This window comes from Quercus lobata, chromosome 2 (assembly GCF_001633185.2).
Source record: "Quercus lobata isolate SW786 chromosome 2, ValleyOak3.0 Primary Assembly, whole genome shotgun sequence".
NCBI classification, from domain to species: domain Eukaryota; kingdom Viridiplantae; phylum Streptophyta; class Magnoliopsida; order Fagales; family Fagaceae; genus Quercus; species Quercus lobata.
This window is the reverse complement of record NC_044905.1, coordinates 25,260,437-25,331,506: the sequence shown is the minus strand read 5'-3', so window position 1 is coordinate 25,331,506 and position 71,070 is coordinate 25,260,437. Positions and strand designations below refer to the sequence as shown.

At 34.8% G+C, this 71,070-nt stretch overlaps 7 protein-coding genes and 1 pseudogene across 9 annotated transcripts; all 8 read right to left on the bottom strand.

The window, feature by feature from the left end:
- Positions 1-3,210: 3,210 nt before the first annotated feature.
- On the bottom strand, positions 3,211-3,732 carry LOC115961947. Its single transcript, XM_031080835.1, has one exon. The coding sequence runs from the start codon at positions 3,730-3,732 to the stop codon at positions 3,211-3,213; it is 522 nt and encodes a 173-aa protein (XP_030936695.1).
- A 7,489-nt stretch (positions 3,733-11,221) lies between these two features.
- Positions 11,222-12,034, bottom strand: LOC115978043. Its single transcript, XM_031100075.1, has one exon. The coding sequence runs from the start codon at positions 11,996-11,998 to the stop codon at positions 11,471-11,473; it is 528 nt and encodes a 175-aa protein (XP_030955935.1). The 5' UTR covers positions 11,999-12,034; the 3' UTR covers positions 11,222-11,470.
- A 3,004-nt stretch (positions 12,035-15,038) lies between these two features.
- Positions 15,039-20,901, bottom strand: LOC115975072 (protein trichome berefringence-like 7). Its single transcript, XM_031095714.1, has 3 exons — positions 19,518-20,901; positions 17,661-17,819; positions 15,039-15,582 (listed from the first exon to the last, which is right to left on the bottom strand). Exons 1-3 carry the CDS (start codon positions 20,369-20,371, stop codon positions 15,285-15,287), a joined length of 1,311 nt encoding a protein of 436 aa, XP_030951574.1. The 5' UTR covers positions 20,372-20,901; the 3' UTR covers positions 15,039-15,284.
- Positions 20,902-27,358: 6,457 nt separating this feature from the next.
- On the bottom strand, positions 27,359-29,225 carry LOC115961940 (protein trichome berefringence-like 7). Its single transcript, XM_031080829.1, has 4 exons — positions 29,205-29,225; positions 28,311-29,071; positions 27,920-28,078; positions 27,359-27,632 (listed from the first exon to the last, which is right to left on the bottom strand). The coding sequence occupies exons 1-4, from the start codon at positions 29,223-29,225 to the stop codon at positions 27,359-27,361; spliced, it is 1,215 nt and encodes a 404-aa protein (XP_030936689.1).
- A 168-nt stretch (positions 29,226-29,393) lies between these two features.
- LOC115961931 lies at positions 29,394-30,224 on the bottom strand (annotated as a pseudogene).
- Positions 30,225-45,346: 15,122 nt separating this feature from the next.
- Positions 45,347-50,239, bottom strand: LOC115975071 (serine carboxypeptidase-like 42). Of its 2 annotated transcripts, none has more exons than XM_031095713.1 (11): positions 50,134-50,239; positions 49,227-49,532; positions 48,241-48,348; positions 48,005-48,097; positions 47,736-47,828; positions 47,244-47,329; positions 46,786-47,064; positions 46,522-46,655; positions 46,031-46,123; positions 45,801-45,918; positions 45,347-45,704 (listed from the first exon to the last, which is right to left on the bottom strand). In XM_031095713.1, exons 2-11 carry the CDS (start codon positions 49,513-49,515, stop codon positions 45,537-45,539), a joined length of 1,461 nt encoding a protein of 486 aa, XP_030951573.1. In that variant the 5' UTR covers positions 49,516-49,532; positions 50,134-50,239; the 3' UTR covers positions 45,347-45,536. The 2 variants fall into 2 exon arrangements, with proteins under 2 accessions (XP_030951573.1, XP_030951572.1); XM_031095712.1 differs by lacking the exon at positions 50,134-50,239 and adding an exon at positions 49,982-50,088.
- Positions 50,240-55,837: 5,598 nt separating this feature from the next.
- On the bottom strand, positions 55,838-62,604 carry LOC115975070. Its single transcript, XM_031095711.1, has 5 exons — positions 62,087-62,604; positions 61,947-62,014; positions 61,655-61,830; positions 60,290-60,398; positions 55,838-56,294 (listed from the first exon to the last, which is right to left on the bottom strand). The coding sequence occupies exons 1-5, from the start codon at positions 62,367-62,369 to the stop codon at positions 55,986-55,988; spliced, it is 945 nt and encodes a 314-aa protein (XP_030951571.1). The 5' UTR covers positions 62,370-62,604; the 3' UTR covers positions 55,838-55,985.
- Positions 62,605-63,545: 941 nt separating this feature from the next.
- On the bottom strand, positions 63,546-70,119 carry LOC115975069 (putative UDP-glucuronate:xylan alpha-glucuronosyltransferase 3). Of its 2 annotated transcripts, none has more exons than XM_031095709.1 (5): positions 70,019-70,119; positions 69,759-69,903; positions 66,385-66,591; positions 65,494-66,125; positions 63,546-64,689 (listed from the first exon to the last, which is right to left on the bottom strand). In XM_031095709.1, exons 2-5 carry the CDS (start codon positions 69,812-69,814, stop codon positions 63,659-63,661), a joined length of 1,926 nt encoding a protein of 641 aa, XP_030951569.1. In that variant the 5' UTR covers positions 69,815-69,903; positions 70,019-70,119; the 3' UTR covers positions 63,546-63,658. The 2 variants fall into 2 exon arrangements, with proteins under 2 accessions (XP_030951569.1, XP_030951570.1); XM_031095710.1 differs by having other exon boundaries at positions 69,759-69,900.
- Between the last annotated feature and the right edge of the window lie 951 nt (positions 70,120-71,070).

Sequence of the window (71,070 nt, the reverse complement as noted above, 5' to 3'; positions counted from 1 at the left end):
AGAGAGAGAGATCCTAAGTGTTACCAAGTCCTAACATATCCCCTTATATGTGCATTTATTGAATTAATACTTTCAAAATACTACTATTATATTATAAGTTCTATATGTTCTTAACATTTATGTCAAATTTCATCTAATCGAATTTTTATTTGCTATCTGATCCATAAATTTATATTTTAAGTATAGTTTTAAAATACGACAATTTGAAATTTAAACATTTTATAGATGAGATAATTATTGATCTCATTTTGAAATTTTATAACATGAAGAATATAAAAAGAAATATAATTCAACTGTGAATTTATTGAAATTCGCATCTAATAAAAAATTATTGTGTAGTTTAATATTATTTAAAAGTAATGTTATAGCCACAAACTATTTTACAATATTTTTACAAAATGTTAACGTAACCAACTTCTTATTGGTTTTTATCTAAGCCTACCATTAATATCACTTTTTCATTTACCAATAATCACTTACTACATCAGCAGTTTGTAAAAAAATTTATAAAATAGTTTGTATCTCTAGCATTATTTATTATTTAAAGTTACAGTAAATATAACTAGCTAGAACTCAAACTATATATATGGAAAGCAGCAATATATATATTAGGGAAGAGGAAAGCAACAAAATTAATAACAAGCCAGTGTCGTTGAATCAAACATATCATTACGCTGTTTTAAAAGGTCTTGCTATTTAATATGGAAAAAAATCTTGTTAAACATCTCCAGTGTCCTTGAAAATTATTCAAGTAGGTAGGTTATCCCAAATTTGGGTTGCCTAATCTTTGTTCGGTGCAACAAAGATGACAATTTTTGCACTTTAAAAATTATTCTTACTTGCATGCTAGAAAATTTTCACATATTTTGGACACGAATTATTATCAGAGCTGATACATATCATATTAACCAACTGCATTAAAGTTTCGCACAAAAGTTACATTAGTTGTTGAGCTTCTTCTTTTTTTCGTTTTTTTTAATGATTGTTTATTTTAAGTCAAAATATTAGCAACCAAATACAGGAGATGAAGTCATTCCGAATGTTTTTCATTTCCACCAAAACTTGGTGTTGAAACATATTGACTCCACCTAAGACATGCTTCTCTAAATCAAAATAAAGCAGAAATAGAGATATGTATTATTAATACCGAAATGATACATATCAGTGTGACGATTACCAAGAAACATACCAACCAAGCATAATTTAAGCAAGAGGAAGGTTCCCGTGGATGAGACTTGCTCTCTGTGTGATGATTACCAAGAAACAAATATGCATGCTCTATGGCTGTGTGAACAAGTTCAATCTGTGAGGAAATCAGAACATAGATTCTGTTTGCTCTACCAGAAACAGTATCGATCATTCATGGATATTCTCTTTGAAACGGTTCTGGACAGAGGTTCGGTTTTTCATGTAGCTTGGTTCTCCACTATTGCTTGAGTTTTATGGCAGAGAAGGAACAGGGTCAAAGACAAACAGCCAGCTTGGCCTCTCCACGAGGTCAATAGACGAGCAAAGGATTCAGTGATGGAGTTTTTTGACATTCACAAGAAGGGTCCTCTCGTGTAGTCTTTTACAAGGCCAATTTTGATGCTGCCTTCTTTGAGAATGTTGGGGTTGCTAGTATTGGAATTGCTGTTCGTGACTCTAATGCTAATTCTATTGCAGCTTTAAGTAAAAGGATTAGGATGCCTCATTCTGTGGAGCTGCAAAGGCTTTGGCGTGCAGCCGTGCTGTTTCTTTTGCCCAAGAATTAAGCTTTTTTTTAGGTAGTGTTTGAAGGTGACAGTCTACGGGTCATTCAGGCCATCAATAGCCAGGGAGCAAATCTGAGATGTTTGGTCATATTATAGAGGAAATTCACTGCCTACGGTTTATATAGCTCTAGTTTTAATCATGTAAAGAGGAAGGGTAATAAGCTTGCCCATGCCCTTGTTAGACGAGCAATTCTATTTGTAGACATCATTGTTTGGGTAGAAGATCTACCTAGTAATTTGGATGATGTTTTTCAATTTAATTTAGTCCATCAATAAACCTTCTTATCTCTCTCAAAAAAAAAATTGAAATTATTTATTTGTTTGGTTGCAAAATTAGCTCATAATTATTATACCTCTAGATTGTATCTGACAATTAATGTCTGTATCTAATTTTTGGAAAATTATTGAATACCTCGGAAGTATCATAAATGCGTAGTCCCTCCTCTCACATGAATTGTGGGTTCCACCATAAATTTAATTAGTGGGACCCATAGTTATGTGAGAGGGAGGCGAATGCATTTATGGTACTCCGAGAATACTACCCAATAATTACCCCTAATTCTTATATGTAATGTAACAAAAAAATTTGATAGAAGTAGAACTTTATTAGTAGGACCCACAGTTATGTGAGAGGAAGGTGTATGCATTTACAGTACCCGCAGTTATGTTACCCACAGTTATGTTATATTACTATAAATTTAATTAGTAAGACCCACAATTATATGAGAATGAGACGTATGTATTTATGGTACTCCGAGAGTACTACCCAATAATTACCCCTAATTCTTATATGTAATGTAACATAAAAATTTGATAGAAGTAGAACTTTATTATTCTTTATTTTATGTTTTTTTTTAATTCAAAAAACAATATGTATTATTATTCTTTATTTTATGCTTTTTTAATTCAAAAAACAATATGTAATCAAATAAAATAGTGGGGAAAAAAATCATAAATAGTTGCATAAATAGTCTATTAAGATCCTTCAAAACGTTCTACTAAATGCAATTAGAGGCTTAGAGCAGTATTCAATATAAAAAAACAAACAAACAAAAAAGGCAACTAGTGAAATAACAGGCTCGATTTTAATTAATACCCTTGCATTTGAAGACATCACACGACTTATAACTATAGCTCACCATAAATAAAAGGGAAAGTTGAACTAGAAATAAAAATGCCCTTCCTTCTTCAATTTTAGTCAGTATCATACTCCTTTAAATGTTACTCTACCATTATTATTAAATTCGAGTCAACCAAATACAATAGAAAGATACAAGACACTGTTCAGTGAAAAGTTTTATTTATTCAATTGTTGCTGCGCTGGAATGCAAGCCTGCAACTCGTATAATTCAAAGCAAAGAGAACGAATAAAATGAACGACAACATATATATCACATAATTTACAAGGAGTGCAATTTCGTTGAGAGTTGTATTCGGACATGAGCATATAAGGTCCTTAGGATGGTGTAATGGACTTGTGGTCAAGGCTTTTGTCAAATTGTTGCTGATCAAAGCTAGAAGAAGATGATCCTCTCTCTTTGTTTGTCGATCCAGATTCGCCTTGGGCAGACTTAGCATGCAAACCTGCATGACCAAACTTCTCATTTTTGGCAATCCTTTCATCAATATGCACATCATCGTCAATTGACAATATCACAGACTGTGTTCCACGGGGACCCGGTATGATAGCCTCCCTAACCTTCTTATGTTCATCTACGTGAATAATTTCGACTTCTTGAACTGCCTTCTTCTTCTTCTTCTTGAGGAAACAAAAGAGAGCAGCCGCAAGGAATGCCAAGAAGAGAAGACTTCCAAATGAGATGAACACAATGACTATTACTGTGGGATGGTTGTCTGATGGTGGCGATGGTGGTGGTGGCGGGCGAACATGAGGAGGCGGTGGAGCTCTTGGGTGAAATGGGGGTGGTGGTGGAGGGAAACGTGGGACATTGAAGTCATTGGTTTGAGGAGAGGCCATTTTAGCGTCAATAGATAGCTTGAGTTGATAGATTGAGTTGTTGCTAAATGGGTAGGAATTGAGCTCCTATTTGTAGTGTGAGTGTTTGGATTAATTTTCTAGTTGGAATTCGTAGCAAGTTTTTAGTGACTTGAACCCCATTCTAAGAATTGGTATGGTTTGTTTGCATTGGAAAACACTTCTTTCCCACTAGTTTTTGTTGTTGATGAACCCCTATCATGCTGAAGATGTCAGTTGGGGGACTGTTTATAAGAACTGAGAATTTCACAGTAGAGAGTGTTGACGTAAGCTGAAGTCAATCTTGCCCTGTAACCATATCTGTTAAAAACAAAAAATTTTGACAAGTGTCACAACAGTACAAAAAAATAGAAAAAGAAAAAAAAGAGTGCATCCAGAATGCAATCCAAATCAGCATTCATGGATCACAAGTTCCACTTTTCCATTCTTCTCAATAGAACCATATTACTGGCTACCATTGTGATCTTATTTCCAAAAATAATTTTTTTTAAAAATAAAGAAAAAGGCTAATTTATGAAAGAAATATTGTTCCAAACTTTCAAAGGTAAGAAAAGTTAGTTTCACACAGTAGTGAAGTAATTTGTGTAAGTGTAAAATTTTACAAAAACTTCTTTTCATTCTTATCCTTTTTTGATATAGATATAATAGAAATTTATTAATAATTACAAATAACTGTACATTGGTGGTGGAATCTCCTCCAACCACATATAATCCCCACCAAATTTAAAGGAAATGACAAAGATTTCTAATCCATACTAATATATTCCAAAAAAAAACAAAAAAACAAAAAACAAAAACAAAAGGATTGCACCATTTTATGATACTACTATTAAGAAGTGTTTTTCAAATTCATTGGAAAACCTCTTGAAGATTTCATCTCAATTAACGAGTGTCTAATGCTTCGTTTGGGAGTTTATAAAGGAATGAAATAAAATAAAATTAGTAAATTATAAAGAAATGGAATGAAATGAAATTTTTTAAAATTATAAAATGAAATTAAGTAATATTATTATTGTTTGGATGTTTTAAAATAAGAGAATCGAAAGAAATGAAAGGTAAATATCATTATTTTGGAGTAACATAGAGAGAAATGAATGAAATAATTTTATTACAATATTACTATTAGATTCATATTTTAAAATAAATGGCTAAATATATAGGGGTGTTTTTGAAGTTTCAGTGAAAATTTCATTAAACTTAATTTCATTATCTCTAATTCCTCCTAATTTTAGGGGAATGATAAAATTGATATTTTTAGGGAATAGAGAGAAGTAAGAATTTCCTCATACCTATTTCATTCCCAGTTATTTAAACTTACATGTAATGACAGTAAAAAAAAAAACTTACATGTGAATGGTTTTTCTGTTTCCTCCATTAAAACTCTTAAATAAGGGAAATGAATAAATATTTTAAAACTATTTTTTTTTCATCCCCCAAATGAGGGCTAAGTGAACATGTGAAATTTTAATAAAAAATGTTCAATTATAAGCTATAACGCACACTTTTCTAAAAAATAAAATACACATGTTAATGATGTATTGGCTTATATACCTAAATTCATTATAATTAAATGCATCTTAATCACGACCTTTAGAGGCATTTATTAACAAAATATTCATTTTTGGTGATCTTCAATGCTACACTATATTTTTCGTTCATAAATTTCTATTTTACCTTCTCTCTTCTTCCTCTTCTTCTTTTTTTTTTTTTTTCAATAAAAATTTGAAACAAAGGAAAGCAATATTGTTAGGTTCTAAGACTTTAGGAACTAATGTATTAGAACTTCAATCTGTATATATTGGCAAACCATGATCGAAACATTTAGTCTAGGTTTAGACTTGCTCAAAGTTTGGTTTAATGTAAGGTTGGAATCAAGTAATTGCAGAAAATTACTGTTCAATTTCTACAAGGCTCGATCGATCGAAGAATAGACTCGATCGATCGAGAATCATGGATCAGAAATTTTCTGCAAAATTTCTAAACATAGCCCAAGCCCATATAACGTGTAAGGTTAAGTGTTCCACTCCTAGTATAAAAGAAAAAACCCTAGATATGTTTGAAAAGTCTTTGTTGAGTTGTGTGTTAAGTCTTTTGTGAGATCTAAGAGGTTTGTACCTTTAAACACACACATAGAGCTATCAAGATCAAGATTCACATCAAGAACTTGATAGTTGTTTTAGTTGCTGCATAAAGAACATTCAAGAAGATCTAAAACCTTTGAGTGAAGTCTCAAAGTCACAGGTAGGAGAACTTGTGGTTGCTGCAGATCAAGGAAAGAAGTAGTCTGTGAACTCGGACCTGTCACGTGGTCGTGATAGTAAGTTTTCTACACGAGATAGCAATAGGATGTTAGTGGTCTAAGTCTTATTGTACAAATTTCAATTCTTTCATAGTGAATCTGTTTTTATCTTGAAGATAGTTAGATCAAATTCTCCCCAAATTTTTTACCGATTTGATTTCTTAGGTCATCAGATCTTTGTATTCCTTACTTTCCACTTTATATTTGTTTTGCTCACAATAGTTTAACCTAATATTGAATAACAAACTTGTTAATCAACTTGGCTTAATATTAGGTTAAAAATATTGTGTTAAGGGGTCTAAAACCTAATTGAGGACTTTAGACCCAAAGTAACTACCATTACTGAAAGTAAGAATGTGAACTCCATCCCTATTGATAAGCTTGTATGATCTCTACAATCCTATGAGTTAGACCTACTCAAAACTAATAAATCCAAATCAATGGCTCTTACGTCAATTGATGATGTTGATGATAATGGATTTGATGATGAACTCTCTTCTACAGAGATTGCATATCTTGCCAAAAACTTTAGAAACTTTCTCAGAAATAACAATAGAAGGGCAAGAAGTAAAAACAATGCTAAACCTAAAAACTCTAAGAAAAATAAACCAACTAAAATCAATAATACTGAAAAATCAAAAGAAAAAGTTGGTCAATCTTCTAATAATTCTCTAGGTCAATAATGTTTTGGTTGTTAAGGGTATGGTCAAGTGAAATTAGAATGTCCAGCATTCTTAAAAATCAAAGGGTAAAGCTATGGCTGTAACCCTTAGTGGTAGTGAAGTTTCTGATCATGAGTCTGGAAGTGATGAAGATGGAAATTTTTTTACTTTCACAACTACTGCTGTAGTTAATGAAAGTGATCTGGTTGAAGAGAACCCTTTTGATGGGGAACTCTCTGAGAGTGCTAACTTGCAAGAAGCTTATAACAAGATATGTAAGGTTGCTGCAAAGGATGCAATGAGTGTGAATTTAGGGCTAAAGAAGATTGCCACTCTTGAACAAGAAAAGAAAAACTTATTGCTGAATTTGCTTGATGCTAATGAACTGGTAAATAAGGTGAAGGTTGAAAATATTATGCTACTTGATAGAATTAAGAATCTAGAACTAGAGTTGTCTGTTGCTAGAGAACAATCAAATAGGTCTGTTACTTCTAAACTTGATCACATGTTGAGTAATCAAAAGTCTCCCTTAGACAAATTAGGTTTAGGTTTTGTTGATAGCATCACTGTGTCTAAAACTCATTCCACAAACTTTGTTCCTTCTTCTGAACCATCTAAGATAGAAGTTGTTAAGCCAAAAGATGAAGTTCCTGCTTCTAGGAAGATTATGGTAGATCTTAAAGAGTCTAAGCCTAAGAGTCCTAACTTCCCTAAGGATAAGAAGCATGATAAACCGTTGTGGGTTTGTCATTTTTGTGGAAAAGCTGGGCATACTCGCCCAAACTGTTTCAAGTTGCAAGCTGCTAAGCGAGCAACTAAGCAAAAAGTATCTGTGCCTCAAGCACAAGATCCTATGGTACTTATTGGTGAATTGGTAAAGGCTTTGAACCTTTATACCAATGCTGGAGTTGCTCATCATTCTAATCTGAATAATAACTTCAAAATCAATGTTGCATCTAAGAGGTTATGGATGCAAAAGGCTCAATCTAATTGAGTATTTCTGACATGGTCCTTGTGGTTCATCTCAAAATCCTTTGTGACCATTTTCTTGATTTTTTGTTTTCTTTTGTTTCTAGGATTTGTATTGCATTACATTCATGCATTTCATATTAGGTTGTTTTTGTTAAAAAAAAAATTAAAAAATTGGAAAGAGGAATGTGGAAGGATGTGTTTTGTATTACATATCATGGATGTGTAGTTAAGATTGGCCATATTATCTTGCATAACATGCCTGTGTACCTTGGTTAGCTTGGATGAGCTTATTTTTTTGCACTTTGCTAGTTCTAGCTATGTAGTACATGTTGTGTGTGAGTTGTTTATAGTTTTTAATCACGTAATCTTGATTTTGAAGTTAAATGCTTTTGATTGTAAGAACTAAAAAATTCTAAGAGAAATGCATAAATAACCATTTCACCATTGTTTACTAGCCAATCATGAACACCTTAGTGCATATCATAAGATTTTGTACTCAAGAAAGTATAACACATGCACATAAAGAAAATAAGGTGTAGCCTTAAAAAAAACAAAAAACAAAACAAAGAAAGAAAAAAAAAAAATGTATGTATACAATAAGGCTAATAATAATAATAAAATATTTAAAAAAAAAAAAAAAAAAAAAAAAGATTGCAAGCTTTTTTTTTTTAAGGAGATGTGGGAGTAATATGATGTAACTCCTTAGGTGATAGTCACTTTCAAATTTATGTGATGAATAATGTAGAAATTGTGATTGATTACTATCTATATATTACCTCACATGTATCTCATGCTGTTTATAGATAAGATAATTATTGATCTCATTTCGAAATTTAAAACATGAAGAATATAAAAAGAAATATAATTCAACGGTGAATTTATTGAAATTCGCATCTAATAAAAAATTATTGTGTAGTTTAATACTCCTTCTGTCCCACTTTGTTTGTCCTCTATTCCATTTAGGGATGTCTCAAAATATTGTCATGTTTCTAAAAATAAAAGTCATTAATTTACTAATATTTCTATTATACCCCTATTAATTTACTAATTCAATTTTTTGATAAATTTATTTAGGAGTTGTTTTGGAAACTTATACATTTTTAAAAGGTAGACAAGATAATAAATAATGTTCTCTTAAAAAGTTTGACTTTTCAAACAAGACAAACAAAGTGTGACGGAGGGAGTATTATTTAAGAGTAATGTTACAGGCACAAACTATTTTACAATATTTTTACAAAATGTTGACATGACCAACCTCTTATTGGTTTTTATATAAGCCTACCATTAATATCACTTTTTCATTTACTAATAATCATTCACTTCATCAGCAGTTTGTAAATTTTTTTATAAAATAGTTTGTATCTTTAATATTATTCATTATTTAAAGTTACAGTAAATATAACTAGCTAGAACTCAAATTATATATATGGAAAGCAACAATATATATATTAGGGAAGACGATAGTAACAAAATTAATAACAAGCCAGTGTCCTTGAATCAAACATATCATTACGCTGTTTTAAAAGGTCTTGCTATTTAATATGAAAAAAAAAAGCTTGTTAAACATCTCCAGTGTCCTTGAAAATTGTTCAAGTAGGTAGGTTAACCCAAATTTGGGTTGCCTAATCTTTGTTCGGTGCAACAAAGATGACAATTTTTGCACTTAAAAAATTATTCTTACTTGCACGCTAGAAAATTTTCACGTATTTTGGACACAAATTATTATTAGAGCTGATACATATCATATTAACCAACTGCATTAAAGTTTCGCACAAAAGTTACATTACTAGTTGTGCTTCTTCTTCTTTTTCATTTTTTTTAATGATTGTTTATTTTAAGTCAAAATATTAGCAACCAAATACAGGAGATAAAGTCATTCCGAATGTTTTTCATTTCCACCAAAACATAGTGTTGAAACATATTGACTCCACCTAAGACATGCTTCTCTAAATCAAAATAAAGCAGAAATAGAGATATGTATTATTAATACCGAAATGATACATATCTGTGTGATGATTACCAAGAAACATACCAACCAAGCATAATTTAAGCAAGAGGAAGGTTCCCGTGGATGAGTCTTGCTGTCTGTGTGATGATTACCAAGAAACAATTATGCATGCACTGTGGCTGTGTGAACAAGCTCAATCGGTGAGGAAGTCAGAACATAGCTTCTGTTTGCTCTACCAGAAACAGTATCGATCATTCATGGATGTTCTTTTTGAACGGTTCTGGACAGAGGTTCGGTTTTTCATGTAGCTTGGTTCTCCACTATTGCTTGGGTTTTATGGCAGAGAAGGAACAGGCTCAGAGAGAAACAGCCAGCTTGGCCTCTCCACGAGGTCAGTAGACGAGCAAAGGATTCAGTGATGGAGTTTTTTGACATTCACAAGAAGGGTCCTCTCGTGTAGTCTTTTACAAGGCCAATTTTGATGCTGCCTTCTTTGAGAATGTTGGGGTTGCTAGTATTGGAATTGCTGTTCGTGACTCTAATGCTAATTCTATTGCAGCTTTAAGTAAAAGGATTAGGATGCCTCATTCTGTGGAGCTTGCAAAAGCTTTGGCGTGCAGCCGTGCTGTTTCTTTTGCCCGAGAATTAAGCTTTTTCTAGGTAGTGTTTGAAGGTGACAGTCTACGGGTCATTCAGGCCATCGATAGCCAGGGAGCAAATCTGAGATGTTTGGTCATATTATAGAGGAAATTCACTGCCTACGGTTTATATAGCTCTAGTTTTAATCATGTAAAGAGGAAGGGTAATTAATAAGCTTGCCAATGTCCTTGTTAAATGAGCAGTTTTATTTGTAGACACCACTGTTTGGGTAGAAGATCTACCTAATAATTTGGATTATGTTTTTGAATTTGATTTAGTGCATCAATAAACTTTCTTATCTTTCTCTCAAAAAAAAAATTTTGAAATTATTTATTTGTTTGGGTGCAAAATTAGCTCATAATTATTATACCTCTAGATTGTATCTGACAATTAATGCCTATATCTAATTCTTAGAAAATTACTGAATACTCCAGGAGTACCATAAATGCATAGTCTCTCATCTCACATGAATTGTGGGTTACACCATAAATTTAATTAGTGGAACCCACAGTTATATGAGAAGAAGGAGTATGCATTTATGATACTCCAAAAGTATTACCCAATAATTACTCCTAATTTTTATATGTAATGTAACATAAAAATTTGATAGAAGTAGAAATTTATTATTCTTTATTTTATGCTTTTTTTAATTCAAAAAACAATATGTAATCAAATAATATAGTGGGGAAAAAAATCATAAATAGTTGCATAAATAGTCTATTAAGATCCTTCAAAACGTTCTACTAAAAGCAATTTGAGGCTTAGAGCAGTATTCAATATAAAAAAACAAACAAAAAAAAAGGCAACTAGTGAAATAACAGGCTCGATTTTAATTAATACCCTTGCATTTGAAGACATCACACGACTTATAACTATAGCTCACCATAAATAAAAGGTAAAGTTGAACTAGAAATAAAAATGCCCTTCCTTCTTCAATTTTAGTCAGTATCATACTCCTTTAAATGTTACTCTACCATTATTATTAAATTCGAGTCAACCAAATACAATAGAAAGATACAAGACACTGTTCAGTGCAAAGTTTTATTTATTCAATTGTTGCTGCGCTGGAATGCAAGCCTGCAACTCGTATAATTCAAAGCAAAGAGAACGAATGAAATGAACGACAACATATATATCACATAATTTACAAGTAGTGCAATTTCGTTGAGAGTCATATTCGGACATGAGCATATAAGGTCCTTAGGATGGTGTAATGGACTTGTGGTCAAGGCTTTTGTCAAATTGTTGCTGATCAAAGCTAGAAGAAGATGATCCTCTCTCTTTGTTTGTCGATCCAGTTTCGCCTTGGGCAGACTTAGCATGCAAACCTGCATGACCAAACTTCTCATTTTTGGCAATCCTTTCATCAATATGCACATCATCGTCAATTGACAATATCACAGACTGTGTTCCACGGGGACCCGGTATGATAGCCTCCCTAACCTTCTTATGTTCATCTACGTGAATAATTTCGACTTCTTGAACTGCCTTCTTCTTCTTCTTGTTGAGGAAACAAAAGAGAGCAGCCGCAAGGAATGCCAAGAAGAGAAGACTTCCAAATGAGATGAACACAATGACTATTACTGTGGGATGGTTGTCTGATGGTGGCGATGGTGGTGGTGGTGGTGGCGGGTGAACGTGAGGAGGCGGTGGAGCTCTTGGGTGAAATGGGGGTGGTGGTGGAGGGAAACGTGGGGCATTGAACTCATTGGTTTGAGGAGAGGCCATTTCAGTGTCAATAGATAGCTTAAGGAGTTGATAGATTGAGTTGTTGCTAAATGGGTAGGAATTGAGCTCCTATTTGTAGTGTGAGTGTTTGGATTAATTTTCTAGTTGGAATTCGTAGCAAGTTTTTAGAGACTTGAACCCCATTCTAAGAATTGGTATGGTTTGTTTGCATTGGAAAACACTTCTTTCCATTTGTTTTTGTTTTTTTATTTTCTGAAGCTTATTTCTTTCCATCAAGATATTAACGTTTGATAGGTATATCGTTACCTGATAATGCTAATAAGAAGGGAAAAAAAGGGGGTAAAGATAAGGACCAATATGAATTGATTTACGCAAACGTTAATTATTTTAGACCTCAATCCATGTCGTCAACGAAAAATCTAGGACCATATAATTTTTCACAATTTTTTGCCACAACTGTAATGTGGCAGAGTGTGATTGGTAAAAAAAAATGGTGGGTCCTTGTATAAGTGATAGTTAACTACTCATATTCTGCCACATCATACTTTCGATAAAAAATTATAGAATAATTTGTGGTCCTAAAACTACTCTGCCATCAATTAACTTATCGCTTATGGAAGCATGTTGGTAAAAGTGGGACTTTTTCTTCATACCTTTAAATTATGGACTACAATTACTTCACATCCAAGAGTGATCACATTCTTGTTTTCCCACCAAAAAAGAAAAAAAAAAAAAAAGTGATCACATCCTCACACTGTATGTAAAATGTGAACACTCTTGAAAAATTTACTCACACGTGTCCTTCGTTTTGTAGATCTTAGATATTTAGCATGTGTTTGGATAGCGTTGGGGATGAAAAAAATTTGCGCTTTGTTGAAAAAATGGTGGGTCCCACGGTATTGTTCATGAATTTTTGGTACTATTCATGAGCTTACTGTACTTTTTGGTACTATTTATGGACCCCACTGTACTATTTCAACTAATTTTTACCTTTACCTACCATACTTTCAATAATAAGTTTTCAATTTTAACAAAATAAGCAGTATCCAACATAAATATATTAATAAATTTAATTAACATATTTTCAACATAAAAATATTTGAAAATAAGTTTTGATAAATAAGTTTGGAATAATTATTTAAAAATTAATAAAACTAAAAGCAGCTTTCAAATGTGCCAATGTTTCTGGTAGTAGAGTTAAAGACTTTTTTTATTTTTGACAACAGACCAACAAGCTTAAAGCCCACTTATACAGCCCAACATCCTTGAAAATAAATACCAGAACTTGTTAGATTGGACAAGCCAAATTTATTATTCAATAGCCCATTAATTCTTTCTAATCTTAAGACTCAGATTCCCAACCCAAAGACTCATTCAGATTGGCCCGTTACCCAAATGAATCGAGACTTGAAATTAGCTTTAGAGTCCATGAATACTTTGACAAAATACCAATGGGCTATTTTATATGGCTGACCCAAAAGCAAAAGACAAGTGTGTAAAGAAACCATCTTGGCCCAGCCAGTGAAGCCAATCTAAAAACCGTAGCACGTCCCATTTGTCTGGGCTGTATCAACACAGGAGCAGCAAATTGGGTCAACAAAAATCTAACAGCAGGGTCCACCCATAGGTGCAAGAAAGACCCAGAAACCATTTGATTGAATAAGCCTATTACTGACCACGACTGGAACAATTTTTAAGCGTTTCCCTCATCTTTGTGAACCAATATTACTGAAAAAAGGGGCAACCAGGAAAGGGAAAATAAGGAGCAGTGTAGTGCCAGTGGATTGGAGGGCAAAAGGTGTGACTGCACATCAATTTAAATCCATTCAAAGTCTAACAAAAGAGCTTGGAATACTTGTGAGATCAATAGATCCTAGTTGATGTCATGTGTAAGTGAAAAGCTCCAAAAAAAAAAAATCAAAGTTTGCTTGCTGTGTGACAAAGTTCCACCCAACGTCACTTTTGCCATAAAATTAGCACCAATTAACATTAATGCAAGGCTGCCACAGCCCTTAACTTCAGTAAATTTGATTGATGGTTGGACCGAGCCAAGTATTAAAGGTTCACACTCGTTCATTTAATTTTATTTCAAATACGAGTCAAGTTCGAGTTCATTATCAAACAAGATTACATGTTCAAGATTACATGTTCAAGCTTATTTCATTTACTTGCCGAGCAAGTTCAAGCTTTTTCACGAGCTACTTGATTAACTTATTTTTTTTCCTATATAAAATAAAATCATGGCTAAAATGCTTTACCCATTCACAAATCTATGAATTTTTCGAGTTTGTGTTTCTGGGTTTTTGTTAACTTCGTGTTTTTTTGTTGGATTTGATTCAATTCATGTTAAGAGGGTATGTTTGGAATGATTTGGATTTCATTGGTTTTTATATGGTAGGCTAAGGTAGCTTTTGCAATGCAGAAAATGTAGTTTCATATTGGTCTTTTTCCCAAATCTGTGAGTTTCACTTCAATGTGTGGCTCAAGGAAAGTGTCATTTTCTTTATTGCTTATATTTCAATTCAATGAAGGACTTGAACTTTAGGATAAATCATTTGCATTGCTAAATCTTCATTTTAAATTACGTTTAGTATTAGACTCTTTCTTTCCTTCTGGGTTCAATCGTTTTCATTGCTTGGTTGTCAATTTGTTTATGGTTAACCTCAACAACTTCTGTGCTTATTTTCGCCCGTGGGCGACTTGAGAGGGTAAGAAAAGCTAGGTTGATATGGATGTTTCTAAAGAAGTGCTTGGTTGCGAAGAAACTATAAGAAGAGCTTGTGAATTTTTTATTTTATTTTTTTATTATTTTATTAGCATGCCACATGTGCATACCATTTACTATATAGTTATTTTCTGTTAGTGAGTTAACAGTAAGATCAAATTGACTGTAAATTGAAAATAACAAAGACCAAATTGACTGCTACCAAAATGTAAAGACCAAATCAACCGTGACCCCAAAATGTTATGACCAAAATGGTATTTTTGCCAAAGACTAATTGCCAAATGAATAAAATTTGCACATGTACAGTATAGAAGCTCTTTTTTTTTTATAAAATAATGCTTCAAAACTTTCACATGTAAGAAATTTAATTTCTATTGCAACACGCAGTTGAATCTCAAACTAGGTTTGGTTATTCAGCAACTGCCATTGAAAAAATAAACAGACAAATGAAAGAATTTCCTAAATGGGTAAAAACAAGAAACCCAGTACAATTTCTCCAATCCCCAAGTCCCAAGTGAATTGATAAACCGTGCCAACCAAGAGAGCTTAGAATCAATGCTAGATGCAAGAGAAGGAAACAAAGCATGCAACTTCTATTGTTCATTGGAGGGGAACCCCATTTTTGGACAGCAAGTGTAATAAGAGAATTTCATTCCATGTATCAGGTACCCCAGGCAGACACCAATGGCTACAATCAGGCACAGATGGATTATCACTCCAAGTACCGACGTGTGCATCACTCCGGTATGCATCCATTGGAGTAACATGAAGAACTGTTACAGGAACTGTCATTTTCTTCACAACCTTGATTATGACATCTGAAATTGGGCTTCGGTCCCTTCCATGAGATCTTGATGAAGGTAGTTTAGGCACTTTGCAAGAATTCCGGTTTTTACCACTGACACACACAAGAATCTGTTTATCAGTCAAAGTTTTTGCAAAGGCTTATTAGCAGGTTAACCTGGGCTACATCACATACATCAATGGGCATTAGAAACTAATGGTTTTAGGAGGAGAAACAGCATCATAGTAAAGCTAGACAACACACGTTCAGAGGAATCTATGATAAACATTTCAATTCTATGAAATAGAACACCACAGAAGTATGACTAGTGGTACATTCATGGAAAACTATATTATTAAATCAATAAGAAAGCTATGAATAATTAGTTACTTATCAAAAAAGAAAGCCATGCATAACTAGTTCCCTGGGGATCTTTGATAAAATATTTTGGGTTATATGATTCAGGATACCACAGAAGCATCATCAGAGTTACTTTTACAGAACATTAAGATAAATCAGAACATACAGCAGAGGTTCCAAACTGTCGAATAGCTATCTACCCTCACCCAGAAAAGAAATTTCCTTTCATTTCACACTAGCCCCATTATATCTGTGTGTGCGCACGCGCTCTATATTTGGCTAGGATGCATATATATATACATATATTTATGGATGTACTATCAATATATCTATATGTATGTGCATGTGAATGTGGAATTATAAATGCATTGATCCTTGTCGTAATTGTTGCCATAGGCTGAGGATTACTTTAGTACAAGATCTTGCACTTTTTTTTTTTATGGAGAGCCTCCTTCAAGATAGGGGTAGCCCTATTGATGAAAAGAAAAGGAAAAGTCGCTTGAGATAGTTTGGTAATGTGTAGTGGAGAGCAATTAATGCACCAGTAAGAAAGAATGAAATGATTCAAGTTGAGGGAACGAAAAAATGTAGAGGAAGACCAAAAACAACACTAGTAGAAATAGTTAAAAAGGACATGTCAACTAAGGAAGTAGTAATCTTGTTGAAGATCCATACCCAACCCCAAAAAATTTGAAACTACGGCTGCTTTGTTGTTGTTGTCCTTCGAGTGTCAAGACTGTGGTATCTAGAAAGAAGAAACTTCCTCTGCCATGCCACAAGAAATTCATTCCTTCCAGCCATATTTGGTTGAAACATAGAATTTCCCTCCTCTAGTTCTAGAAAGGGAGTAACAAGTTGCTTCACAAAACTAACACGACCATCACCTCTGCAGGTCCAGATATATATCTCACCGTCTCGTGTTTCATGTAAGTTTTCTGGGTTCCAATATAAACATAGTAGAAAGTAACAGGTTACCATGAAAAGGAGGATATTTAGGGTTAATAGGTTTGAGAAACCTGTTCTAAAATTTCAGCGTGCTTGAGTTGAGTCCCAAGAACAATAAGGGCCAGTTCGGTAGCTAAGAAATTCAAATCCTGAGAGTTATAAATTCTTAGTTTAATCTCATAAGATTTTAAATTCCTAAGAGTTAACATTTATATTATTTGGATATACTTAAAATTTGAATTTATATCATATTATAGAAAACACTATATTTAAAAACATAAATTTTAGTGATTAATCTGATAAATATTATTTTAATACTAAAAAATCAATAATTTGACCATTATGGATAATTTTTTAAAATGATAAAATTACCCCTGAACATAATAAACATCTTATTTGGGTGAAATTATCTATTTTTGTTCTAAAATGAGCTCTATGTAGCTAGTTTTAAGAAAGAAAAAGTGAAAAGTTGGATTAAAGGATCACATTAGTAATTCTCACAAATATAAGCTATATGAGAACTGAAATTTCCTACCTAAAAGGTGAGAATTAGAATTCTCATTCTTGATGGGAATGGAGATGTTCGTTTAAATAGAAATTCTCAAAAATTCTGCCAAATGAACTATCAAATTTTCACGAATCCTCGGATAGTAATAATTCCTATCCCAAATTCCTAAGTAACAATCACATCCTAACAATCAAACAATCATTTTGTGCTAAAGACAAGCAAACTAGGTGAAAGGTTATAGATTCATGGAATATAGATAGGACTGAAAATTCACTTTCTATGCCAACCTCAAAAAGGCTATTAACATGTTGGCCCCCAAAAAAAAAAAGTTATTAACATAAAATTGGCAGCAAATACAGTGACCAACTATTCAACACACCTCCAATGGGAAGATTCAAAAGTCCGGAAGAATACACTGGTTCTATTGCTGTTGACCATAGTCTCAACCCAAGATGCCCAAGTGTCTAATGCTTTGCCAAAGGCCGTAGTCAGTGGCATTCCAAGCTTCAGTGAATTACCAACCTGAAAATACCAGCCCCTGTCTGGAAACATGTTAGAAGCATTCTACATATGATATGCATTTATGAAAAGAACAAACTTAATTACAAAAGATTGAGCTGAAAGCTTTATATGACAAATTCATGAAAAGTTTGATGTAGATCTAATAATATGTTTATAAAGAAAAATCATTCAAATAATTTGTTCAGCTATGGAAAGGAAGGTAATGCAGAAGCAAAGACCCTTTCTCAAGCATATTTTAACTGAACAAAATGAATACCTGTATTAGACTGGGTAAAAATAAGGGAGGGGATGGGGAGAATTGCTCAAGGGTATGTTCAATTTAGGGGAGCACTAAGATTGGAGTCACAGGTCTTTTCTAAAATAATAAATGACTGACCTCGTATTATGCATGCTGAATCCAAGTCAGATATATCTTATCTCCTTCTAAAAATGCTCTACTAAAATCATTCCTACTTTGAGATATAGTGAAGTTAAGTGTGAATATATTATTGGGTTTAATATTGTGCCTACCTCTACAATGAAGAATGTCTCTATCTACAAGATTATGATTCCCCTTTCCTATGAAATTTTAAGAACTATTTCTTCTTATAGCCCTAAACCCAAGCCCCAGCCTCTCTGTGCATGTGAGCACCTATACACAGAATAGCCCAAAAATTAATAACAAACAAAAATATACTGAAATAGCCACCAAAACTGAATAATACGTGACTATGTTCATGTAACACTTAAAAATATGTTATGAATAGTGATTTTATATGCCAAGAAAAAGTGCAGTCTAAAGACCCAATGACCAAAGAGGCTACAAATACATTCTAGTACCTCTATCCTTGACCGCCAAGATGCAAAAAGTAACCAATCACAAATGAATAACTGGCTTCTTGGTCATTGACAATAATGATAATCAGTTGGGGTAATGCTAAATGGATGCTTTTCAAAGATCCATCCTTTTCAATGTTATAACAATGATACATGTTTGGAACTTAGGATTGATGCTCTCAGGCCTTTACTCCAACCATCCAGTTCATTAAACAGAAGTTCCTTACAATGGCAGCTAAGTACTAGACATTCAGAGAATGGCCTAAATTGGAATTACAATTGAGTTTTTTTTATTGGCTTAACAGACTCATCTAGCATCAATAATTCTCAACAAGACTCTTTAAGCTTTAGGTATTGGTTACTTAAATTGTACAAGAAAATTTTGAGATATTCTCTCTATGTAAGAAAATCCCAAAGTATTAATTCAAATCCAGGATTCGTTAATATTGTTTTTGAGGATATTCTACAGTAGAACTGCCAGCCCAACTTGAAGCCTTCCTGGACACCTGACTACCAAGGTTTTTACCTCTATTTAAATATTGCTAATGAATGCTAACACATTAAATTGCCAATAATTTAACCCACGAAAGGCTCTAAGATTCTAAGATGAGTTCATTATGATGAAAATGCACAACAGGCTTTATGTTATGCTGTTACATGAATTTGAAATCAATTATGGATGAAGCAAGATACATGAGAAATCACTAGTAACTGAAATTAATTAAATTAAGACAGAAATGAAAGGTCAATATATCATATTATTGTAGAATGCACATATGCACATATATAAAAGGCTTAAGAGGTTGCTGGCATCAGAATGCTTACAAAAATCATAATTGAAATACGTTTTTTTAGTAACATTTAATGCCATCAATACTGAGGATATTAGGTAACTTACATTTCAAAAAGCTTGGTCCTTGTCCACCAGTGTCCTGAATTAAATATAAGAACATCAGAATCAATCCACTCTTTGCTGATACTGTCCATCTTATCGAGTCTTAGTGTTGTCTTCACCCTCTTTGGTGCATGCCTTGGCACAGGACCAGGCTGTACCAGGAACACCGATCGATAAAAGTCAATATTTAAATTGAATGAACTAAATCTTACACTTAAAAACCTAATCTGTTTAGTGATCTTTTGGCCATTGACTTCATATACATCCCTCTTATCCTCTACCCCTGTCATAAGCATACATATCAATGACTCCCATTGTGTTCTACTCAATGAATCGCCCACAAAAACCACTCGTTTTCCACGAAGCTTTTCAAGAATTGCTCGCGCATTGAATCTTTGAATATCACAATTCTTTGGCTTCCACCTCCACTTTGCATAACCTTTATCTTTCCGCCCATTCGCCAAGCAATTAAATCCATGTTCTGCAAATGGACATCTTGAGGCATCATATAGAGGGTAACTTTCATCTTGGATCCAACTTCCATTTAAAACATTGCATGTGCCTTTAGACACAGTGGACTCAGAAATTCCATAACTATTGATCACTGGGCTATAAGTGGGAAACAAATACATATATCCAAATAACATGGCTGAAAGGAAGAATATCAATGAGCCAGTTGCAAAAAGTGTATTGAAGGATACAAAGATCCAAATTTGACAAGGACCCTTTATCATTCTATCACCAAAACTGAAACCCCTTAGGTAGAAATGCCTGAAATGGCCAAATGTGTCCCAGTTGAACTTACTCACTATCTCCATCTTTTGAACACCCCACAAACTACTCACAGATTTAATCATAAACCGATCAGAAAAATGAAGTAATCCCACATTAAAAATCCATCCATGTTAACTGAAAATACCCACACAGATAAAACTTTAAAAGTGAAACAGACATTTACGTGCCAACTTAACCATAACAAGATCAAATCAAGACCAAAGATTTAAGCACTTGAAACATAGAAAGGGACACACTTCAGCAGAACACAGAACGACAACTTTAACCAGAATAAAATCAAATCAAGACCAAAGATTGTGAAGTTGAAGACCCATAAAGCTCAAAAAGTAAAGCAGTAATCTTACTGTTTCAGCAACTGGGGAACTAAGGAAAAAACTTGCATCTGGGTGAGCAAAGTACAAAGAGGAGTGCGGATGAAGTTTGAAGGTGGTTTTGGTCAATTTAGTTAAATACTGCCTTTGCTTGTAATACCAGCTTCCTTGCTTAGTTTCTCAGTTAGATTTGGACATTGATTTCTGAACTAATTTTAACAACTGTACTTTTAAGTTTTAAGTGTATATCAAAAGCTTTTAATTAACGTTTGAATCTTGTCGGTGATGTTCTAGAATCTACAGAGAAATGGAAAGATTGAGTGTAATCAAATGAGTTCGAGATATGTGAGATTGAAACGCGTCGAAATTTTATTGGATCAATATTTTTATAAATAAATAGTATATATATATATATATATATATATATATGGATCCAAGATACACCTTGTAACATTTTTTTCGACCGTTAATTTCAATTAAATCTAATAGTTAATAACACACAAGCAGCCATGTCATCAACCTCTAAAAATAAATAATCTAAAGCATTAAAGGTCATAACTCTCTTTAAAAAAATCATTAACTCCTCCTACCCTTCCCATCTTCTTCTTCTTTTTCTCTCTCTAGACCACACACGTCCTTCTCCTCCACGGACCCACACAACTCATTGGAGCTGTATATAGAATTTAGTTTGTTAAATCTAGAAGTATAATTTAGTTTTAGATATCAATGTAAAACCAATTGAGGCCAAAAATTTAAATATTTTACTGGTCAGACTCGTTAGAGTCGTATCCCTTGGCAATAAAGTGAGATAGTTCTGATCTAAATGTCAATTTAGTAATCCAAAAAAAAAAAAAATTTATCTATATTTCTTGAATCTTATCACTAAAGGGTCCTTTTATTTGGTTTCTCATAAGTGAGTATACGTCTAAAACTAAAGAAAACTACAAATCAATTCAAACTTCATATAACTACAGCCAAGCCAAATATTATCTCACGGAATTGATACACTTGTGTAATCCGAACTTTCAAAACAACCGTAACCTACATATTTGGATCTCATGTAAATCTATGCATATATAAAATACATCCCAAAAGAAATTAAAGGGAAGCAAATTAACTTTACCTTTGTATCAATTAAAATCTCATGATTCTCATGTAATCACAAGAATTAAAGCTCACTATTAAATAACAATGAAAACCATTAGAAATAGTTCTTATGTTAAAAACCAATATTGGAAACTACGCAAAAGAACAAACAAAAAAAAAATGTGGATATTGGCTGGCTGTGGAGATCAGGGAAGAGAGAGAGAGAATGAGAGAGAGAAACTGAAAAAGTAAAAAACCAAGAAAATTAATTTTCTCTCACTGTGCTAAAAATGGTTTGGAATTTAATTACGAAAAAGAGAGAAAATATATTCTTAATTAGACAAGTTGATATGGACAATAGAGTTTTTTTTAGCCATTAGATCTAATTGAAATCAATGGTTAGAAAAATGTGTAATTCTAGAGGAGTTACACCAGATGTAACTTGAACCTATCTCATATATATATATATATATATATATATTCTAAATTACAAACTACACTTGTAGAATTTGAAAGTATTTGGATTTTATACTTAAGAATTTCAGAATTTGGATTTTATTCTCTAAAGTTCTATTCTGTTTACATCAGCAATCCTTCTATCCATATTTTTTGTTAAGTGTCACATAAACTTGTCACATGTGTTTAGTTTGTCCAGTTAAATAATATCACATCATTTTTCTAGTCTATAAATAATTAAAAATGACATGGCATAATAAAAATAAAGTGACATAATTTTATTAGATGAACTAAATACATGTGGTAAGCTTAGGGCTTGTTTGGTTTGAGCAAAAAATGTGTGTATTTTGTATTCATTTTCATTTTTTGTGGGACCCACTATTAAAAAATTTGTTTGGTTTTGTATTTGTATTCAGTTTTATTTTTAATATCCAAAAAAATAGGATTTGAATACAAAAACTTAATACAACTTGTTGGTATTTTCATTTTCTTGAAAATGAATACAATGACATTTTCGTTAAAAAAATCAAATCTGTGGATCCCACTATCACTGACTTGTAACATCAAAGGACACACACTCTCTCTCTATTTGTTGGTGGTTGTCAGGAAAAAAAAAAGTGAAGGGGAAGACAAAGTAGAAAATGATGCCAAACAAAAAATAGATGGGAACAAAAAATAAGTACAAGATTTAAGTATAGAAAATGAGTACAGAAAATAAAAATAAAAAATGAATACAACCTTAATACAAACCAAATAGGCCCTTATATGACACGTAATGGCAAATATGGACGGAAAGGCTACTAATGCAAATGGAATAGAGATTCAAGTGGTAAAATCCAAATTTTGAAATTTCAAGATATTAAATCTAAACACCCCAAAATTCAGGGTGTAATTTGTAATTTGGCAAATTTTTTTATAGGATATCATTCTAACATATTATAAATATATATATATATATATATATAAAGTCAAAACTGAGAAATAATCCAATTAGATTATAAATTAGATGTCTAATTTTATGCCACGTGTCCTATCTAAATTTTTAAATTTTTTGTGCCTACATAACACCTAAAATAGAAGCCAAGAAGACCACAATGATAAAGCTCGTTCGCCTAAGCAAGAACATCTCTTTTTTTTTCTTTTCTTTTTTTTCCCAAGGTGTCCCCAGGCTTTTATCCTAGGACTAATCCTTTGAGGTACTGTCGGGCGCCAAGGCAGGGACCTTTGATGCATCCACAAGGGCTCGAAACCAAGACCACTTGCTTAAGTGACCAGAGCCCCTCCACTTAGGCCAACCTTCGTTGGTTAAGCAAGAACATCTCACTTGTACACTTCTATGTGGACTCAATAGGTGTATTTCACTTTCTAAAAGACATAAGACATCTTATATTTCCATACATTTCATAATAAGGCAAAGAGAGAGAGATCTATCTATCTGTGCAATAAACCAAAAAAAAAAAAAAAAGAGCGGGTAGAGAGAGAGACGTGGGAATTGATCTATTTAATGTTATCGGCAACCGCAAGTAACACAAGTAACAACACCGACAAAGTCCTTCAGATTAAGGGCATCATCATTCTCCCCCCTCTTTCACGTTTAAGGTTTTGGTATTTATGTGCATTCATGAACCTTGATTGTTTCTGTTTTATAGTATGGAGCTTATGTGTGTGCTTATTTTGGTATAGTCTAATGTGAATTGTGTTTTACAGAGTTTGAGACTATCACATACATATTATAGGTATATTTTGTCTCATTATTTCATAACTTGACCATAGCAGGTTTAATTGTAAAGAAATTGAAGATGAGATTTTTGGATTTTAGGGAGGCATTACTCATCAATATTTTGCAGGCCATAAGGGTACAATTGGAGGCAGTGATGTACAAGTAAGACATATCAGCTGCTGTTGATCAATAGGATTTTTTTTTTTCTTAGGACTTTTTTGTATGAAACTTATTATTTATCTTTTGTAGTGGATGACAACAAGTAGAAGAATTATCCATTCTGCACTAAATTGCCTAGAGAAGGAACTTCAAAGGCTTTACAACAATAAATCAATTTATCCTCCAAAAGACAAAATGTTATAAATCTTCTTTCCATTATCAATGATATTATTTCCGAAATTAATAAGTTACTGGTCGTAGACCTACATAATGCGTGGGAATAGATAATTACTTTGTAATTTTGATATAAGTATAGTTTGTTCTATCAAAAAATTAAGAGAAATATTATGTCGGCAATAATTTCACAACATTTTTACTACAGACCATACATAGCAGGTTGTTATTCGTTGTTATTGGTTGACAAAAAAGTAATTTTAGTGATAGGTCTAAATTAGAATTGATAACAATTTACCAACTATGACTTGTTTTGAAAACGTTGTAGACATAGCACTTCTCAAAAATTAAACAATTTATAAAATTATTTTTCATCTCAATATCTCTACAAATACAAATATATCATTCTATTATTTTTGGGTATATTTGATTGATATTTATCCATTTTTTTAGGTGGTTCACATTCCTCTAAATTATGTTATAGTGCGTTATGTTTTCTTAATTTGGGTTTTTAGTTTTAGATTTTGGATTATGCTATTTTTTTCAACAACTTAATTTTCTTAGAATACAACTAACGTTTTAACTAAGTATTAGCTCAAACAAAAATTAAATCAAACAATAAGAAGGAGAGAGAGGACTTGTGATAGAAAACTCAATTCAATTCAATTGGTCTTCTTCATATTTCATCCAAATTCAATTTCTTCATATAGCCAAGCATACATCTTTGTGGAATTTCTCACGTCCAATTGGTCTTCATGGATTTTGAGGCTTTGTCCAAACTTGGATAATCTTTCACCCTAGTCTTTTTCTTTTTCTTTCTTTCTTCTTCTTTTTTTTTTTTTTTTTCTCTATTGCTACCTTATATAGTTTTATACATGTCCTTTGATTTAATTTTCTTTCCATTGACATCAAATTCTACAATTTTGGCAAGAGTCTTACAGCAAAAGTATCCCATAATAATATCAAAATTTGTTACAATACACAAAAAAAAAAAAAAAAAAGTAACTTATCTTGTACTAAGTTATGCATCTACATTCATGTCACAACTAATATGTACGTACAATAGACTTTATTTATGCTATGCATATACATAGAGGATTATTTATCCATAATGGTGAATGCATTACACAAATGCACATAAGAGGTATCCCATCAATGGAAAAAAACTCATTCATGATTAATGACTACATAAACTATAGTAGTAAGACCCCATTGCGATTCTTTTAATGTATTCTTCACCATGGCTTTGAGATTTTTTTGGTTAGTTTATGGGAACCAATGTTGTTGGCACCTAAAATCTCCGATGGCACATCACAAACAAAATTAATTCGAAAAACCTAAAGAATATGGGGAAAAAAAAACTCACTTTAGAGGGACTTTCCAAATTTGCAGGAGTGAGGTAGAGCAATTGCAAATATATATAGACAAAAAATCAGTAGGTGTTTTCTTCTTCTTCTTTTTTTGAAATTCTAATAGAGTGGCAGTTGAACAGTTTTCATAACTGCTTAATTAGGGAGAGGGAAAGTCATAGAGGTGAAGGAAGTTTGAATTATTATTAGATTGGGTTTGATGGAATAATAAATGGAAAGTTGAAAAGTTAGGAAATGTTAATTAAGAGATGGATTTTTTTTTTTTTTAATGTGATTGGGAAAATGTTAATTTGCAAAACGAAGGAAAAGAAAATGAAAAAAAAAAATTTAGTGGGACCGATGATGTAGTTGCTGATGTAACTTAACAGAAGTCTAGCAACAATAAATACTATATTTCACTTTTTAGATATATATATAGATATATATATATATATATATATAAAAGAAGCTTAGCAACAATAAATACTATATTTCAGTTTTTAGATATATATAGATAGATATATAGATGAATCACTCATTAAATTTTCATGAGCCGCACTAGTCTGCTTCTCCACAATTCTGTGTATTTCTTAGTGACTTTTTATTTATTTATAAATTGTATGCCGTAGTTACCTAATTTGTCTTAAAGTTCTGAAATTTGTAAATCATGCAAAGAAGTACATATTTTGTCCAAATCTTCTTCCATAACAGCACAGAACAATAGAATCATTCGTCTATTAAACCCTTTGTATTATTCTTGGATATGAAGAAATCAAACACCCAGTTTCTGGATTTTTGGATGTGAAGATACCATATGGGCTATATCAATTGGCAAGCTCTCAACAACCCATGTGTTGTGTGGTATTTTTTATCACTTCATGGCTTCATGCTACCTGATTTTTGTCTTAGACAATTTATTTATGAGAGAATTTTCATGTTTGGCATATATCACAAGTTGTTTTTGATAACTGCAAATAACAAGTGTGCTTTCTTCTAACATATTCTGGCTTTAAACTCTTTGTATTATTCTTGGCACCAGTAACTAAAGTCCCCTAAACCAATGTCAAAAACTTAATTTTCAAGATTGAGCTAAGGTATTAAGAACTTCTAAGGGATGACATAGATAGGGCAGAGAAAGATTGGGTTCAGGTCTGAATTATAGTAGGAGAATCCATGGGAGTCCGATCTCGGGTTCACACCCGAACTAGATTGTGTATATAATTAAAGGTGAGAGTATTTGGCATCCCAAACTCATATCCATATATTCTATACAAACCAACAATGAAGCTTTCAACTATGAAAAAAAACAATGCAATTCCTATTGAACATTTAAACTAAAGCTCAATCATTTGGAGAGAGCTCTCTTCCTCGTGGCATTTAAAAAATAGAAAGTTTTTGTTATTATATTAAAGTCGAAGCACAAATTGAATCCAAATTAGTTAATTGTTGTATAATTTTACATCACTTGTCCAATTTAATTTTGGTACTAAAATTAAATAAATTTTGGTGCCAATGATTAATTTCCCAACCAAAAAAAAAAATCAACCGAAGATGAGATATGGATGGATTGTGTTCATCCAGACATTTTTTAATCTATTCATTATCTTTTTTTTTTTTTTTTTTTTTTGGTTACAAGTATAAACCACAAATTTACCGATAATACTCTGATAAATACACTTATACACCAAAAAAAAAAAAAAAACCAATTCTTTCTATATTTATTTTTTATACTGGTAAACGCACTGTATGTCGTTGATATAGCCACAACTTGTTTGTTTAATTGATTGTTTGAAACTACAACAGCAATGATAATAGAATTTCATTCCATGTATCAGGTACACCAGGTAGACACCAGTGGCTACAATCTGGCACATTTGGGTTGTCACTCCACCTGCCTACATGTCCATCACTACGAAATGCACACATTGGCGTAACATGCATAAGTGTTACAGGAATTCTCATTTTCTTCACAACTTTAATTATGATTTCTGAAACACTGCTTCGTTCTCTTCCATTAGTTTTTGACCAAGGACGTTGAGTCACTTTGCAGGTATTCCATTTCTTACCACTGACAAAGATAAAACCACCACTAGCAGTCAAGTTTTGAGGACACGTTTATTTGCAAGTTTTTTGGAGATAAATATATGACAATGATGAATAATAAGCATACAAGTGTAAGAGTAATGTTAGAGAGAATTTTTTCACAATTTATTGAGGTAGTAGGTTATTAATTTTTATTTGGTATATTAACAATTTGTTACCTCATTAATTGTGAAAAATGTTGTGTATCTAAACTTATTGTTAGTATGAATGAAATTGGCTGCAAAAATAATGACTGATTAAACATTAACACACCTCCAATGGGTTGATTCAAAAGTCCGGAAGAATACCCTTGTTCTATTTGTGTTGATCATAGTCTCAGCCCAAGATGCCCAAGTCTCTAATGCTCTTTTGAAGCCAGTAATGACTGGCATTGCAAGATTCAGTGAATTACCCACCTGAAAATAGCAGCGCCTGTCTGGAAACATGTTAGCTAGGAGCATGCTTTATAAGCTTCCTAAAATGTGAGTTGTTGATTGCAATAGCAAAAAGCTTTAATGAATAATGAGGATCTAATGTTAAAACATACTCTTCTGAAGCCACTATGATTGCCATTGGAATGCATACCAAAATCATTGACAAGTAATACAAAAAACAGAATCTATTTAAATCAAATCTCAGAATTTTAAAGAAAGAAACAACTTACATTTCATGAAATAGTCTACTCTTTGTCCACCAGTGCCCCGAATTAAATATGAGAACATCAGAATCAATCCACTCATGGCTAATGTCATCCAACTTATCAAGTCTAAGTGCTGTCTTCACCCACTTGGGTGAAAGCCTTGGTGCAGGACCATGCTGCACCAAAAAAACTGATCGATAGAAGTCAATTCTAAGATTGAACGAACTGAACAGTACCCCTAAAAACCTGATATTTTTGGTGATCTTATGCCCTTTGACTTCATATACAGTGTTCTTATCCTCCACCCCAGTCATTAGCAAACATATTAAAGACTCCCACTGTGTTCTACTCAACGAATCACCCACAAATACCACTCTTTTGCCACGAAACTTTTCGAGAATTATACGTGCATCGAACCTTGGAATATCACAGTTCTTTGGCTTCCACCTCCATTTTGCATAACCCCCATCTTTCCGGCCATTAGCCAAGCAATTAAATCCACGCTCCACAAATGGACATTTTGAGGCATCATATAAAGGGTAATTTTTATCATAGATCCAACTTCCTTCAAAGACATTGCATGTACCATTAGACACATTAGAACCAGGAATTCCATAACTACTACGTTTGATCAGTTGAAATCTTGGAAACAAATATAAATATCCCAATGCCATGGCCGAAAGAAAGGATATCAATGAGCTAATTGCAACAAGTCCATTGAAAGATTTAAAGACGCAGATATTACAATCACCCTTTATCATCCTGTCACCAAAACCGATGATCCACTGTTATTATAAGACACTTGATGAAATTTGGAATCAATCCAAATAAATTGTTTTTAATTTTAAAGTTCAAAAGCAGTAACTGACGAGACATACATGTATTTATCTTTGTAATTCATGAATTTTAAGTTACTACCTTATTCAATTTTCGCTTCATTTATGAACTGCATTAATTAGATACTTCATAAGAAAGTCTTACAAATGTAAGTAACAGCCTCATTAAATTAGCTATAATAAACACACACACAGGAGAGAACTATGATAAAGGGGCCCCCAAGCAAACTTAATGGAGTCACGCCCTTCGTTATATATGACAATCATATTACTAGTCGTAAACAACGGTGTATCCACCTTTCACCCTAATGAAATGACCATTAATCCACTCCCCAACATCACTAGCTAAAAACCCCACAAGCTGTTACACCTTCGGGCTCTCCAAGTTGGCGTAGGGGACAAGCATCCACCATATTCTTGATGGTTTCCTCAGTTGTACCCTCAAAAAACATGTCAGTTGCTATAGACCCAGGTGCAACACAATTGGCAGTAATTCCTGCACCCTTGAGCTCCTTAGCAACTATCTTTCTCATTGTCCCTACAGACCCTACTGCTGCCTAGGCTGCATAAGCTGCAAATCCTGGTAGAAGTCCTCCAACAACTGAGGTTGATATCATGATGATTCTTCAACCACCTCCACGCTTTAACCTATTCACTGCCTCTCTACAGCACAAGAATGAACCTTTAGTGTTAACATTAAACGTTGTGTCCCAATCCTCCACTGTGGTATTGCCTAAACTTGGGTACTTAAGATCACGCACCCCAGCACAATTTACGAGGATTTGTATTTGTGAGCCAAATTCTTGTTCAGCTTTATGAAAGAGCAGCTTGATCTGATCTGGATCTGAAATATCTGCTCAAACTGTAATTGCTCGAGTTTGAGAAGGGATAGCTAGCTGTAGCTGTAGCTGTAGCTGATGAGGAGGCATTAAGCTCAGATGCTGAAGCATAATTGAGCACGACACTTGCAAGTTGCACCAAGGGAATGGAGGTGGATGGCTATAGCACGACCAAAGCCACGCAAGGCACCTGCTACTATTGCTACTCGGCCGTCAAGTTGAGCAGAAGTGGAAGTGTGTTCCCCGGTAATTTCCTCGGCCATGATGTGATGAGATGGTAATGGTTTTATAGTTGAATTAATTACTACAAAAGTAATCTTGAGAGATTTGAGTGGCTCCACAGATATGAGCATGGAAATATTCAATCCTCATATAGCATCACATGTGATTAAAGGCTCATTTGAAAGTCTTACATAAGACAAACAGTTATGTCACGACATACGTAGGATATCACAGTACTATGCATTTTGTGTTATACATTTCTTTTAGGATCGAATATTGAATGTGTTGGCAAATTTGGGTCAAAATGTATTTTTGATTTATTTGAGTCGTTACTTTTCAGTGTCCAAATTTTCAGTGTCCAAAAGTGTGTAGAAGAACTACATTGAAGACACAAGAAAACAGTTTATGAAGCTGCTCAAGAAAGTGGAAGTTATGCTGCCTTGATATCACGCTAGACTGATTGAGATTCATTAAACCTCAACTCTATGCTCGACACCACTCAACCAATCGAGACGTAGGATTACTGAATTTTCAGATTACGACCCATAATGACTTAGCTGACTTGGAATTCATGCACCAGGACTCCCTAAAGATATAAAAACCTTTTTTTTATTGTCAACATCATGAAAAGAACGAATACTGTACCCTTAGTAAAGTTGCTGCTATCTTTGTGTCTTAGGTTTTTGTTCTAAGTTGCTTCTAGTTCACCGATGATCAAGTGTTCCTTGTGAAGAAATATGCACCAACACCTTCAACAATCAGAAGAGTTGATTGTGTGAAGTTAGACATAGATTGGAAATCCATGCATACCAAATAAATTCACTTGGAAGAGTAGTCCAACCAATTGCTGCTACACTTAGATAGCTCAGTAAGTTTTTTTGTAGGTAGTTACTCTGGGATTGGGTATATTCCTTATAATTGTAATTTCAATCTATCATAGTGGATTCCTCAAGTTTGTGGTAACCTTCAAACCATCCATTAAAAGGTTTTTCTCATCAAGGTTTTATCCATCAATCATAGCCATATTGTTGGAATTCAAATTTATTTTCCACTGCACTTAGTTTTGGCAATGTGGTTGTTTATTTCATGTAATTGATTGGACCTTTGCATAATTAGACTAATTAATTAACTTAGGTAATTAGTTCATTTAATCAAGGTCAATTCCAACCCAAAAATTGGTATCGAAGTAGGCACTCTAATTAGGATAATCTTTGTTGGGAGATCCTTGACCCCTATTGTCTATGGATTGTGGACACACTCATGATTCCACCACACTTTAATGGCACCAACTTTGCATACTAGAAAGTGAAGATGGGGGCTTTCTTATATTCTAGATTAAAAAGTCTAGCACTCTGCAGAGACTAGATGGAAGAAACTTGATGAAGCTCTGGCTTCATGGAATTCTAATTAGCTAGTTGCTACTAATCATAATAGTAAAGCTGCTATATTTAGTGTTGTGTCTCAGGAAGAGTTGAGGAGAATTTATACTTTGTCAATGGCCAAGGAAGCTTGGACCATTCTTGAGACCACTCATGAGCCTATAAATTGCAAATGCTTATTTCTAGGTTAATTTGAAAAGATTAGGTTGAGTGAAGATGAGACCTTTTGAGGAGTTATATGCTAAACTGATTGATATAGTGAACTCAACTTACAACTTAGGAGAAACCATTGATGAACCTAAAATTATTATCTCTACCTAAAAAATTCCAAACTAAGGTAACAACTACAAAAGAGTCCAAAGTTGTAGATGTCATCAAAGTGATGGAACTTGTAGGATCCTTGCAAAATTATGAGATGATCCTCTCTAAATCTCACAAGAGAACACTACTTTGCTTGATAGAGTGAAAGCTCTCAAGATGGAGCTCAGTCAAGCTCATACTTAGATAGAGAGTGCCTAGCTCTAAGTGATGATGTGCTTAGTTCTTAACAACCTAGTTCTAACAAGAATGGGTTAGGATATGAAGAAAAAAATTCTTCTCATCCTTCAGCTTCTAAACTCGTAGCCCTAAAGCTGGATGACAGGAATATTCATGAAATTCTCAGATCTGTGAGATGCAAAAATAGAGAAAATAAATATACGCCAAAGAAAAAATAATTACACACAAGACAGTATTTACATGATTTAGCAATTTTCCTATGTCCACAAAGTTCTAGGGATTTCACTATTCTTGGGGAAAAATACAAAATGCGGTAGTATAGTTTTCTCTCTAAGAAAAAACACAAAACCCTAATTTCCAAAACCAACAGTTTTTCTATCCTACGCACAAGATTCACAATGGTCTACAAAATGAGCCAAAAAGGTTTCCCGGGGGCGTTGCCCCCAAACCCTAAAAGGCTTGTTCATGAGCACTACGACTTAGGCCATAGCTCAAACCTCCGTTCCATGGACTAAGCCTCAAAAAATCTCTCATTAAAAGCCATAACAATATTATTTCAAATCGGATCATAATTCAGATCAAACATAATTAGGCTCCACAAAACCCAACACTAGATTCATTACACAATCTGATAAGGCCAAGCTTGAGGTTGAACAACCTAAGGCTGACAATGGTAAATCCATTCTTGGTAATGCTAAAAAAAAAAAAAAAAAAACTATTCCATGTCTTCCCCCATTGAAAAATAATCAGCCCAAGAGAACATATTTTTACTACCATTGTGATTTTGTTGGAGACAGTTGTCCAAATTGCTTCAAGTGGCTAGTAAGTCAAAAGAAGACTTGTGTGTCAAACCCTCAAGATTAGTCTAAGGCACAAAACTCGATGCCTTTGCTTGGTGAGTTAATTAAGGCTTTGAGCCTTCTAACTCAATTCTAAGGGAATGTGAACACTCCTAGACCTTCACAAACACTCTCTCGGAGGAAGAAGAATATCTCTTCACTCACAAAGTCTGCTCCTTCAACTATGTAAATGGAGAAGGAAGCTGCTGCTTAAGCATTTTTTTTAATAGTAGTTGTATTTCATTTGCCTTTCTTTTTTTTTTTAATTGTGTTAGTGTAGCTTATTTTAGGTGTGTTTCAGTTTTTGTTTTGCATGTTTTGTGTCTTTAGAATCTAAAAAAACACACACAAAATGAAAATTTGAAAAAAAAAAAAAAATTTGTGTTAAAACTAATACTTGTGTACTTTTGGTTGGCTAATGAAATAGATTCATGTTCGTGTACTATTTGTTGCCTAGATGAGCATTTTTATGCACAATTGAACTTCTTGAGCCATTTGTTGTTTCTTGATGTGACTCTTGATTAGGAGTTGATTATGTACACTCCAAGTCTAAGTCACTTGTTTTGATAGGAAAAGGTAAAAAAAATCCTAAGCGAAAGGCAAAAATATCTCACCTTTAGTATTTGTCAATAATAAAAATACTCTTATGTGCTTATAGAAAAATTTAGTGCCACTAAACTTGGTAAAAGGTGATGCACTGCACATATAAAAAGTAAAATTGAAAAACTTGTACATAATGCTTAAAATTGATCAAATTTAAAGTTTGTTCTTGTAAAATTTGATTGCAAACGACATTTTGGAGATGTGGGAGTTATAGGATGTACGCCTCTTCAGGTGATAGTCCCCATCAAGTCGTTAAAACCAATGTTTCTAAATCTAGACCGAACCGGGCAATCCATCGGGATAATCAAGAACCGGCCCAAGGTCCGGTTTTATAAGTCATGATTCAGTCATTTCTATATTTTGGTAAAAATTGATGAAATTTAGCTACTGGCAAGATGCTCTCAAGTTGTGAGAAAACATTTCCAGTGTGCAAACCATTGGGCTACACACATCTTGTTGCTCAAGAATGAAAAATTAATAAATATAAACCAATATAAGTACCAATTAAAAAAAAAATTAAATTAAATGACACTTCACGATTTGATCACGGTTGAACCTTTGCCTGACCTCAAAAACCTTGAACTTCTCTCCCTTTTTCGGTTCATTGAACGATCCAGGTTTGAAAACCATTGTTAAGACTAGGACGTAAGTGTGCATGACTAGTTCATTATGACACATCACATTTATCTATCACATGTGCTCACTTTCCAAATTTTCGCACTTCATGCATTGTCTTTGCTACTTATGTTACATAGCTAGTAGTTTTTATGCATGTCCATCTAAAGTGACACATGTACCTAAGCATACTATGTGATAATGCCGAAAAATCACCAGTAAGCCACACAGTCCTCACGCACTCGAAATAGCACCTGCACAACAAAAAGAGAAGACCTAACAGAGAACACTAGTGTGATGCCAACCAAATACCCTCCGAATTTCAAGTTAGAATTATTCTCACAACTCTAAAGTGCTAGAAAGGGTAAATTATGCGTACCTTGGCTAATGAGGGTATTGGGGCTTTTATAGTAGTAAGGGGTTGACATCTCTTCCTTGGTGCGGAAGTCTTTTCTTTATAGGAGTCTTCTTGGGCGTATTTGGCGGGATCATTTCCTTATAGGGATCCTTTGAGTAGTATCAAACGTGGAGGGCAAGGTATTTCCTTATATAAGCAGTCGTGGGGAGCAAGTAAACATGCATCAGGGTCGTCGACTTATTTACTTCCTTCAGCCTTGCTGGCGTCAGTCTTGCTGATGTCGTTAGCCTTTAGGTGTGTCTCGCAGACTTCCCTCATTCCCTCAATCTAGAACATCAGTTGTTGACTACTATATGAGGAAGCTGACAGTTATAATTATACCCGTCAGCTTATGCCTGATGGCTTATCTTAAAGCCGTCAACTTTATGCCTTGCATGAATAAGTGCTATTTTTTATCCCTATCAGCTGCCCCCTACTCTACATCCTCATCGTTTTAGACTGACGGGATGTAGAGTTAAGTTTTTTTTATTGGTTAACTATCTTTTGGTTCAGACGAGCGGGAAAATCATTTATGAGTGACTCCTCAAACCGCCATCCATTTAATGCTTGGACATGTGGCGTGCTCCCGTTGGCCTTGTTTCTGGACAAAGGCGTCGCCTCGCCTTCTGCGCATTCCTCTTCCTATATATGACACGCATCCTTCTCCTCATTTCTCTATTTCAACCTTGCTAATATTTCAAGAGAGAACTCGTCGCTTTTGCTTTTGCTGATCCGTCATCTGTTGCCAACACCGTCACTTTCCAGGTCGTCTTCTCCTCCAAGACTTATTTACTTCTAAGTTCTCTTCCCTTCTTTATATTTGCATTTTTTATCTAGCTGAACAATTTCTTAGTGAGGACGTCAGTTTAGGTACTTAGAATGGATCTGTCACTTGTAGGTAGTCAGATGTCAAGTGACGCGTCAAGTGACCAGTCGTCAGTCCGCGATGGAGCGGGCTACGACAACGTTTTTGGCTCAAGTCAAGAGTCCAATGTCTTTTCTGAGTCGTCAGCAAGGGAAACGTCAGCCCAGTCTCCTAGCGACGACGTAGAAGACTATGTTGAGGGATTTGGAGAGAAAGTATTAGGTGAGGTTGAAGAGGAGCGAGAGAGTGACGGAGATGAGGAGGATGATGGTGATGAGGAGTCCTATGAAGAGGCTTTAGTAAGTCCCGGAGGAAACCATCCCTTCATCCTTCCCGAGGATTGGGCCGTCAACAAGTTTTTGCCCAAAATGAGTGAGAAGGTTTTCAAAGAATTACATACCCATTTCCAAATCCCAGACAACATTTCAATCCGTCTCCCTAGGAAAAAGGAAAAGTGTTATACAGTGAGGACTGCAGACGTCGGCATGTATGATGCCATGCTTTATGCCGGATTGAGGCTGCCATTGACAGCTTTGCACCGTCAGCTTGTGGATTTTATGGGGATATCCGTCAGACAAATTGCCCCCAATACTTGGAGGACTTTTATTGGGGCTGAGGTTTTATGGGGCCATCTGAGCGGTGGGAACCGTCAGCTTTCTCTAGACGAGTTCTTCTATTGCTACAAGCCCCGTCAGATTGTTTCGTCCAAAGGGACTTACCATTTCTCCGTCAGAGAAAAGGACTTAAGGCTTGTATCTGACATGCCAGATTCCAACAAGAGTTGGAAAAGTAGATATTTTTTCCTTGAGGGATCTGACTGGGTATGCCGTCCAGAAGAGTGGGCTACCATGCCTCGTGATTTTGATAATACCTGGGCATTAGTTAAACCTTCAAGTTTTGATAGCTTTTGATTTACCGTCAGCTTTTTATCCTTTTATTACTCCATTTAGTTTTTTAACGTCTTCACTTTTGTCTCTTCAGCCTGTAGCCGTCCACATATAACCGCCGAGCAAGAGGCGTTCATCCGTCGGGCTCTTGAAATCCCTTTGGAAGAACGAAAGTGTAGGGACTTAATTACCCTAGACACTCTTCATTTATACTGCGGGGGTCCAGAGCCGTCAATTGAAGCTCGAAGATTGGACGATTTCTCTCGCCAACGTGAGTAAACTCTTTATTGCTTCCGTCAGCTTTTCCCTCTCGTCTGTTGTAATAATTGTTAGTTACTTTATGCAGAGATGGAATCTGCTAGGCAAAGGGTGAGGGCTGCTGCAGCCCGCAAAAAAGAGGAAAAGAAAGCAAAGGAGGCAGAGAGGGGAACCTCGTCAACCCCCAAGACCGTCACCAAGGCTTCAAAAAGGAAACCCAACAGGAGTGACGACCGTCTGTCCAAGAAGGCTGCCGTCACTCCTGGGGACATTTCTCCAAAGGGGAAATCTCCCCTTAAGCCAAGCCATGGTGCAGGCAAGGGGGTAATGACTTCCTCGAGTCCCGTCATCGAGGGCCTGTGTTGCCTCTTGACCCACAAGGACTATGCCGTCGGGGAGGTTAGGTCCTTCATAAAGCCGACAGATATAGGGCCTTGCGACTTGTTAGGGACGGAGGACTTAGGGGCGTCAACTCTTTTTGATCTTACTAGGGTACGTTTGCTGCCTTTTGGTCAAGTTGGTTTCATTTCATTTTGATTTACTTTGACTGACACCTGTGCTCTTTTCTCAGGCCTTGGTGCGTGTCAAGGCCCTTCAGGATCGTTATGTTGCCAAGGAGGGGGCCGTCACCCAGGTCCGGAAACATAATGCAAATTTGATGAATGAACAGGGGCAATACAAGGAGGCTGTCCGCACGCTAAATAATGAGCTGAAGGAAGTCAGGGGGAAGCTGGAGGAGGCTAACCGTCAGAAGTAAAAGCTACAATAGGAGGTGACGGCTCTGAGTGAAAGGGTGAAGACAGCTGGGACTGATGCCGTTCAAGAATTTAAAGTGTCGTAATCATTCATTGACTCTTATGCTGAGTATTATGGCACTGGGTTTGATGATTGCCTCAAACAAGTTACGTCAGTTTTCCCAGAGCTGGACTTATCCGGAATTACAATAGACGATGAAGGTGACGGCTCCCCTGAGTCCAATCCTCCTCCAAAGGATGACGATGTCGTTGTTCTCACCCAACCTGCTGCCAATCCTCCTCCTACTCCTGCTTCCAACTCTCCAACTGTGTTCGTAGATGTTGAAAATCAGAAAGATGACGGGAACCCTGCTGACACTCCTGCTACTTAGTTTCTTTATTTGTATTTTAATTATTTTGCAAACAATCGTTTAATGTGTATCTCAATTACTTTGCAAACAATTGTTTAAGTGCCCCTTTGGTTTTTGGGCTTTCATTTGTATACAGTTTATTTTGTTACGTGGCATGTTATTCCCGTCATCTTTATATATTTTTTAATCAATGATTGTGCTAAGCGAAGTCCTCGGCCGTAATCCCGTCTATTTTGGGAAACCCGTCAGTTTTTTGGGGGTGGACTTGTTCAAAAAATCTGTTGATATAGGCTTCGTATGACTTATGAGCCCGTCCATCTCATCCTTTTGAGTTTGATAATCTCGTCGGTTTTACGAGCTTTGCCTTTGGGTATTTGATTATGTTGCTAACTTTATGACCTTGTTCGTTTTGTAAGGAACGTTTTTTCTAGGCCCGTCAGCTTTGTAGTTTTATCCATGTCAAGTGTTTAATGATTCCATCGCTTTTGGTAGCTCATCGGCTTTACAGCCTCGTCTATCAATAGACATTACTTTTACAATCTCACTTACTTTAATGTGACCGTCAGCTTTCTAACTTTCAGTCTTTTTATGGACTTAATGTAAGCCCATTAGTTTTATGATGGTCTCATCCATTTGGTGAGACCGTCAGCTTTTTGGCTTCCGTCCATGCTATGGACTTAATGACCTTTCATTTTTGTAGGCCCGTTGGTTTTATGATGGTCTCATCCATTTGATGGGACCGTCTGCTTTTAGCTTCCGTCCATGCTATGGACTTAATGACCTTTCATTTTTGTAGGCCCGTTGGTTTTATGATGGTCTCATCCATTTGGTGAGACCGTCAGCTTTTAGCTTCCGTCCATGCTATGGACTTAATGACCTTTCATTTTTGTAGGCCCATTGGTTTTATGATGGTCACATCCATTTGGTGAGACCGTCAGTTTTTAGCTTCCATCCATGCTATGGACTTAATGACCTTTCATTTTTGTAGGCCCGTTGGTTTTATGATGGTCTCATCCATTTGGTGAGACCGTCAACTTTTAGCTTCCGTCCATGCTATGGACTTAGCCGCCTACTTTAGTCGTCCACTTTTGTGAACTTAGTCATCCATTTTTGTGAACTTCAAACTGTCTATTTTTGTGGACTTAGCCGTCTACTTTAGTCGTTCACTTTTGTGAACTTAGTCGTCCACTTTTGTGAACTTCAAACTGTCCATTCTTGTGGACTTGTAAAATAGGAACTTTAGCAATTTTTGAATAAACTCCTCTTATTGCCATGCATTCGTAAATAAAAATAGTTCGAAAATCAAATCCTGCCCTTTAGGCTTAAAATGGAAAAGAGGTATTGTTGCGAAAACTAAAGTAAATGAAAAAACTGAGGAGTATAACTAAAAGTAAAAAAAAAAAAGGGTTGGTCTTCACGCTGTCATCCCTACTGGTAATACTTCCGTAAGTGCTCGGCGTTCCACGGATGTGGCAGCTTATGTCCGTCTAACGTCTCCAGGTGGTAAGTGTCTTACCTTTGCCGTGCCGTGATTCGGTAAGGTCTTTCCCAATTGGGGCCGAGCTTCCCTTGGGTAGGGTCTCTAGCAGTGTCCATGACTTTCCTGAGAACGTGATCCCCAACCTGGAAATTTCTGTGTCAGACCCGGGAGTTGTAATGCTTGGCGATTTGGTCCTGGTACCTTGCGAGCCTTTGTTCTGCCGTCGCTCTGACTTCGTCCACTAGGTCGAGCTATAGTCGCATGGCCTCGTCGTTCTTACTTTCGTCATGGTTGTGTACCCTGTAGCTTGTGAGTCCAATTTCGGTCGGGATGACTGCCTCGCTCCCGTATGTTAGTCGAAACGGTGTTTCTCCTATGGGCGTCCTTGTCATGGTCCTGTATGCCCACAGTATGCTTGGCAACTCTTCAGGCCATATACCCTTCGCCCCCTCGAGCCGAGTCTTGATAATTTTGAGCAAGGATCGGTTTGTGACTTCGACCTGCCCGTTAGCCTGAGGGTGAGCGGGGGAAGAGTAGTGGTTTCGTATCCCTAACTGTGAGCAAAAGTCCCGAAATGAGTCGTTGTCGAATTGCTTCCCGTTATCCGAGACTAAGACTCTTGGGATGCCAAACCTGCACACAATGCATTTCCAGACGAAACTCCGCACGTTCTTCTCCGTGATGGTGGCCAAGGCTTCAGCTTCCACCCACTTTGTAAAGTAGTCAATGCCTACTACCAAGAATTTCAACTGTCATAATCCTGTAGGGAATGGTCCCATAATATCTAACCCCCACTGAGTGAACGGTCATGGGGGCGTCATCAAGGTTAACTCTTCGGTTGGTTGTCTAGTAATATTGCAGAACCTTTGGCATTTGTCGCAAATCTTGACGTAAGCCTCGGCATCTTTCTGCATGGTGGGCCAATAGTACCCTTCTCGCACGAGCTTGTGTACCAATGACCTTGACCCTGAATGGTTTCCACAAATCCCCTCGTGTACCTCCCTCATGACGTAGTCTGCCTCTTCCGTACCTAAGCATCTCAGATATGGACAGGAGAAGCCTCTTTTGTATAGGACATCTCTTATCAAGACGAATCTCGCCACTTGGACCTTCAGCTTTCTTGCAGCCTCCTTTCCATCTGGCAAGACTCCGTTTTTTAAGTATGAAACTAACGGTGCGGTCCAGTTACTTTCAGAGCCTATCTCCTATATATCGCTGGAATCTATTAGTGGAGAAAGCTGAACAAAAGAGAGTACATTACTAAGGATGATCATACGTTCTGCTGAAGCGGCCTTAGCAAGACGATCAACTTTCTCATTTTCTCCTCTGGGGATTTGGACGATTTTGGCCTCTAGGTCGTCTACTCTTGTCCTTACTTGATCAAGGTACCTCTTCATCCTTTCGCCTTTGCACTCATAGTCTCCATTTACTTGGTTAGCGACGACCTAAGAGTCGCAGTAAACGACTACGCTTATGACTCCTGCTGCTTTAGGTCATAGCAATCGGCCGTGTTGTGACCATGGTCACGGTGGAAGCAGCAAAATTTATCCCTAAATCGTTTGTTGGGATCACCCTTCAGCTTTCCAGGAAACGTCAGAGCCCCCTCGTCCTTGATTTGCATTAGGACTTGATCTATCGAGGCGGTCAATGGAGTGAAGCTTGTGAATCTTCCTCCGAGGGGCTTAGGGCGCCTTTCATCCCTTCGGTCTCCTGTCCTTGCCTTCTTCCGACCTTGGTCCTGCCGTGTGTCTTCTTGCCTCTCCCTTTTCTTGGGTTTTTCTTCTCTTGCCAGTAACGCGTCTTCAGCATTCATGTATTTGGTGGCCTTGTAAAGCACCTCTAACATGGTCTTCGGGTTGTTCTTGTACAGGGAGAACAAAAACTTACCCTTCTTCAGCCCATTAGTGAATGCCGCTACAAGTATCTTGTCGTCGGCTTCGTCGATCGAGAGTGTCTCCTTATTGAAACGGGATATGTAGGATCTTAACGTCTCCTCCTCTCGCTGCTTGATGCTCATCAAGCAAGCCGTAGACTTCTTGTACCTATGTCCCCCGATGAAGTGCGCAGTAAATTGAGCGCTTAACTCCTTGAAGGTGCTGACGGAGTTGGGCGTCAGCCGGCTGAACCAAATTCTTGTCGCACCCTTCAGCATTGTAGGGAAGGCCCTACACATGATCTCATCTGCTACTCCTTGAAGGTGCATCAAGGTCTTAAAAGTCTCTAGGTAATCTAAAGGGTCCTTAACCCCGTCATTACTATCTATCTGTGGCATGCGGAACTTACTCGGCGAGGGAAGGAGTTAACGGAGGCGGTGAAGGGCGAGTCAGTTCGGTTAACAAGGTTGTCAAGATTGTTGGACACTCGTCCCTTGAAAGCGTTCATCATAACTTTCATCTTTTCCTTCATTGTCTGCATCTCCGCGATAATAGGTGGTGGAGCCGTATCCACAAAGGAGGGGAGGCTCACATTTTGTCGCTCCGGTCTGCTTAGGGCGTTACTGGCCTGTGGTCCCTCTTGATTCCTTCTTTCAACGCTGGTTCCTTCTTGATTTGCTCCTTGGTTAACCGGTGCTGTGTTTTTCTGGCGCAGCTGCTCCTCCAGGTCGCGATTTTGTTTGGTGAGGCGTTCCACGACAATAACGAGAGTTTTAACCTGTCTCTCGAGGGCGGTCGTGGGTGGTTCTTCTTTTTGAACGTCGTTAGTGGTTGCCATTGAGCGAGTGAGCACCATGCAACTCTTTTGTCCGAAAAGCGATAATATGAAACGCGTCCCACAGACAGTGCCAACTGATGATGTCGAAAAAATCACCAGTAAGCCACACAGTCCTCACGCACTCGAAATAGCACCTACACAACAAAAAAAAGAAGACCTAACAGAGAGCACCGGTGTGGTGCCGGCCAAATACCCTCCGAAGGTCAAGTTAGAATTATTCTCACAACTCTAGAGTGTTAGAAAGGGTAAATTATGCGTACCTTGGCTAATGAGGGTATTGGGGCTTTTATAGTAGTAAGGGGTTGACATCTCTTCCTTGATGCAGAAGTCTTTTCCTTATAGGAGTCTTCTTGGGCGTATTTGGCGGAATCCTTTCCTTATAGGGATCCTTTGAGTAGTATCAAACGTGGAGGGCAAGGTATTTCCTTATATATGCAGTCATGGGGAGCAAGTAAACATGCATCAAGGTCGTCGGCTTATTTACTTCCTTCAGCCTTGCTGGCGTCAGTCTTGCTGATGTCGTCAGCCTTTAGGTGTGTCTCGCAGACTTCCCTCATTCCCTCAATCTAGAACATCAGTTGTTGACTACTATATGAGGAAGCTGACGGTTATAATTATACCCGTCAGCTTATGCCTGATGGCTTATCTTAAAGCCGTCAGCTTTATGCCTTGCATGAACAAGTGCTATTTTTTATCCTTATCACTATGCTATCTGGACTTACCTCATAATTAAAATTAGTAAATGGTTTAGTTGTGTGCTTGAAAAGAATTTGGGAGTTTCTATTTAATTGGAGTCCAATCGAGGTGTATCATGCATCAATTATGTATATACTAAACTCGTATGCATTTCATGCATGTTTTCATTCATTTTGTATGTTTCTAAGCTTTTGTTGAGCTAGCCTTGAGTCATTCCCTACGTGCCTTGTAACATGGAAACTGGGAGGAGCAGGTAAGTGCAAATCTGGTTAAAAGTCCATTGGCAAAGATATTGGAAAGTCTGTCGGACAACCGTGTAACTCAGTGGCGGTGCCACGTTTAGTCCAGGGTGTTCCTAGGAACACCCTAACCTGAAAAAACAAAAAAACAAAAAAAAAAAATTGTATATAATAATTAAAATTTTTTTTATTTTTTTACCCTTTAAAAGAAAATTAGGAACACCCTCAAATAAATTTTTTTTTTTTTCCTACTTTCAAGCCAAAAAAAAAAAAAAAAATTGAACTAAAATCTTAAAAAAAAAAAAAATTATTGTAACAAAGCAAGCCCACCAGGGAAAAAAAGCTCAACATCAATCCTAAACAACATATGGTAAAGTAAACCCAATCTAAAGAAAAAAAAACAAGGCAAAGCAAACCCATAGATTCTCAAAAAAATAAAAAACAAACAAACCAAAACTCACTATACTAAAATCATAAACCAACGGACGGCGCAACCAAACACTAATAGATGTTGAAAGAAAGAAAGAAATAAACCTAACCTAAAGAAAAAAACCTAACCCAATATACTGAAATCAAAAACCAATGGATGACAACAACTAACGAACGGCGCCTCCACCTCAAGCAACAGAGTACATCGGTCATCACATCGGGCCTTAAACTCGAGCTCCAAAACACATCAGGCATCGGAGATCGGTCCGATTGGATCAGAGATCAATCTTCCTCGCCTCGACGTGCTGCCTGACGATGCTGCCCTCAGCCTCAGGCCTCCCTGCTCCCTCAACCTCAAGGTATTTCATCTTTACACTTAACTTCTCCCTCTTTTTCTCTCTTACATATACGGGTTATTGGGTTAATGGGTTTCTCTCTGTCTCAGTCTCTCTCTCTCTTTATCTGAAGAATGAAAGTGAAATGAAATGAGAGTCTCTCTCTCTTTAAGACTTTATCTGATTCTCTTTGAACTGTGATTGGTTGATTACTTAGCTTTACTTTATAACTTTATTAATATTTGCCCATGTTTTTGGCTTTATCCGTTGGTGTTGATGAGATACAATTAATTGTCTTTTAGTGTATTGTGGTTTGTAATTGTGAATTTATCTGATTGGCTCTTGTGATTGGGGGCCATAGGGTTTGTCTATTGAGTGGGGGGTGGATGGGGTCATGGGGCTAGGGTGGGATATTTGAATTGGGGGAAGTAAATGCACATGGGGTGTGTGCTAGTGCAACTAATAAACAATAATATAATTAACCAATAATTAATTGGGGGAAACAACTAATAAACAATAATTAATAATTTATTAACCAATACATTATAAAAGACAAACAAATGAAATTATGTTAGGCTAAACAATAATTAATAATTTTATAATTAATGAAACAATAATATAACAAATTATAGTTTATAAAAGACAAACAAATTAATGAAACAACTAACAACAATATTAATAATTTTATTAATTTTTTATTGTTGTTGTTGTCAATATATGAATTTTTCTTTTTATTAGATTGTGTAATTTATGTTTCTTAAGGAACACCCTGAAAAAAATTCATGGAACTACCACTGGTGTAACTATCCCAATCAGATGGTCTGATTGAGAATGGTCCTCTGCTACATCAATGGCCCAGAGGAATATTAAGTTGTTGGTCACACTTGTTGTATAGGTATATACAAGTAGGTTTTAATATATAATGTTTAAAAGTGGAGATAATTTAAAATAAAATTAGAGATTTTGTGTGAATTGCCGTTGGATATAAAGTTGAGAAGGTCAATTGGATTTTGTTTAAGGAGCCTCTACTCCTAGCTCGAACTATCAAGACAGCTCAATTCATGTCTCCATTCCAGGTCGATTGGTCGAATTCTTAGTGGGATTTTTTCTTGACCTTTCTGTTTTTTTGACACTTGCTCGATTGCAGGTCGATTGGTCGAGTTTACGAGTTCAACCGGTCAAAGTGTGATCTCAATTGGTCAAGATTTGGAAAAAATAACTTTTGCAGAATTTTCAAATAATGGTTCTTAGGTGTTTCAAACAGCAAGTAAAGTTATGTGAACTAGTTTTGGTGTTTTAAATCAACCAAGTGTCTCTCCAAAGCTGCCTATTGAAGGGCTACACCCCCCTTGACTATAAATAATTATCTATATTCATTAGATGAGAAATCTCCACTGTTACATAGAAATTCATAAGAATTAATTATCTGTGGTTGCTACTTGTAGAATCCATATCTTGGGGACAAGTTTGATGTAAACTCGTGTGTGGAGGAAAATATTATCTTCGGAAAGTGTTAATCTTGCCTCTAGTCTCCGCCTTGATCATAAATTATTTCTTTATTCTTTCGAATGTTTAACCCCTAATTTCCTAACAACACTCTAATCACACGGCCTTGGTTCATCCACTAGACTAGGCCACTTAGGTTCATGTCTCCTTAGAATTCAAGGATACAAAGTTACGAGCATATAGAACTAATCATCTTCAAGTAAGGTTGTTTCATCTAATAATAAATTGAAATTACTCTAACGTTATTTAAGTTCTTCCATATCCATCAGAAACTAGTTGTGATGCCAATAAAATGAATAAAAGTCCATCCAACCAAAAAAAGAATGCTGAAAATTTCTTCATTGGATTCTTATTGGGATCCTGTCCTTCCCACAAATACAATTGAAATGTGGCTTCTATTTTTCACTGTTACCACTGGAAAAGAACCATTGTTATCTTAATGCCTTTTGAGCAGAATTACGAAACAACTTGAAACTTGCAACCAAATTGTAGAAGATATTTAAAACCTTCTTAACCATCAATTGATATACGTGTTGTGTTTGGCAATCTCCGGCCACGTACAAATGAACTGAACAGATGCAATGCTCTTGATGGTTGTGCATAAGGTACCATATGAGCAGCACCCCTTACTGTGGCAAAAGTTAATAAATTTCCATACTCAGTCGCCCAACCTCCCACCTATTCAAAATATAAACGAAAGACAGCAGACAATTATGATCAACATCAAGGCAAACCCTACATGAAGAAATTGTAAATATTGCATTGCACGAGTACCTGGCCTTTGTGAAACCAAGCTCCATATGGGACTGTAACCTTGAACTTCAGATCATGAGCCAATTCTCGGACAAGTGTCCGGGAGCCCAGTAATGGCACAACAGAGTCTTGATCCCCACTACAATTGGATAAATTTAAGAATAATATGATATGTAGAAACCAAGTTATTAACCAAACTATGATAGCTTATAATTAGCTCATCTTTTAGTATATATTTGTTTCTAAGCTACCTGAAAACCCAAACTGGAATACGATTTTGGATTATTCTTTTGAGCAAGGGAAGAATGTTGATGTTACCATCAGTATCACTGTAATTCAGAACACTGCACAACAAAAAAAATGCAAATGTCAGTGACAACATGTTTACAAGTTCTAATAGTTTTAACATATACTGCGACCACCAAAAATGTTAAAAATCAATTTAGAGGAAGAATCCGACTGAACTTTTGTTTTGATTGAGTATATTATTTAAATCATGTACTAATTTTATAGAACTGAGCAATTTTTTGTTCTTTTAACATTTATAATAATGAGTTTTAACCTCTTCTTGACAGAAGTTGAAAAGGACTATTTGGTTTGGAAAGACAAATAAGCAGTTAAAATTTCTCTATATTTCCACTTCCTCAAAGGAATGTTATTACAGCGTACAGCATATGGGAGTCTTTTGTTTTTTTTTCCCCCTTCCAAAGATGCTGTGAAATGAGCTGCTTGTAATACTTACCCACTGCACATAGACCAGCTATAAGGTAATTTAGTACGATTTGCATGAAGAGCATTCTGAACTTCAGGGAGGTTAAAATAGAAGCGTCTTTCAATGCTCATACAGACATCAATCCCAACACTAATGCTAGTAACCTGCAGAAAAGGTATGAAAAAGGAGAATTTTACAATAAAACAATATAAAAGCATGTGAATTAGAAAGGGTTAAAGAAATAAATAAATAATAATAATAATAACAGAAAAAAGAAGAACGAAAAAAGGATACCACTTTCCGAAGTCTCAGCTCTTGCTCTACTATAGACGGATAACAAATATCAAGGATCACATCGTAATTGTTTATATATGCGCCAACAATGTTGTTTGCTTCATTTATGGCGTTGTTACAAGTGTCTGTCTGATTGTGAGGACTTGCGAAGACATAATCATCAAAATCACATTTGTTCATGATGGTAAGGCCAACTTCATCAGAAATCATTCCATGTGACCAGAAGAATTCGTAGGTTGCTGGAACATCCCGATCAAGTCTTAGAAGTGGATTCCCAATCTAACCAGAGAAAAAAGGTGAACAGATTAGATGGATTGTACAGCAATAGCATGATTCCAAAAAAAATATTTTGAAAAAATTTATATATATAAATAAATATATATATATATATATCAAAGTGAAGAGCTTTGATTATGAAGAAATTCAGAGATATCAATTAAAATGCTCATTTTTCTTACAGCAACCCCTTTGATATTGAACTTGAAGCCCGTTGAGTGTGCATTATAGTCCAGTAGAGCAATAGCCAATTGTGGTATGTAATGCCCTACACAACGACATATAACCATGTAAGGAACCTATAGAAACTAATGAAGCAGTAGGAGGAAAGAAACAAAAATAGGGAAACAGAAAGATCTTAATTGAAATGCTCACATTCAGAGCTGTCAATAAGTTCAATTATATTATTAAAAAATAAAAACAAAATAAAAAACTTATATTTTTCAGGAAAATATAATAAAACTTTTAAGTCCCTTAAAGAAAAAAGTAATAAATTTGTCCATGTGCTCCATGTTTTATAAAAGACAATCAAAAGCTCTTGAAGTAGTAAATCCTGTTGTTTTCCTCTCCTTTCTCATTTTCGAATTAATAGAAAAAAAATTCTATAGGAGTATCCAAAACTTTAAAAATAAAATAAAAAAATTAATCCGGTTGTAGAATGAAACTTTAATTACCTGCATAGCTTTCTCCAGTGAGAAACAGTTCTCTGGATTTGAAATCTGGAAACTTCTCATACCATTTCAACATAAATACAAGCATATCCTTAGCTGCCAAAAATAAGAGAATGAGCTTGGAACATATTATAGTGGAACAAATTTTTGGGAAGCCAAAATAATCTGAATTTTTATATGACATACTTTTTTCATTCTTGCAGTCAATCCTATGAAATTAGCACACACTATATCAATTTAAAAGGAAAAAGAATGCAAGCTATTCTCATTACCAGTGGAGGCATCTCCACAAGTATAATCTGAACTTGTGTTTGAGTATGACCATCCTACTCCAGCAGGTGACTCAACAAAAAGGAGATTTGATGCTACAGAACAGAAAGAATAGGAACAATTTGATGGATGCATTAGTATCACAATTTAAAAATTTTAAACAAAGGGAACTTTAGTCCATACTACATGATCCAGCCAAATGAAAACAAAGTTCCACATAATATGCTAAGTGACTTACCTCTACTCCATGACATTGAATTTTTTCGAAGGCTTCGACCATCACCTTTAGGATAAAATGGACCCAACTCTGTAAAGGCACCTCCCCCAATAGAGGAACAACCTGGACCTAAACACAGAAAGTTACATCAATAATTGTGTATAAAAGTCTCACACTGAAAAAATAGTTTCACAGTTCTCTGTCCCTGTAAACAAATGAATTTTATTTAGTACTAATAAAATTTACATCCTTTCTCATCCTTATTAATCAAGCCCATAACTCTTCAATTGGAAGCTCATGGGACAACAAAATTAGTACTCTCCCCATCTCACTTCTAAAACTAACAAGAGAACCAGCAAATAGTAATTTAGTAGAGTTTCATTCCCTAGGATCAATCAAAATTGAGTTGCTAAATGTCTGAATCTAAAACAAAGATTTTACATTTAAAAAGGTTTAAATGTTATGTCTTCACCAAAAGATTAGAGATGAAGTGCCTGTTGTAAAATTCCAAGTTTTACATTTGCCAAGGAAATATTCTGATTCGCTTTTTTGACAGACAATTGGCACACTGTGTCATACTTAAAGAAGCTAAATTGAATTCTAAATTCTAAACAGGATTTTTTTTTTTTTTTTTTTAATGCTTTAAGAGTCCTCAAATTTGGGCGCCTAATTATTTGGAAAAGGCCAATAAATAAAATAAAATAAAAAAAGCACAGATGAGAGAACAAAATTTAATTTGGCATAGGGAAAAACAAACAGAAAACTTGAAAAGAGTTAAAAAAGAGAAGAATAACTTTCCACATAGGAAGGGAAAGTAAGTAAGCACAAGATCCAGAAGTACAATGAAGTAACAGGTTCAAGATTATGAAAAGAGACAAAGTAGAGGGAACAGTCTCACTTAAATACTTAAGTAACAAACATCATATGACGAGGAAGTTAAGTGCAAGCACAATTGAACAGGAACATACAAATACAATAATATATAAGAAGTTAAGAACAAAACCAACCTCCATTGAGCCACAGAGCTAGGGGCTTCTTGTCAGGTTGGCTCTCTGCCTCAACAAAATAGTAAAACAGACTCCTTCCTGCCTTGACATCCACATCAACATACCCAGCATACTGTCTAAACTCAACCTTAGGCTGTCCAGGCAGTTTCACAACCAGATCCTCAACTGGGTACCCCTTCACACTAACCCCCAACAACACCAACAACACAACCAAAACCCAACTAAACCAACAATTACCCATCTCAGGAATTCTCAAGATACTCACAAAAAACCCCACTCTTTTATTCATTCCCTAGAGAATTCCCTCTGTTCCAGCCAAGAAGTAGCATAAGTATGAATAACCCAAACAAAAACAAAAAAGAGTTAATACAGTAATAATTAATGAATATAATGCATTTTTTAAGACAAATTCAGATTCTGTTATACTATATCTCAATGGAATTTATTTGGTTAGAACAGGCACGTGAATTCTGCCGTGCTGCGTTGCTTTAACGAAAAAGACGCAAAATATTTCTGGCTTTTATAGAAGTTGCTATGTGTGCTGCATTGTCCAGCACATAGTGCCAGGTTATCAAGTTTTTTTTTTTTTTTTTTTTTTAAGTAAACGATATTAAGAAGTTGCAGGCTACAGCTGGGGCACTAATTTATTGTGTCTCGCCTTGGCTATCAAAAACTATAAAACTTGAACTCTTGAAGAGAGAGAGAGAGAGAGAGGGGTAAAAAAAATAACTATTTTTAACAAATGAATGTAATACCCTCTGAACCCGGGGGTTAGCTAAGTTGGTTGGGTTCTTGGTTTCAAAGTGTTTGTACTGAGCTCGACTAGATATGCTCCTAAGTTCAAGTCCTACTACCTGCACTTTGAAAAGAATTTCTGATACATATATCCATTCCACTATTTACATACCTCGAGAGAAAGAGGTTGGAAAGTATCAGAGTGTACTAAACGGCAAGATCCAGTTTTGCATCTTTCAAAATTGAAAGTTGATATTTGATAAAGAAAACAACAAGACAGTCAATAAAGTCAATACTCAAAGGTATCTTCTTTTGGCTTGCTTTTGCCGCTTCATTTATAGTATTTCATTAAATTTATTGCCTTAGTATAAAATGTAGGTGTGTGTATGTAATCATTATTATTATATTATATTACTACTAAAAAAAAAGTATAAAAGAAAAAGAAAATATAGAAACTTTATAAATATTATTATTATATATCATGTCACAAAGACTAACAGCCACTCATAGAAAACACACTCCAATCAAAACACAAAGCTATCCAATAGAAGAATCTCCCTTTTGTTTTTGTTTTTACTTGACCACGGAAAAATGACAAATTGGCTGTCCATTATTCTAACCGTTTGCTCTCTCAGTCCCTCACACTATTAGCCTCACTTTACTAATGGAGCCCACCACCAAAACAAAGATAATTTCTAGTTAGAGAAGTATCAAGACCACAAATTATTTCTCAATTTTTTTATCATAATTCTGACATGATATACTATAAGCGGTTAACTATTACTTATACATAAATTCGCTATTTTTCTCTTCACCGATCACACTCTGTTACGTTACAATTATAATAAAAAATTGTGAAAAAATGTGTGCGCTTTGAACTTTTCGCACAAAGAAACAAGTTGGTCACGGTTCATGTTCATGAATCATAATATAATGGGAATGTGGTCAAAAAAGTGCAGCTCCACCAGGCCAGACTTGGACTGGTATGTATGTATGTGTATAAATAAGTTTTGGAGTATATTAAATAATGGGCCAATTAGGGGGTTCATTAGAGAAGATTTTTTCGTTTTCGTTTTGAGTTCCGATACTGATAGGTTCATTTGCAGTAAATTTGTAGGATGTTCCTTTTTAAACATGCATGCACCAATTATTCCAATTGCTCAACTCGAAAAAGGTTTTGGTGCGTTGTGATTATCGTGGCACTAATATCATTGTGATTTGCTCCAAAAGAGTTTAGGATATTGTATAATAACTGCGGCTACACGTGCGCATACGGTTAAAGAAGTAAGCATACTACAATTTATCGATTAAAATCGCTTTTAGTCCTTGTGATTTCGATAGTATCTGGGGACGGAACTATGTATGTAAGTATCAAGTGGGCCCTAAAAATCCCCTGAATTTTTATTTATTTTTTCTTAATATATATTATATCCAAAATTATCTTCTTCTAAACTCTAATGAAAATACAAAAATTTTCTAATCTAATATATTAGACAAAAAAATATTTATATATATATATATATATTAGACGTAAAAAAAAAAAAAAATCAACAAAAAAATTCGTATCACTTATAAAAAGTATGCTCAATGTTGACCTTTCATAGAATAAAATTATTTTTCCATTTTCATAATGAAATACTTAAGATTTTTATTTTAAATATAAATTACAAAATTGTCCACCAAAGTTAATAAAAAATAAAAAAAAAATTAATGGAACTACTAAAGTCTTCAAAAAAATGAATGATCCAAAACTTTAATACATACAAGAGCAATTTTTTCTATAAAACTTGGAAGTTGTTTCTCTATTTCAAGCTGATTTAAGTAGCTTTACTTAATAAAAGCACTATGGTCTTTTCTCTCCCAAAAAAGAAAAAAAAAATGGATAGCGAATAGACTGAGCAAACTATAAAGTGAATTCTGCAAATTACTGATGATGGCCAAGAACAACGACAACAAATGAATACCGGAAGACAGCTAGAAAGGCTCAAGAACAGCTGCATCAATGAGCAAGGAGGGGTTGCTATGGCCAAGGGCCGACTACACAAGACTTGCAATAGAAGTAGAATTAAGATGTCTTTGCTTGCACATCAAATAAGTTGCTTTGCTTTCACACCAAGTAGAATTGGAAAGACTTGATTGAGAGTATATCTTTTAACATGTAGCAAATTCTATAATTGCTGAAGTGGTCCCTGTGAATGATGGAGAAAAAGTGATAATTTATTTGTGCCAGTTTTGTTCACCCTCATCATAGAATTTGTTGCGAAAAAAGTTGTGCCTGTGACATTTACTGAATGGAAAAGAAGAAATTCATTTGTATGGGTTATGAGCTGGTTTTGTTCTTATTGAAAGTATCGAACCTGTTTGGAGAAGCAGAACAGGGTGGCCCTCATCGGAGGAAATGGTTGGCCCCCGAGAAGTCGGTCTGCTTTTTCGCAATTTGCACCATAATGATTTGGGATAGCAGAGAGAGAAAATTAATTCCACAAGCATAACAAGCAGGTTTTTTTTTTTTTTTTTTTTTTTTTTTTGGTGATAATTACAAGCGTAACAAGTAGTGAATGATGACAAGGTAACAACAATAAACTAATGAATTAAAAGACACCTAAAGCAAGAGCAACATTTTGAATCATGAGTTTCTTTTTTTTCCCTAAGAGTAATGATTATCACATGACACATTCTATTGTATACTCATGTTTTGAAAATACGATTTTAGTTAAAATTATGAAATTGTGTTTAATGTTTTCAAAACAAGATTTCAAATTGAGTGTATACAGAATATGCAATAACAAGTGTGTAACAAAAATTTTCCCCTTTTTTTAGGCCATCAGGAGTCGAACAATTTAAACCATGCTTCAACAAAATTACACAAATTCCGAAAGAAGATTACTAGACAATAATATAATATAAGTTTAGGATAAGAATCCAAGGAAGCTCTGGTTTGGCTTACATCTTTTTCTTTCGAGAACCCACCCAACTTTTAACATTGAAAGTCAAGCACACATTGATGGTAAGGGGGAAAGGAGTGACAAAAAAATAAAGATAAAAAGAGAGAGATGATGAGCAAAGTCCATATAAACAGCAAAAGAGAGAAATAACCCTTTCGGTCAAACAAAATTGAAGACCAATTATGAGTTCCACAACCATAAACATAGTTAATCATTCCACCAAGAACAGTTAACAAATAAGGTTACATCTCATAATCTCAGTTTGGCCGAATCGATAATCCATTTCAATATGCAGTCCAACAAATTTGTCTTGTAACTTGTAAGAATCTAGAGTTACATCCTTCAAAACAATCAAGGCATTGTAATTCTTTTTATCCACTCTTTAAAATAAATAAATAAATAATAATTAACTAACAATTATGGCATGCCATGTCACTGTGCTATGGAGCTGTCAAACCCTTTATATCTGTAGACATTTCAGTGAAATTGATTGTTAAGCAGTTAATAGTTTCCTGAGAAGTCATCATTCATTTCAGAATTTAAAGGGGTCCTTGCAAAACCAAAGTGGACAATAATGAATGTTGTGAGGAGCTTGGTGAAAATCAAACAGAAAGATCAAACAGTTTGGAGTGTGTGTGTGTGGATATGTTTCCTCCCAATGACACATGCACTAATTTGTGGGGCACCTTGGACTATAGTGTAAACTGTAAAGATATAGTCTGTGGCTGACTATTAATTTTTAAATCTGGTATACACAGTGGAGGGGCTGACAACCAACTTTTTCCAAAAAATTTACAAAAGATGGTATACATAAAGCATAGTATTAGCATCATAAGCCCTATAAAGAATCAACAAGTTTGTGCCTTGTGGTCCACAGGTCCCCAACCATTCAACCTCTTATGCTTCTTTGTGTTATCACTTATCAGCTTTTAACGAATCTATGCTCTTCATTAAGATGATAATTTGATTTTTAGCTCAACCAAATGGATCCTAATTAATTATCACATCTCTATATTCCATTCGATTGTCATTACTATGACAGAAATTTAGAACAAAAAGATGAAAATTGTTTGGTTTTAGCAATAAAGAAAGCATACTTGAAAGATTAATCTTAATTTGTGGGAGAGCACACTGATGAAATTAATACAAAAGCAATTCAATTAACATTAACAGAAACTAATATAAAGGTACCAAACAAAAGTATAGTCAATGAGACATCTTATCACCAAATTGTCTTACTATTTTAAAAGAGATTTTATCATTTGGTTCAAGATTCAAATGAATAATGGAAGAATTGAGAACCAGCATTTAACAAAAAGATAAAAAGTATATGATTCCATTTAACAAAAAGATAAAAAAGTAGATGATTCAAATGTTGACCCAACATAGTGGATAATGAAACAATGATGTCGGACTAGATATGTCATCCCCCTCTCATTGCTGTAACTCACACATTCCTAGAGAAAATGAAAGACAAAGATAGATTAATCACACACACGGATTGTATCTAGAAGTAGAACCCAAAAAATTACTTTATCGTCAAGATTTAAATAGGGGAATACCTCCAAGCTGAAAGTACGGAGACAAATGGATTTTAACTTCATGCCTTTTTTTTAGCATCATCATCACATTTGAGTTACATATAATTTCATCTATAAACCTAAACTCACTAAACCTTAAAAATTAAACCAGGCAGATTGATGTCAAGTACATAAACTCTTTAAGGTCAGGTAGGTATATTTGATCAAAGCCAAAAGATAAATTACAAGAAAAGAAATAAATATATTCACCTAGATAACAAAACTATGACAAATTCTAAACCTTTTGAGACAATTAGGAAAAGATACATGAATTAAAAATAGAAATCCATCGTTCACATATTAACCATAACTATGTCGCCCCTCTCCTAATAGATAGTTTTCATGCATAAATTATTTTTAAAACCAAAGATAAATAAACAGCAATTGTATGACTTTTTAAATAGTTTGCTACAATTAAAGAACAATGTTTCCTTCTTTTCAAGTTTGAGTTATATACATGTATACGTATTAAAAAATGACTTGTGACCAGATCTGTTTACCATTTGTAAGAACCTTCTGAATCAGCAATATATCTTAAGTAGTATTGTACATGCCATAACAATAATGATATAGCACAGCCAAGCCTGACCCAAACAATAAGATGAACTTCAATGCTACCCAAAAGTAGAGGTAAAAAATGCAGCTCTGCTGTCATATTAAGTAAAAATACAAATACTACCACAATTAACTTATCTAAGTTATGCAGCCAGACATATCAAATATATCCAATTTGGTCAAGGAACAACAGCAAGCACTGTGAGCCTTGACCTATCACCTAGCATGTGGCTAGTTTCAACAGTGTAGTCATACCTTGATTCCAACTAGTAGAAAGGACATCTGATTCATCTTGTTCAAAGACTAGTTTCAAAATGGCTCCCATGGTATCACTGAAGACATTACAGCTACTCTTGCACCATTCACTTGGGTTTGGAAAAATGAACTTTCACACTCAAAATCACTCTCGGTTAACACAGCATCCCTGCTTGACTTCAGTGCCAATCTCAGAACAAGATCATACCAAATTTCTACTTTCTGAAAACTCTATGGTATCAGAAACCCTTATCTACTATTAGCTTTTCCTTGAACTAGGCAAGGAGATGAAGAAAATGTTTCAAGCTCTAAGGAGTTTATCAAGGTCAAAACCTCTTCAAACATTGACCCAGATGGCTTCTCCAACACCTAGCCCTAATATCTCTCTTTTTCTCTTATTTTCTTTTGTGTGTGTGTGTCAGAACAAATAAACAGAAGTTATTAATATATTTGAAGTAAATAAACAAGTTTAGTAATATGTTATGTTTACAGTAACATAACAATTTTGCAACTCATTATTTTGGAGATAGGATTGTGGCAGAAATGGCAAATTGAGAAAGATAACTTTTTAATTGTAAAGGTGTATTCATCTACAATGCTGTGTAAGCGTGCATACTTCTGGAGTTTCTACAGAGGCACATGATTTTGGAGAAAAGTAATTAAAAAGAACAAAACAAAACAAAAAAAAATTAAATATCAGAATACAATCGAACTAAACGTAAGGAATCAAATGATGTGCTCAAACGCCACTCCCTTTGTTTCCTGCTAAGTGGTCTTCCTTTCCCTGCCTTCTCTCTATTTTTTTTCACATCCGCTAAACCCCAGGTGCAACATTTACTCTCCATGTCAAAAGAAATTAGCCTAAAAACACCATCACTTTCTGCTGATGAACCATTTGCTGTAACCTCATCGACATATTTCACATACATAGGCCGATCCTTGAACCGATCCAGCTCATGTGGAATCTGAACTACCCTTTCGACACCAGGAGATGACACCTAAGAGGAGACAGGTAACTTAAGATCCAAAAATTTAAAATAATGTTCTTTCTTGATTTACATATAGTTCACTTGGTGTAAGTATATGTTAATCTTACACCATTTATAACTTTTGACGGAATTAATATTTTGAAAATCCCACCAAATAATTACATGTTCTCTTTATTCTTAACATGCATGCCAATTTCGTGTAAATTGGATATTATTTAGTAACTGACCTATAAACAGATGTTTTGAGTGCAATTTTAAAATTGTAATTTTTTTTTAAAAAAAAACCTTGAAATTTAAACATTTTATAGATGAGATAATGATTGTTTTTTACCAAGTTGATATTTTGCAAACATGGAGGGTTGCTTTTGCTATGTTATATATGGTAAGAGATACATTTTTAAAAAACTGAAAAAGGATTGTAATTTGTAACCCTATTACTAGGGAGATATATAAAAAGAAACACCTAGAAAGAATATCTCTAATTTTATCATACCAGCAAACACCAACAAATTTGAGGAAGAGAAAAAACTAGTGAGAGCCATCCAATTGTATAGATGACACAGTGTGATACCAAGAGGAGTTAGTGCATTACTAAACCTTAAAAACAACTAGAAAATCCATGAGGTAGAGATCTAGAATACACCAAGAAAATGTTAGGAATATCAAATAATTGTTATAATTCCTTTAGTTAGGTAGTTAGCTAGTTGGTTGAGATTATGATTAGGATGAGTTCGTTAGGATTTGAGCACATGTAGCTCATTTAACACATGATTTAATTCATAGAGCACATGTTGAATTAACTAGCCAATTATCTTGAGTCATGTGAGCGAATGACATTAGAGCTACTCTCTCTCTCTCTCTCTCTCTCTCTCTCTCTATGTGTGTGGAGGGTGACTACCCCCTCAAATTAAGTCAATTTCCTTACAATTCTCATCAATCCCCTTACAGTTCATACCCATCCCCATTAGAAACCTCTAGGTTCCTAACAAAAAATAAAAAAATATCTATATATACTGGAATTTTATTGATAGGAGACTTTTGAATTCCATTTTACAACTTGAAATGCTCCAAAACTTCCAAGGAAGAATATTCTCAAAAGGATTCTAACCAATAGCCTACCAGAAGAACTCAATTTTGACTAAAATGCTCAAAAACAAGAAATAAAAATCAAGAAAGTTTTGAAGATTACAAAAATTAAAAATAAAAATCTTCCAATGATGTGTAAAATGTCCTAAGACAAACTCCTCCGCTTGGAAAAAAAATTTGCCCTCAAGTTAACACTCAATATTTGGATTTTGGAAACTTCCATGCCAAAATATTTCGAATATTGTAATGTTTGTCTTCTCTCAAAAGTTGAACTAATAATGCAACTTGAAATCTATTTTCCTATATTTTCATGCAATTGACAAGATTCACCAAATAAGAATTAATAGCCAAATCGAATCTTTTAACTCCAATGAAATCAATATGTTCCAATGAAATATAATGGGATCTTGATACTTGTAATCATCTAATTTGAATTTAGTAACATCTTCAATAATTTTCTCGACAATGTTGACCTAATGGATCTTTAGCTACAACATAATTTTCATCAATTTTCTCAAAAGCATCCATCATTCCTTTTTTATCTCTTCAACTTCTTAGAAACTACTATCTTCAACTTTCAGTTCATTAACTTCTTGTAAAAATTGATCTTGTTCAACCTTTTCAATATTTTCTTCAACATCTGGCTTTAAAATGTCTAATTCCAAAACAATATCTCCTCTTGATGGTTGTACATAAAGCTCATTATCATGTGTTTTGGCCAATAATCTAGTTTTGGGGGTCAGGTGACGCAATTTTCAATACAATCCCCATAATATGTATTCATATCTATAATCATCACTTGTATAATGTAACATAACATAATATTCACAGGAAAAAATACCAACTAAAATCATTTGCATTCTTTACCAAGAAGGAATTTCGTGCTTACCTTAATAGTTGAAACACTTATAATCTTGCATGTCATTCCACCATTAGCCACATTACTCTCTAATTTATTTGATACAAGTCTCACTTTTGCTTTTCATGAATCTCACGATAATCAAAATAATTTTCCAAATCAAGAATCCACTAAATGAAATCCCATTTACGAATATCCCATCTGAGGATGGATTTTTTTTTTTTTTTTTTTTTTTGGTATATAGCAATCCATCTACAAATTGGCTAATTGCAAGAGAAATCTCTAGTATGATTTTTCCCATTGCTTCCACAATTCTTATTAGCGTAAATCCTAGGATCAACAAGAAAATCTTAACACTCATTGGATTGTAACAGCCTTCTGAACTTTCAGCATAGCTCGAATGGCCTACATTGCTTGATCGTCGTTGCAAAGTATTGCTATAAGCTTACTCATTTGGCCACCACATTAAGCTTATCAAGGCTATGATACCACTTGAAGTCACATGTAAGAGAAGGTTTAGTGCATGACTAGACCATAAGAACACCTAATCGACACAGTAAAAATATGGAATCCACCAAGCAAATAGAGAGCAAAAGACTAGAATCTTTATTGATAAGAGACATAAATTTCATTTTACAACTTAGTCACCAATTAAAGTGCTCTAGAAAACTTAATTTCCAAGGAAAAATATTTTCAAAAAGATTCTAATCAATATCCTACCTTATAAGGACTCAATTTTGACTAAAATTCTCAAAAACAAGAAAATAAAACCCCATTCTAGAAATTTTTGAAAGTGAAAAAAAAAAAATCAAAATCAAAATCTTTTAATGACGTGTACAATGTCCCTCATCAATAGATTACATAAACACAAATGCTTCAATTCTAACACCAAACTCCTGCACCCTTGCTTTGAGTGTTTCTCTTCCTCCAAATACACCACAAAGTGCTTAGGAGAATTATGTTCCAAATAATATTACTACAATGCCTTCCAAAGCGTCCCTTCCAACAAAAACAACAAAGAAACCACCCTTCTAGGTATAAGCCAAAAAATCCCACACAAATGGAATACCATTGTTTATCATTTTCAAGCAATATCACAATGAAGCAATAAATGATCCATTCCTTTATAATTTATCCATCTCATTCCTTTATTATTATTATTTTTTTTTTTTTTTTTTTGTAGGTCACACCAAAAAAGAATAGAGAATCATTTCCCCACATCAAATCTAATAAATTTGGAGAAATTTTCTCAGCCAACCCTAATATGTTCCAACAAACTTGTCTTATAAGAACTACAAACTTCATTAGAATACCACCCTCCCCACAAAAACATACTTTTACTGACCCTCCTCCAAAGATGGTCCCTTACTCCCTTTCCACTACATAATCCTAAAATATTTTCCTCTAACAAGGTATTGTCAAAAGGCAACAGCTTTTTGACACCCAACTCCCCGAAATTGAATAGGCATGCAAAATGTCTTCTAATTAACGATATTGAACTCATCACCAAAGCCACCCCAAAGACAGTCAAATTGCAATTTCTCAAGTCCATTAATTATACCAACAAGCAAAGGGAAAAGAGAGAAAATAAGTTGATAAGCAAGACAAAGTGCTCTTTTTCGGTAAGCAATCCTAGCTCCTTTTGGATAAATAAAGTTTTTTCCTGGTTGCCAACTTTCTCTCTATTTCTTAAGTTACATTATCCTATACTCCTGTTGATTTGAAAGGACAACCAAATGACAACTCAAATATTTTATAGGTGGGTTTACATCTTACAACCAAAAATAGCCGCTAGTTCTTCTACATCCAACACATTACCAATAGTTATTATTATAGATTCACCTATATTAACTTTCAATCTTGAAAAGAGTTTGAAACAAACAACACATCTCAAATAATATAATTGATCATTTGATCTATCAAAGACAGGCCTACATGTCAAGCACACAGCTAGGTACATCTACACCCATAAATTAAATTTAAGGTTTCTACGTTGTAGAGTTGAGTCTCCCCCACCCAAATTAACACTAAAAAATGAAAACAATTGGGAAACAGATACCTCCAAAGATATATTGTCAGGAATAGATTTATTGAGCTGTGCTTCATCTAAACGTGCTCTATAGGTTACAGAAAAGGCTTCAATATCTTCCATACTGGGGGAACCAGACCTGCAAATCACATTGAGTTAAAGCTGTAGAAGCTTTTATTATTAAGCAAAAGGCATGCATGATTTATAGAAAGTTACATTTAGCAAGAAAATCTGATCATATTAAAATTTTTTTTTTTTTTTTTAACAAAAAAAAAAAAAAATCTCATCAATTACATATAAGAACAATTTAAATGGAAAAATAAAATGAATTTGGCCTGATACACTCATACACCTTTGACACAAAGTCAAAAGGCTTAAGTTTGATTACGGTCTTCTTTTTATTGATACGTTACACATGCACATAGTGAGTTCTAAACTCACAACCTCACCCTCCACCCACCACCCTTGTGAGAAGAAGTATCATTTTAGTCAAAGCCCACCAGTTGAGTTTGTTTAGAGCCTTAAAACATACTTTGATAATTTTTTTTATAAATTTTATGCACCTTTCTCCTTTCTCGGACCAATTGTCTGCATGAAACTACTCCCTTCCGTCAAATCCCTCAAAGGTAGGAAAAATTGTGTCAATCTCCTAATTGAAAGATGAGACAGAATTTAACTTCACAAATAATTCTTTTTCTGTACAGCCCAACCATTTGGGGCTATGGGTATTTTTTGAATCTCATCTTTATCAACCAATCCAAACCCACAACTTACTTTAAATTTGCACATTGGCATGCTGAAAACTATGAAGAATAAAAATATATAGCAGAGAAGTCTCATAAAGTTATAAAAATAATAGGAGTAATGTGCGGGAAAGAATTGGCATTTGCATGAAAGAAGTAGAACTTCTACAACATACTTGCCTATACATGAAAAATCAATGAAAGAAAAACAGTTTCCACGGATCTATTGAACTCAAGATATCACCATTTTTTGCAAGAAAAACTTCATCGCATCAACTTAAATTTAATTAAGCCAGATTTGTCCAGAGCAATATTCTCAATCATGGGTCTTGCGGATTGGATCATGAATACAATATACAAAAAAGAAACTTGACATCATGGCATCTGATAAAAGCAGACTTAGTTTTCTAGATTGATGTTTAGAGTAAGAAAACAATCATTGGTATTAGAGATAAAGCTCCGTGTGTCAACACTAACAGACATATAATTGATGGGATACAAGCATGACATCACAACATTTATCGGATTGACACCACTAATGATTCAAAGAACTCAACAATCAACATCCACTCTTTTAATTAAAGATGACAAAATATTCAAGTAGAATGAGACTTTATAATTGATAAGATGGATAGATAGATAGATAGATTACTTATTAGAGAGCTTGTCAATGCGGAGTTGAATGGTGGAATTTAAAGTAGTTTTGAAGGCATAGATTTGGAGATCACCATCAAATGATAGAGACACCTCTTCGGCTATCCTTAACGCTTCTTTATCCCACCATGTCCCAGCCAGAGAAATTCCACCCCCTCCAACTCCATCCCCAACCTTATTTCACAAAATAATAATAATAATTCTCAGTGAGTACTTAATTAACAACAACTTCATTAGATTAAAATAAAAATAAAAAATTGAGAAGTGAGAGAGAGAGAGAGAGAGCTTACATAGAGTTGAGCATCGGCATCATAATCGTCCTCGTCTTGAAAATAATCATCATCCAAGGATTCATCCTCTACAAACAAACAAGGAAGAATTAGTTAAGTAAAGTAAATAATTGAGAATGAAAGAAAGTAAGTCAATATACCATGTTGAAAGTCGTCGTCGTCGTCGTGATCCAATAAAACTTGTTGAATAATGGTTGGTTGGAGAACAGGGTCGGATTCTGAAGAGGTTGTGTTGCGGTTGTTACGGGCATAAATTATATTATTATTATTATTAGTAGTAGTAGTAGTAGTAGTATGGGACTTGAAGAAGAAGTTTCTATAACAAAATGGGAATGAGAAGTTGAAATTGGACCTCTGCTTCTGCTTGTGGAAGCTAATAAAAGAAATAGTAGACGCAGGAGAGCATCTTGTTATTGATTCCATTTCTGTCTGTCTGTCTTTCAAATTTCAAATAAACAATTCTCTCTATATCACTTCAATCTCACTCTCACTCTCACTCTCACTGCCTGTGCTGCTAGTGCTAATGCACTAATGCCACCCGCTCGCTGATGATGATGATGATCTTCTCTGTTTCCTAATGTTGTGAGCAGTGAGCCAATCCCAACCGACGTCGTTTCAATCTGTGTGAATCCCTATTCCTAATTCCCATCCTCATTCCTGGGTTTTTTTGGAATTGAAATAATAATATTATTATTGTTTTATTTTTATTTTTATTTTTATTTATTAAAAATACTCCTACTATTGTATTATATTGTAAGAAAATTATATTTTGGAGATTAATCTCTCTTAAAACATCATGTTTTGAAGCATTTATAAACTTTTAAAATTTTGCACTGGAATTGTGTTTCCTTAGTGTTTACAATACACAGTTTTAAAATTTTAATGCCTAATAATAAAATATATATATTCAAAGAAAAGCTATTCTCCAAAATAATTTCATGACAAAGCTATTTTTAACAACTACTAATAAAACATTATTATTTTCTCCAAAAAAAAAAAAAAATTCCTATAACCCTCTCAATTCTCATTAACCCGTTTCGTAAAAAAAAAATCTCATTAACCCAAAAATCATGTGACCCAATAGGGAAAAAATTTTATAAAAATATAAAATTAAAAAAAAAAAAAAAATTGGACATCTTTTTAATAATTTATTATTGGCCGTAATAATATCCCTTCAAAAGGTAACGGTTGCTGGAACTGAATTCACTCAGCCGCTTCTCATCTCATAACTTGACAACTTGCTTCTTTAACAAATATGCTCAATTGAGTAATTTCGTGTTAGAATTTACTATTCCATACCATAGGATTGGATAATAGATGATCACATGCTTAGTTTTTTTTTTTTTATATAGAAAAAACACAGGCTTAGTTAACTTGTCACCTAACCTATTTAAAATTATTAAAAACAAAAATAACAAACAATCAAACTTGTCACCTATCCATTCCATCGTCAAGATGAGTAGAGTATGGACTGAAATCATTATACCAAGGAATTGAGCTTCAAAATGCATTCAATTCAAGGTACACAGAACTTTGCCACCAGATGGAAAACATGTATATTAAAATAAATAAATAAATAAAATAGTTTAATATAAAGTCTACTATAAAAGAATTTGTATAAAATGAAATACATGATGATGATAGTCAATAAACCTGATATTTCTTGAACTAAAAGTAAAAGATGTTGAAGTATGAGGAAAAACAAGTATAAGTCACAAAGAAGATAGAGATTTGGTAGTAATTGCAGGTGGGGCTGGAGCAACAGTAGCATTATCTGTCCAATTCGCTTCACCCCAGTGCCATAACATGCTCTCCCAGAAGCAGAAATCCTCAAAACATGTCTTTAAACGCTTGTCTTTTATCTTAATTTTCCAATGACCATCGGTGTAATTCCCTTTCTCCGCTTGCCTCCGATCCCATTCCAATGCCGCCTTTTGCTTAGACCTGAGCAAACAAAACTTCTGCAAATTTTTTGGCATGGCATCATGCACCTGCCACCACCTTTTATGTGCAACGTCACTGGCGAACTCCTGCAAAATGTCCACATTCCAGTTGCAGTCATAGTCCCGGAAGCAAAGCCATGGCTTGTTACCCAGGTAATGGATGACATAAAGGATTGGAGGATCAGCCCCAAAGAGACGAGTTTTCATCTCCTTCTTCTCCACCTCATCGCCTTCCCAGAAGTGCTTCAAGAAGTTCATATGTTTGGGAATCCGGTGCCACCATGTGAAGACTTCATTCAGATACCCCTGGTCCCCACCGTTATAGGACACAAACTCATTGATGTGATCCATTAGCAGCCGGAATGTACAATTTGATGGTTCAACCACCATAACTCCTGAGTTGAACAGAGTAGCATTATTTCCTATGGCAGTTATTTCTGGCATCTCAAACAGGAAATCGATATTCCTTAGAATGAGCAGGTCAGCATCGATGAAAATGATCTTGTCATAATCTGTCAACTGCCAAAGACGGAATTTGCTGTAGTTCCATTCATTATATGCATCCTTTTCAGCTTTTGGGTTCCTGATCCTTTGAATTGTATGGATCTTCCACCCAGCAGCCTCCAATCCTCCTCTGTGATATTCACTAATTGTTTCATCAACAAGTATCACAAGATCTCGTGTTGAACCAGCCATGCGGATACTCTGAGCTGCAGTGATAGCCCCACAAACATATACATGCGCAGAATGCAGGATTGTGGCATATGCTTCTCGGTGTGCTCTTTCTGAGTAAAAGTTTTCTGTTTATAAAGAATAGGTTAGTTTCACACTCAAGTATTTTGCAATTACAAGAACCCTTTTTTTTTTGGGTGGGGGGGGAGGGGGTCAAGAACATGGCACAAGAACAAAGGAGTAGGTGTCAATCAGGGCTACAAGCCTGTTGGAAATGACAAGACCAATTTAATTCTAAAAGCAAAACTTCCTGATTTTTTTCAATCTTTTCTCTCTTGTTTTCCCTCCTTTTCTGGCTCAGCTTGATTTTTCTATAATTGTGACATAATGAAGATGCACTGGACCTAACTCCATGGAGGAGGTTTCAGTGATAAGAATCTAAACAGCATCACTTTCTTTGACTACCAGTACTAAGTCCAGTTAGATATTTAGGTTTACCTCATCAAAATAATATTAAAGTACTAGTCTCTTTGTGAATAATATCATTAGAACCCAAACTCCTAAGACTTGCTTTTGAGGTCATTTCAATTTTTTTCCCAAGTTGCAACTGTCCCGAGAATATATGTACATACAGTTGACCTGTGTACTTGATCAAAACATTTTCAGAAAACTCGGCAAAACCTAATCACAAATCTGAAAACTCCCCTTCAACTCTCCTACCCACACCAACACCCACCACCCCGCCCCCCTTTTCTTCTCTCTTCCCCCCCTCCAATTTCAAAAATTCTAGATACACTAAAAGAAAGATGGAAATAGAAGATGCTGGACCATCAGCTCTTTGTTGCAACAAAAACTGACTTAGAAAAAGTCAAAGAGGGAAAGGGAAAACACACTCACACATCAACCAACAACACACTAGGTTTCAAACTGACCTTTAGCCTTGAGAGGAACTGCAAGTTCACATGACCCAACTGGAAGCTGCAGCTTATTTCTCAATGTATTCAGGTTGGGTTGAAAGAGCCACACATTCCCTTCATGTGTGAGAAGTTCCTTGCAATTGAAGAGATTTGGGATTGGGAAGCAATCAGACACAATAAGCACACGCACTGGATGATTCCCTTTGGAAGAGGCAGCAATCCTTGCCGCTTCAAGCTGCAAGTGAAAACGAGCCACATCTCTGGACCAGCTCCCTGACTTGTTGCAGGGAAGTTTGACTGCAACAAGATCAATCCGTGGTTTTCCAGGAACTTTAATCCTGGGTAGAGAAGGACAAGTAGGAACCTCAAATTCTTCTTCTTCATCTATCCATTCGGGATATAAGGATTCCCATGTTATGTTGCTTGACACATAGTCCAGGTGCAGATTAACATGCTCAGCATCCGGTATCAGCTGCTTCCAGTGATCAATCTCACTTTCATTAAAGTTTAACAAGCCAAGTCCCTGATACTCATTCCTATCAATTAGCTTCTCAATAATTTTTTCAATTTGATCCCAGTCAATTTCTAAAACTGATACATATTGTGTAGCAGCACTGTCTCTTATCCAGCTGTCTACAAAAGTTTCCCTGCAAGCAGCAAACTTCTTCAAGATGATGTGAAGAGAAATATTACAATAAAATGCTCTTTGCTTAATAGTGAATGACAATTTAGGTGACAATTGCAGTTCCAGAAAAGGAGGGATGAGCAATTAATAGTCTGTTGTAAAATAATTTTTTTTTTTAAATGAAATTGTAGTTCTAGAAAACCTCAATTTCAAGAAAGAAACCGCCAAAGAGTAAACTAAACATGGTAGTCAGAAGTGAAAACTAGGTGAGTAATGCATACCGAGACACAGAATTGGATAAATGATCTGTATTATGAATTGCTGGAGAGTGGAAGAACGTCAAAAAGGCTCCCAAGACAATAACCACCAACACAAGTTTCAATGTAGGTTTGCAATTTAAATTCCTATCTTGGACGGAAATACGGAGGGCCCTTGCAACATCTTTAAAAGCTTTACTTCTTTGAGGCTTTCTTTTGTTAGATTCTTCACTGTAACAAGAAGGTCCAAACCAAATTAATGCATGTACAAAAGGCAAGTGAAGAGAGCCCAACAAGCAACAATAGGAATAGCAATAATTCAAATGGCCACAGCAAAGTTTATGATATTGATTATTGAGGTTTGAAGATATTTCTGATTGCAACACAATCAACTAGCTGAATTCCATAATCAGTGCACTGAAAAATCATGTAGATAGATATATGAGATCACAAATGTAAACTTTCTGAATCACCAACCCATACAGTAGATAAACCTAATCTCCTTTCATGGTCTTGCAAGAAACAACCCACCATAGTCAAGTCAAGTTCAGAGGCCAAATACAGTGCACTTGAATGTATAGTTGCAGAATATATGGCTTCGCTCCCTACTTAGTGAACTTCACATCCCACTATTATTACTTTCTCACTTATACTGTGATAATGTCAGTGCCACACGTGTCGCTGCCAATCTTTTTTTCACGCTTAAACAAAACATATTTAAACTTGATTACCTTTTTGTTCATAAGCATCTCAAACTCTGGTGTTCTCAAATTACAAATTGTTCGCACAGATAACCAAAATGATGATATCTTCACAAACAGGTTGGCTACTTCTCGATTTCTCTATCTTTGAGACAAACTGACAATGCAGTCCTGGCTACCCATTTTTAAGGGGGATGTTAAGTGACAAATCAAGGCCTCAATTCCAGCTCTATTCAAATTCAAATTCTCCTCATTTACTTCCTTAATTCCAGCCATTCATAGTTGTATGTAACTGTTATAGGAGTTTATTTTCTTCCCTTTAAAGTTGTCTACACCTTCTATTTATACTGTACATCTTGTAAATGCTAAAGTAAGCCATTATCAAGTACAATTCTCTTTCATTCACATCAAATACTAGAAATGTGAAGAGAAAAAAACCAGAAGCTAGCATAAATGACTCCAGCAACCTATTTTGAAGAGTTTCTCTAGAGTAAATTAAACTTAACATGATAGTCTGTTTTTAAGGACTTTGGTAGATTAATTATTATCTAATTTCTAATTCTTTCTCTCTTTTTTATTTTTTTAGTTGATAGGTTCCTACCCTTAGGTAAAACAGAAGCTAATTCTCGGAATTGAAGTAGTTTGCTATGAAGCAACTTAATGGCAAAGAAAGGTGGCTGCCTCTAGCCCTTAGCTGATGCTTAAATAATCCTAAAGTGAGCTGTCTCGGTCAATTATCATTAAAATCTCCAACACTCCCTTAGGAAGTGACGTTTGGTATAAAAGGATGTAATATGTAACACTTTGGTAGTAATGGAATCTATTGAAATTGAGTCTAGGAATTCCCTCCCTCCCTCCTCCTACCTAATTTTCTCTCTACCCTCTTTTGTTCTTGCCAATATTCTCAGCAATTGTTTCCTTCCCCCTTCCAGTAATTCTCAGCAGCCATCACATCTTCTTTACTATACTGATTTCCAACAAACTCAAATTATTTCTGACACAGGACAAGACCAAAACGGATGCAACAACAAATTTGAGGAACAAAAAACTAAATGATACATAACTTTAGGAGTAAGCATCATAAAATTGGAAAAAAATTCCAAGAGAATTTTAATTAATCAAGCAAACACGTCTCCATAGGAGTACGTAATATGCTTATATAGAGTACTAGGACTAAACCCTAATTCTAGTTAACTTTGGAAGGCCAATTATTAAATTATAAATGTAACCTTAACTATAGGAAATTAAATAAACTAATAACTGGATTAACTGATTAGAGCTGAAACAAAATACAAATGACTAATAAAAATAAGAATTCTAAAATTAAATTAAATTAAAAAGGTATACGCGCTTCCTGCATCAATTTCACATCTTCATATACCACCTAAGCTTCTATTCCCCTTCCCTAAATCTACCTCACTTCTCAACACAGTCCTTGCAAGACAGCCCTCTATTCACTTAGATTTCAAGGCTGTCCAGCATCAGTGTGCTCAATACTGCAGTCCACACAATAAAGTTTGTAGGAACCCCTACACTCTTTTTTTTTTTTTTCTTTTTTTGATAAGTAATTTTATTGAAAAAAGTGCAAGGTGTGACCCTAGTACATGGAATGTAATCACTTACACAAGAGAGACCCCTGTACTCCAATTATTTCTCCAAGAAAACTTCTACTATCGAATTGCATAACACAAGTAACTTTCATCTCAGAGTTGTGACTCCTGCTCAATCTCCAACATATAGAATCCTCTCCAAGCCCACATTGCTGAACTCCATTGAGAAGGCTACCACACCAGAACTTGAATTTTATTCTCGACATTCTGCAAATCATACCGAGCTTCCATAACTAACTCTAGTTGCTAGACTTTTTCCACTAATTTCCTGGGTGTAGCTTATTTCTTATTATATTGAGCTCCATGTAGTACAAAAGTCCACAAACAATCACTACAGTTTCACATGGCAAACCTCAACCATATTCTCAACTCCAAAGGCAAACTTGTAATCCTACAACAAGTTCATCATATAAACAAAAATGATTGAGGAAACACATAGGCCAAGAAAAACCTACACAGATGTAATGGTAATTTATCGAAAGTTGGAACAAACAACCAAAGCACAATAAGGCAAACACCCAGTAAGCATCTTAGTATATAATCTACAGTTCCATGTAGAAGTGTACTTTCAACTTGATTGAAGCAAATGCTGCAAAAGGAAGCACTCGGAGCTAGAGTAGAATTTGTAGTTAAAACAATCGCTTACTGGGTGGGTCAGCCTCAGCCCCCAACCAAACTAAAGCCCCTTAATCAAAACAATTGGGGAAGCTGGGAAGCTAAATCAGAACACAGAAATGCATCTTTGGGAAAAAAAAAATAACACAGTGGAACTCAAAAACAATGACAAACGAAGTGGATACACCATATCTACCTAACCACAGAATTATGACCAAAACGTTAAAAACAAGAAAAGTACCACAAAAAACAAAGACCCAGTACTACTTATCAAAAAAAAAAAAAAAACAAACAAACAAACAAAGACCCAGTACTAAAATCTTGTAGTGTATACAATGAGAACTAGAGTAGCAAGTAGAGCAGAAAAATCAGTCAGTTTAAGGAAATCCTAGTAGCATTTAATAACTGTGGCAGCAGTACAAAGTACTAGTACAATAAGAAAAGAAAAAAAAGGAAGGAAAGGAAAGCTGACCTTGTTGAAGTAGAGAGTCGGTGCCTGGGCTCAATGGGGCTTTGGGGTCCTCTCATCTTTGATTCAGTTCAAACATGGGGAAGGCACTATCTGATCTAGCTACTACACTAAACCAATATCAAAAATTTTTAATCTCAATTTGCTGCTGCAGGGAACAAACAAACAAACAAGTTTAGTTTTCTGAGTATACATATATATATAGATAGTGTGGAAAGAATTTTAAAAAGCATAATAAAGTAAGGATGGTATGAGACACAGACCTGTGATCCACGGCGGAGGAAGGGAGAGAGAGAGTTCAGGCGGGGCTGCTTTAGTATTTTGCTTGTTTCTTTTAGATGGTCAACATGACAGAGAGAGCATCGTCTAGTTTTGGTTACTATATATATCTATAAATCTATAATATTATATTATATTATACTATAGTAAGTAATCTCTCATTTTCCCTGCCTTTTGAATGGTCAACGTAACGCACGCAACTTATTTTCATTGGGAAGAAATTTGAAACTCAACGGATTGATAACTTTTAGTATAAGAATGTGATAAGTCACACCACTTTTATAATAAATTATAAGTGGTAATTTATTACTCAATTTAATTTGAATTTATTATTGAAATTATTTTTTTATCTACCAATAATAATTATTAATAATTTATCACTTAAAATTTGTTGTGAAAGTATTATGAAAATAGTATTTCACTTTAGTACATCTATGACATTCAAAATTGAAATATCTTTCCTCCACCGTGGTAACTATCGGAGCATTAAAAATTGCTCTTATTTTCACTACAAATTTCATAATTGTTGGCAAAGTAGATGATTGTAATTAGTATAGAAGTAGTGGATAATGTGGATTCACAAGCATTCACATCCGAGTTTATAAAAATATACCTATTTTACACTTTAAAATTTTACTTTATCTATTTTACTAACTCATTTAACAATATACTCAACATTTCAGTTCTTATTTTTATATACAACCAATAAAATAATATAAACTACCTAATAAAATAAATATTAGAGAGATGTATAGATAATAAATGAAAAATAGAGGAGAGAAAAGTGAATAAAAATGAATATAAAAATTATACAACCTTGCTACAAGAGTTGGTATTTTTACCAACTCGCTGTAGCATAGATGTAAAAAAAATTAAATATACACACCCGGATAAAGTGGGTTTTTTATGTTTTGGGAATGTAAAATAGTAATTTGGGGTTGTAATACTAAAATTTTATTTGTGTCCATCATCCTAGATCAACCATTTTAGTAATTATAAAAAATTTCTATATTAAAAAAAAAAAAATTTATGTCCG

Bases quoted from the DNA above. Each gene is read 5' to 3' on its own strand.
- LOC115961947 (XM_031080835.1), bottom strand. From the start codon at position 3,732: ATGGCCTCTCCTCAAACCAATGACTTCAATGTCCCACGTTTCCCTCCA.
- LOC115978043 (XM_031100075.1), bottom strand. From the start codon at position 11,998: ATGGCCTCTCCTCAAACCAATGAGTTCAATGCCCCACGTTTCCCTCCA.
- LOC115975072 (XM_031095714.1), bottom strand. From the start codon at position 20,371: ATGATTAAATCTGTGAGTAGTTTGTGGGGTGTTCAAAAGATGGAGATA. The intron at 17,820-19,517 runs GTAAGTTACCTA...GTTTCCAGACAG, and splicing joins AGGACCAAGCTTTTTGAAAT to GGGCTGGTATTTTCAGGTTG. The intron at 15,583-17,660 runs GTGTGTTGAATA...TGTGTGTGTCAG, and splicing joins TTTGAATCTTCCCATTGGAG to TGGTAAAAACCGGAATTCTT.
- LOC115961940 (XM_031080829.1), bottom strand. From the start codon at position 29,225: ATGAAGCGAAAATTGAATAAG. The intron at 29,072-29,204 runs GTAGTAACTTAA...TTATAATAACAG, and splicing joins TGAAGCGAAAATTGAATAAG to TGGATCATCGGTTTTGGTGA. The intron at 28,079-28,310 runs GTAAGTTGTTTC...GTTTCCAGACAG, and splicing joins AGTAGACTATTTCATGAAAT to GCGCTGCTATTTTCAGGTGG.
- LOC115975071 (XM_031095713.1), bottom strand. From the start codon at position 49,515: ATGAATAAAAGAGTGGGGTTTTTTGTGAGTATCTTGAGAATTCCTGAG. The intron at 47,829-48,004 runs GTAATGAGAATA...TATTTTTGGCAG, and splicing joins TTGTGGAGATGCCTCCACTG to CTAAGGATATGCTTGTATTT. The intron at 46,656-46,785 runs GTATCCTTTTTT...CCTTTTCTGCAG, and splicing joins AGCTGAGACTTCGGAAAGTG to GTTACTAGCATTAGTGTTGG.
- LOC115975070 (XM_031095711.1), bottom strand. From the start codon at position 62,369: ATGGAATCAATAACAAGATGCTCTCCTGCGTCTACTATTTCTTTTATT. The intron at 62,015-62,086 runs GTATATTGACTT...GTTTGTTTGTAG, and splicing joins CGACGACGACTTTCAACATG to AGGATGAATCCTTGGATGAT. The intron at 61,831-61,946 runs GTAAGCTCTCTC...TTGTGAAATAAG, and splicing joins ATGCCGATGCTCAACTCTAT to GTTGGGGATGGAGTTGGAGG.
- LOC115975069 (XM_031095709.1), bottom strand. From the start codon at position 69,814: ATGAGAGGACCCCAAAGCCCCATTGAGCCCAGGCACCGACTCTCTACT. The intron at 66,592-69,758 runs GTCAGCTTTCCT...TTCTTGTTACAG, and splicing joins CGACTCTCTACTTCAACAAG to TGAAGAATCTAACAAAAGAA. The intron at 66,126-66,384 runs GTATGCATTACT...TGCTGCTTGCAG, and splicing joins TTATCCAATTCTGTGTCTCG to GGAAACTTTTGTAGACAGCT.